Here is a 72,089-nt window from a genome sequence, read left to right as displayed (position 1 = left end):
CAATGTTGGGGTCGCTATCCATAGAATCCCTATGATGCCCACACTAGGGGTGTGGGTGGCAGGGATCTCGTCTGGTTGCTTCTGTGGAGAGGCCCTGGGCCTGGGGCAAACTTTCCCTAGAAGGCTCACTCACTCTCTTGCAGGACCAGTTGGAATGCACAGGGGTTCCCCTTGCTCACTACTCTCTGACTTGGTCCTGCTGCAGAAGTGCACGGGTAGGCTAAAAGTCAGCTCTGTGACACTATGGCTGAAGGATGTGGTGTCCACCTTTTCTGTGTGCTGCATCTTTGTCCTTTCCCTCTGCCAGGATGGGTTATGTTGCCTGGTTCCTGGGTGGCGCGGGAAAGAGTTAGGTTGAGTGTACTCAATCCCAGATCCCAGGCCCAGCTCTCTCTGCCAGAAGCAGCCTGGCGGTAGAATCTATGTTTGCTGATCCCTAGAGAGTACCAGGTAGGGTTGAGTGTCCTCAGATCCAGAGCTTGGGTTTCTCTGCTAGGGGCCACTGGGTGAGCTGGAGAGAGTGTGCTGTGTCCTTGGCAGGCTGCCTCTCTGTCCTTACCCTCTGACCTTCCCCTCTGCTAGGGCTAGCTTATGGAGGTGCTCTCAGGGGAGTGCCAGCAGGGGTTGGGGCTTCTCACTCAAATCCTGAGCTTTTGTTTCTCTGCCAGGGGTCGGGAAGGGGGGTGCTGGTGACAGAACTTGCTGCTAGACCTTATTGCGCTGGACCCAGGAGAATCTCAGGACGTGTAGAATGACCACAGTCCCAGATCCCGAGCTGTAGTTTGTTTGCTAGGAGCGGCCGGCAGCACTGGAGTTCTGGCACTGTGAAGCCGCTGTGCGCCTCTTTATCCTTCTGCTCCGCCGTGGCAGGGTTATGGCAGCGTTTGGGGAGTGCCTGAAAGGATTGGGTTTTTTCAGCCTTGATCTTGGGTTGGCGTACAGACAATGTGGTCTGTGGCAGATTCTACTGTCTGCCTTTTGCCTCCTCCCAAGAAGGAGTAGGGATTTTGAGCTGGGCACGCAGCTGCAGCTGCTCTCTCTGCGCAGTGGGAGCTCAGTTGTGATGGCGGCAGGTACCCGCGGTCAGCGAGACCTTCCAGGGAAAGCCTGGGTGACCCGTGATCAGTCTAGCAACTTTCCTTCCCCGTGGTGTTTTCTTGCCACTGGGACTCTCAGTCTCAGGCACCCTTGTGCCCACCGATCAGCCCTGGAAAGTGATCGGGACACGCAGGCTTGTGGCACCAGCCTGGAGACCCAAAGCCCGCATTAGCTGGGTTCTCTTCTGGGTTCTGGCTGGGCAGCCAAGAGTGGACCCATCCGATTCCCACACCGTGGGAGCCTCCCCTCACCTGGGAAACAGGATAGCTGTTGTTTTAGGGCCGAGTTCAGTCTCCTGGTCGCTGTACGGAGTGTGTTGTCCCACTTCTCAGACATGGTGTTCTCCCGGCGCCGCCATCTTGGCCCCTCCTCAAAATATATCTTAAGAAATTAAACATCATTTGATCACCTCCATCTGGAGGGTGCAGCCTTGCCAGGCCACAGAAGAAGATGATGCAGCCAGCCTTGATGAGTCCTGATAGGCTAGGCTCAGATAGAAGGTGAACAGGTCTTTCCCTATCAGGAGACTAGGGAAAGGGCATAGTGGGAGAAGGAAGAGGGTAGGTGGGACTAGGAGGAGAGAAGGAGGGGGCCTACAGTGGGGATACAAAGTGAATAAATTGTAATAAATAAATAAATACAGGTTAAAAAGAAAGAAATTAAACACCAACAAACTAAATAATCTTATTTAAAAATGGTGATACAGAGCTAAACAGAAAATTTCAACAAGAATATTGAATGGCCAAGAAGCCCTTAAAGAAATGTTGAACATCAATATTCACCAGGGAAATTCAGATCAAATAGAGTCCAAGATTCCATCTTAAACCTGTCAGAATGGTTAAGATTAAATACCCAAGTGGCAGTGCATGCTGGTTAGGTTGTGGAGAAACCTCCTCTATTGCTATTGAGAGTGCAAACATGTATATTTGGAAATAAATCTGGCATGTTCTTAGAAAATTAGGAACAGTTCTACCCCAATATACAGCTATAGCACTCCTGTGCCTATATGCAAAAGTTGTTCCACCATCCAACAAGGACATTTGCTTGACTATGTTCATAGTGGCTTTATTTTTAATATCCAGAAGCTGGAAACAACTCAGATGTCCCTCAGCTGAAGAATGGATAAAGAAACTGTGTTCCATCTACACTTATTTATACACTTATTTAATAAGTGAATACTACTCACTTATTAAAAATAAGGACAACATGGAATGTGCAGACAAAGGATGGATCTGGAAAAAGATCATCCTGAGAGAGGTAACCAAGACCCAGAAAGACACACATGGTATGTACTCACTTATAGTGGATTCTAGCCTTAAATTGCCGGATAAACATCCTACAATTCACAGACCTCAAGCAGATAAGGAACAAATAGTACCAAATGGAGGATTCTTTAATCTCAATCAGGAGAGGGAAATAGAATAGCCAGCAAAAGTGATGAAAAATGCGGAATACTGAAGCAGAGGGAACAGACAGAAATGAGGCTGGAAATGAAACCTGGGGAGTGCAGGGATGGGAGGAAAGAGAGCCTTCAGAAAGAAGAGAGACTGTGTGAGGACATCTCTGTGACAAACTGGAGAACTAAGAGACTAGCTTCTGGGAGTATATGGAGTGACTCTATCTGAGACTGCTAGTAGCAGGGCTCATGGAGAATAAAGAGGTCATCCTCTAACTAGATAAGACTCTCAGTGGAGGGAGGGAAACACCAATCCACCCATAAAACTTCTATCCAAAATTTACCCTGCCTACAAGATTTTTCAATGATAAAGTTATAGCAGAGATTACAGAAATGTCCAAAGAATGCCTGGACCAACCTGAGACCCACCCCATGGGAAATAACCAGCCCCTGGCACTATTAATGATACTCTTGTATTCTTCTGGACACTAACTTAGCATAGTTGTTCTCTGAAAAACTCAACCCAGCTGTAGACCGAAACAGATGTAGAGACTCAGAGCAAAACAATGGATAAAGTATAAGGAGTCATGTGGAAAAGTGTGGGGAGGGATAAAAGGACCTTGAGGGGACAGGCGCTCCATAAGAAGACCAACAGAGATAAGTAATCATGGCTCAGAGGGATTTGTGGAGACTGAAGCACCAACCAATGACCATGCATGGACTGAGCATATGCCTCCTGAAGGTCTGCTCCGGTTTCATGAGGGTCTCCTACTAAAGGGAGCAGGTGCTCTCTCTGACATGGACCCTGTTGCCTGCTTTTTGATCACTTACCCCTGGTGGGGCTGCCTTGCCAGGCCACAAGGGAAGAAGATGTACTCAGTCATATGGAGACTTGATGTTCTGGGGTGGTTAGTAGGGAGGTCTCCTCTTTTCTGAGGAGTAGAGGTAGAGTGAAAGGGGGAAGATGGAGGGAAGGAAATAACAGGGAGGGGAGAAAGACTAGAAACAGATGAGGGAAGGGGCTATTATTGAGTAGTTATGAGAATAAATTAATTAATTAAAAATTCAGCAAGTATTTGCTTCTTTAAATGTATTTTTCTTGTGATCAGTTCTCACTATGTAGCTACCGCTGTCCTAGAACAGACTGTGTAGACCATGTTGGAATCAAAATCATACAGATCTACATGATCCTGTCTTCCACATGCTAGGAATAAAGTTTTTACCAGACACCTGTCTTACTTGCTAATTACTGTATTGATAACTTTATTATAAGAAATTTTATGGTGTATTCAAATAGAAGACATGCATGTGAGATAGTAAAGTTTATACTAGGCATACAGGGGTGGGTGAATATATGGAGATCCATTAGTTATCCACCATATAAACAAACTGAAAGATTAAAAAAAACCCACATGATAAACTCCTTAGATGCTGAAAAACATTTGATAAAATCCAACGTTCATTTATGTTTAAACTCCTCGAGAGATCAGGGATACAAAACACTTACCTAAACATAGTAAAGGAAATATACAGCGAGGCTACAACCAAGATCAAACTAAGTGGAGAGAAACTTAAATTAATCCCACTGAACTCAGGGACAAGGCAAGGCTGCCCATACTCTCTGCATATCTTCAGCATAGTTCTTGAAGTCCTTTCTAGAGAAATATGACAATTAAAAGAGATCAAGGGGATATAGATTAGAAAGGAAGAAGCCAAAGTATTTTCAGATGATATTATAGTATACATGAATGACCCCCAAAGTTCTACCAGGGAACTCCTACAGTTGATAAACACCTTCAGGAAAGGCTGGATATAAAATTAACTCAAAAAAATCAGTAGCCCTCCTATATACAAAAGACAAACCAGCTGAGAGAGAAATTAGAGAAACAATACCCTTCACAATAGCCACAAAGGACATAAAATACCTTAGTGTAACTCTAACCAAGTAATTCAAACACTTGTATGAAAAAAAAGAAACTTAGGTCTCTAAAAAACTTAAGTCCCCAAGTCTCTAAAACTTAAAGTCTCTAAAGAAAGAAATAGAAGAAATATCTGAAGATGGAAAGATCTCCTATGCTCATGGATCAGTAAGATAAACATAGAAAAAAATGGCCATCTGACCAAAAGCAATCTACAGCTTCAATGCAATTTCCATCAAAATACCAACACAATTCTTTACAGATCTTGAAAGAAAATTTCTCAACTTCATATGGAATAATAAGAAACCCACATTTGTTACAATAATCCTTTACAATAAAAGATCTTCTGGAGGTATCTCCATCCCTGATCTCAAGCTGTACTATAGAGCAACAGTAATAAAAACTGCACGGTGTTGGTATAGAAACAGAATGGTGGATCAATGGAATCAAATAGATGACCCAGAAAAAAAACCCCACACACTTATGGACACCTGATTTTTTGACAAAGAGGTCAAAACCATACCATGAAAAGAAGACAGCATCTTCAACAAATGTTGCTGGTTTAACTGAATGTCTACATATAGAAAAGGCAAGTAGATCCATATTTATCACCCTACACAAAAGTAAAGTCCAAGTGGATCAAAGAAGAAAAAGTGGGGAAGAGCCTTGAACTCATTGGCACAGAAGACAACTTCTTGAACACAACACCAACAGCACAGGTTATAGGATCAACAATCATGAAATGGGACCTCATGAAACGGAAAAGCTTCTATAAAGCAAAGGACATTGTCGTCAGAACAAAACGACAGCCTACAGATTGGGAAAGGATCTTCACCAATCCTATATCTGACAGAGGGCTAATATCCAGTATATATAAAGAACTAAAGAAGCTGAAGAGCAACAAACCAAGTAATCCAATTAAAAGATGGAAAACAGATCTAAACAGAGAATTCTCGATAGAGGAATATTGAATGGCAGAAAAACACTTAAAGAAAAGCTCAGTGTCCTTAGTCATCAGGGAAATGCAAATCAAAACGACCCTGAGATTTCATCTTACACCCATCAAAATGGCTAAGATCAAAAACTCAAGCGACAACACATGCTGGAGAGATTGTGGAGAAAGGGGAACCCTCCTCCATTGTTGGTGGGAATGTAAACTTGTACAACCACTCTGGAAATCAATCTGGCACTTTCTCAGACAACTAGGAATAGCGCTTCCTCAAGATCCAGCCATACCACTCCTAGGCATATATCCAAAAGAAGCTCAAGTACACAATAGGAACATATATTCAGTCATATTTGCAGCAGCTTTATTTATAATAGCCAGAAGCAGGAAGCAGCCCAGATGTCCCACAACTGAGGAATGCATACAGAAATTGTGGTACATCTACACAATGGAATATTATTCAGCAATAAAAAACAAGGAAATCATGAAATTTACAGGTAAATGGTGGGAGCTGGAAAAGATCATCTTGAGTGAGGTGTCCCAGAACAAAAGACACACAGGGTATATACTCACTCATAAGTGGATATTAGACATATAATATAGGATAAACCTGCTAAAATCTGTACACCTAAAGAAACTAATTAAGAAAAAGGATTCTGGCTAAAACGCTCAATCCCCATTCAGAAAGGCAAAGAGGATGTACATCAGAGGAAGGAGAAAACAGGGAACAAGTCAGAAGCCTGCCACCAAGGGCCTCTGAAAGGCTCTACCCTGCAGGGTATCTAAGCAGATGCTGAGACTTATGGCCAACTGTTGGACAGAGTGCAGGAAATCTTAAAAAAGAAGTGGAAAATAGTAATATCTGGAAAAGACAGAAGCTCCACAGGAGAGCAACAGAATAAAAAATCTGGGTCCACGGGTCTTTTCTGAGACTGATACTCCAACCAAGTACCATGCACGGAGATAACCTAGAACCCCTGCACAGATGTAGCCCATGGCAGTTCAGTGTCCAAGTGGGTTCCATAGTAATGGGAAGAGGGACTGTCTCTGACATGAACTGATTGTCCTGCTCTTTGATCACCTCCCCCTGAGTGGGGAGCAGCCTTACCAGGCCACAGAGAAAGACAATGCAGCCATTCCTGTTGATATGTTATAGACTAGGATCAGAAGGAAGGAAAGGAAGGCCTCCCCTATCAGTGGACTTTGGGAGGGGCATGAGTGGAGAAGAGGGAGGGAGGGATTGGGAGGGGAAGAGGGAGGGAGCTACACGGGGGATACAAAGTGAATAAAGTGTCAGCAATAAAAGTTTTTTAAAAAGATCAACTAACATATAAAGCAGAAATATTAGAATATCATGTGGTTTCATAATGGAGACACTAAAACCTACAAGGGCTTGAACAGGTATCCTACAAACTTGAGAAATGCTACAAACTCCAAGAGACCATAGATGCCAGCCCATATTACTGTGCACACCAAAACTTTCAATCACAATAAATGGAGAAAATAACTCATTCCATTAAAAAAAAACAAATTTTTTTTTAAATATTCAGGATAGAAACCCCAGGCATGCATTTGTATATATCACACAAAATTGTTATGTCAGTTGTATTTTATTTTATTTTTTATTTTTTATTTTTATTTTTATTTTTAGTTAAATTTTGTTAACTCTGTGTCCCAGCTGTATCCCGCTCCCTCATTCCCTCCCCAACCCCTCACTCCCTCCCTGGTCTCCTCCCTGCCCCTTTCCAAGTCCCCTGATAGGGGAGGACCTCCTCCCCTTTCATCTGACCCTGTTTTATCAGGTATCTTCAGGGCTGGCTGCAAAGTCCTCCTCTGTGGCCTAACAGACTGCTCCTCCCCTGGGGGGGGGGTGTCAAACAGCCTGCCCTTGAGATCCTGTTAGAAATAGTCCGTGTTCCCCTTACTTTGGAAAACTACTTGGTTACTGAGCTACCACGGGCCACATCCGAGCAGAAGTTCTAGGTTATATCCATAGATGGTCCTTGGTTGAGTGTCAGTCTCAGAAAAGACCCTGTGCCCAGATATATTTGGTCCTTGTAGAGCTCCTATCTTTTCCATATCATACTAACATAATGAAATCTACACACCTAAAGAAGATAATCAAGAAAGTGGACACAGGCGAAGGTGATTAATCCTCATTTAGAAAGACAAATGGGATGTGCATTGAACTTATGACAGGAGTCTACCACAAAAGGCATCTGAAAGACGTTCTACCTAGCAGTGTTTCAAAGCAGACACTAAGACTCATAACCAAACCCTCGGCAGAGTGCAGGGAATCATATGAAAGAAGGGAAGTTAGTATGATATGGGAAAAAAACAAAATTTAATCAATATCTAACTACAAATCCAGCCCTACAGAAGGTGATAGAAGAAAATTCCAATCAAAAGAGCATAATAACACCAAAAACACACAAGAAATAAATAATCCCAGACAAAAATTCAAAAGGGGAAATACACACACACACACACACACACACACACACACACACACTCCAGTGTAACAAAAACTTCACATGGATATCTCTCAAAATTAATAGTCTCAACGGCCCCAATAACAAGAAGTAGACTAACAAAATGAATGAAAAAACAGAATCCACCCTTCTGCTGTATTGAAGAAACACATCTTAAAGGACAAACACCTCATTAGTTAAAAAAAGAATGGCAAAATCTATTCCAAGAAAATGGGTCCAGGGCATCCTGCATAGAATGGTGCACCAACACAGGACCATACCTGCTCAAATGTGGCCAATTGGCAGCTCAGTCTTCATGTGGATCTCTGAGAGAGGGGATCAGAAGCTGCCTCTAGCATCTCAATTCCTTATAACTATGAACCAAACATAAGGGTCCTCAAGTTTGTAAAGGACACACTACAACAGTGTAAATCACATATTGACTGATACACACTTATGGTGAAATATTTGGCTCACAAAGACATCAGAAAAAAACTAAAAACAGATAAGTTACAGATAACATTATAAGCCAAATGTATGTAACAGATATTTACAGAACATTTCACTCACAGACAAAGAATTGTTCTATGCACCTTGTGGAACTTTTCCCAAAAATGACCACACAAAGCAAATCTCAACTTATTTTTAAATGAATATCACATTGCAGACTTTCTGGTTACCACAGATTAAAGCTTGGTTATCAACAAAAAAAGAAAGTTTACAAGCCTGTGGAAACTGAAAAACTCCCTACTGAATAAAAAATTGTTCAAAGTAAAAATTAAAAAATAAATAGAAGACACTCAAGCATTTAATGAAATTTCATACTAGCATACCAAAACTTATAAAACCCAGTGATGGTGGTTTTAAAGGGCAAGTTCACAGCACTAATGCCAATATTTACAGGGGGAAAGTGCAATCTCATATTGGTAACTTAATACCACACCTGAAAGATCAGGAACAAAATGAAACCATGCTTAAAAGGAATAGAGAATAATAAATATTCAAACTCAGCAATGAAAGTAATGAAATAGAAAGAACAACCAAAACAACAACAACAACAAAAATCGACGAAACAAAATGCTGGTTCCTTTAAAATATCAATAAAATTGACACTTAACCAATGAATTAAAAGACACATGGGAAAGTATAAGCTTGGATGAAGGCAGAGGAAGGGGTTGATTCAAACAAAACGCTAAGTGTAGAAGTCCCTTAACGATACTTGCAATTTTTTTGAAGACAAGGTTTCTCTGTCTTGAAACTGGAACTCATTCTGTATACCAGGATGGCCTCAAACTCACAAATATCTTCCTGTGCCTGCCCCACAAGAGCTGTGATTAAAAGTGTGGGGCCTAAGAGATGGCCTGGTGGTTAAGAGCATGCATTTACTGGATCATAGGGTCCCTACACATATGTAGCAAATGTACATCCTGGTCTTCATGTGTGTCTCCTGACAGCTGGAGACAAGCCTGTCTGACTTTGTTTCCTGCCTTCGATCCATTTCCCTTAGCCAGGCTGCCTTGTCTGGCTTAAGTGGGAGAGGATGTGCTTAGTGCTGTTGCAATTTAATGTGCCAGGGAGGGTTGTTACCTATGGAGGCCTTCTTTTCTCTGAGGAGAAGGTGAGTGGGATGACTGATAGGGAAAAAGGGTAGAACTTGTATAGAAAGGAAGGGGCTGGAATCAGGATGCAAAATGAATAAACAAATTAATGGAAAATTAATTAACAAATCCTTTTTGTTAATTCTTGGTGAATTTCCTATCATGCCCTCAAATCCCACTCATCTTCCTTTGCCTCCATATCCATGCTCTATCCTTACAACCTTCCATCAAAAAACAAACAGAAATTTTGTTGTGTAAAATATGGTGTGTCAAGTTGTGTCACGAACTACACATTTTGCCCAAACAGCTTTTCTTTTAAATATTCATTGCAGTGGGTCATTCCTTCGATTTCAGGCCTCTGGCCTCTGCTACATTATGAATGCTGGATCCTCAACGAGATTCCTCTGATATCCTGTTCTTGCCCTGTGTCATGGAGATCTTGCATCTTTGGTTCTGGAGGAAGAGCCACTTTGTTCTCCCCAGATATTCGTAGTTGGTGTAAATGTTGGGTTGGAGCAATCCCAAGCCCTAGATCTGGACCTGGGTTGTAGTTGAGCTGGTCAGCCTTCCAGCTCTCCTGCACCCATGTAACCTGGGCCAGCTCTACTCTGCTTCCCAGAGAAGGTTCAGGGCAAGATCAACTGATCCTTCAGCCAAAGACAATGGGGCCAGTTGTTCTGTTTTCATGTTCTTGGGCCAGCTCTCCCCCACTGCACAGGCAAAAGTAGGACCAGATCTCTAGAGTGTCTCAGCTGGTGATGGAGTGGGCAGATCTGCACAGTCCTTGGGCACTAACAGCCCCAGGTGACAACCCAGACCAGAACATCCACATGGCCTTTGGTGTTAACATGGCTCACTGAATGAAGATGAGTATGCAATGTGGAAAGCTAAATGAGCTTGTGGCTTCTTCATCAGTTGTCCTGGTTAGTGTGAGGCAATAATGGATTCTAGAATCTCTTGTAGAATGACTAAATTGAAGTAAGTAAGCATTCTTTGGAAGAAATCTTGATATATATGTGAAACTAGGGCCTTTGATATTTTTATCCCTGTGGAGATAATGACGTCTCTTAAATATTTTAAATATGTTAATACAATCACATCATTTCTTCATTCTTGTTCCTTCTTCTGAAACTTCCCATATACCCCTGTTTTTTTTTCATATACCCCTGTCTTTCTTTCAAATTCATAGCCTCATTTTTTTAAGAAACGTTAATACATAAATGTGTGTTCTTGTGCTACTTACAGTCATAAAACTGGTCATGCCTGAAAGGTAAATTTAACCGTTTTATTACTTATAAGGGGATCTGTTTAGATATTTCATGAATAAATCAAACAAAACAATTAGCATGTCACGTCCTTTGGCATTTAGAAAAACATTCATCACTCATTGGAAAATATTTTAAATATTTGGTTCTCAGCATATGGATGGGAAGTATTAGCACCTATAAGAGGTGCGTCTACCGCATAGCTTGAACAGGACAATGTTGATGTGATTTGAATAATATATCTGGCGGCTAGTCCCTTTATCTTACAATCGCCTATGTATGAGGTTCTGAGAAACTCTTCAACCACACAGTCTTACATCCTTGTATTGACATTTTGATAAAGAGTGTGCATTAACAACATATAATTTCAATAATTAAAATACACTTAAGAGGTTTTATTCCTTCTCCAGACAAAACTGAGTCTAGGCATAACAGAGTTATGATTCAGAAGAACAAAAGATCCAAAAGAAGGAAAACACAGAGAAATGAAAGGACTGATGTTCGCCAGCCACCAACTGTGGTTATGCAGAAGAGCAATGCAGCCTCTTAAGATGGAGGAGAGAGTATAAAAAGCCAGAAAGGTGGACACCAAGGCCAGGATGTTCTGGGTGGCTCTGGACTCAGGAGAAGTTTTTCTGGATAAGCGAGTACTGTGGATGTGTTGAACCCGCTGCTTGTGTCTGTACAGAATGACAATCATGGAGCCACTGGCCCAGGCAATTAGCACAGAAAAGAAAAACTCAGGACACACCACCAATGCTGCATAAAGTGAGTCATTAATTTCATCATGCCCTACAGTGGAGCAGTATTCAAAAACTCGTTTTCTTGTCAAATTTTTCCTATTCCTTTTGGTAAATGGGTTTACAAAGAAAATAAAATTTATCAGCAGGTACAAGACCCAGACAGTGAATATGTAGCAAGCAATGTATTTCTCAGCTTTGACTTTATGATCCTTCCAAAAAGATTTTCTTGGATTGATGGTTATGGCCTGAAAGACACTCAAGAGACATGTGGTTCCAATGGATACACTCCGAGCAACTCCTTGAATGTACACTAGGAGCCTGCATGCAAAATCATCCAAGAACTGCTTCAGTCCCCAAACTGCCATTGTTTGGGGCACTCCTGAGGAGAGAATGACTAATGCATTGGCCACCATAAGGTTCACGAGAATCAAATCCATCGTCTTTAATGTGCATTCTCTGTAGTAAAGAACTAGATAGTAGAACATAAGAAAGAAATTTCCCAAAATTCCAGTTGTAGTTTGTGATAAGAATATAATTCTGATTGCTAGATTCCAGAATTCCATTCTGTAATTCACATAATTTCCTTCAGATTATGTCCAAAAAATCTCTCTGGTTAAATGAACAATGGCAAATTATAGTAGCCAGAGTGAAGGAAGAAGCCATCAGTCCATGGAGCTACTGAGAGGCTGAAACATATTGTCCTTCATACTCATGAGTACAAGGTCAGCACAGACCATGTAAAAACGACTCATCCAAAAATTTTTAAAAGAGTGGTTACTTTCCATGTTTGTTACTTTGAGATTGTGCTGTACCTCAGAATATACAAAATGGTGGAGGGAAAGCTAAAAAGTTTCACACAAAATGAAGCATTCAGTATGATTTCATATTGGCCAGCAAAAATCAATGAAAAATGACATAATGCAGGACGTCCACAATTTATTGACATTTGCTAGTCACGGTGTAAAACAAGGCCACTTTAATAATGACTAAAAACTTTAAATATATCACTTCCTAATGCATATACCATCTAAAATTTAAACATAAATAATGAAATTTTAATAATATAACTCTGTATATATCTTTAATTTCCTCCATCTTGTCACCACTGGAACCATCTTTCATTTAACCTGAATTAGCCTTCCCATTTGCACCCCATGAATGAAAACCTTTGGGAAAATATCCAACCATGTTTTATAAAGTAAAGTTTCTAAAGATGCCCCAGCTACAGCATGGTTTCAGATTCTGTAACTCTAATTGCTTGCTTAAACTCTCTCTGCAAACTGCCAAACAGGATATAGTTTTTATGGCATGTCTTCCTTTAAACCTCTCTGCAAAATGAATTCGAAGCTGCTCTGTGAGGAGTGTTTCTCTACAGTCACCAAGCACACTAAATAGAGAATCAGTTATGATGCTGGTATTTCTGTGTAGTCTTTGAGTCTTTACTCTGCATCAGTTTTAGATAAGGAAAATTTATTAAGAGCATAAAATGCAAAAGAATGATGGTCCAAGTGATATCTCCCGTTATATTAATTTAGGACTTGATGTTATGAAAATCACACCAAATAGATACACACACCCATACCACATGTATGTCTGTGCAATTATTTCAGGGATGTTAGAAAACGGTGGTTATTGAATATGAAAAATTCTCACAAAATGTACAACATAATAAAAACAGGCAAAATGTACCAGCAGAAATAGCAAATAAAGAAGACAGTATCTGTTAAATGATAGCTACCGGAGAAATATTCAGGTCTCTTTTGAAATTGTGTCTGGGATAATCATATACCACTCATTAGTCTAGAATGAAAAGAGTTTAAAAGAAGGCACTGTGTTAGATAGCACTTTAATGTAGTTAAGTTGGAAGAAACTCTCAGGGCACAAAACCCTATTCCTGATGGAAAAAAGCATGGTAAAGTCCTCTTGAAGAAGCAGGCACAAGCAGCTGTGATTCAGCACCAGGCTAAATCAGGAAACCCAAGGAAAGGCACCATTATTACACCCTCACCAGCTATGCAGTGACACTCAACTAGACACCCAAGAACTGGAACAAATTTGTCGATGAGTGTTAGGATTTGAGGAAGTTAAAACAAGTGAGGGGTTAAGACATTAGAAACTATCAGATACTAAGTCATTTCTTCCTCATGCATTGGGCACTGCAGAGGGAATAGATACTGAAGAAAATTAAAGGCGTTCTATTAAGTGAGAAAATCCAGATCCAGAAAGATCACTAGCCTACGTTCTGTCTCAATGCAGTTTCTTTGCTTATAGTTGTTAGAAATGTTTGTTTATGTGGATAAATGTGTGTTGATCTTAAGAAATTATAATGGGGCCCTTTATGGGAAAGGCTGAGAAAATTAAGAAAACATCCTGATATAAAAGTAGAAATATGTATGATGTGCTTTCAAAAGAAAAGCTTGAGCAGAAATAGGGGAAGATGAATTGGGTCAACCAAATCACTAAAAAAAAAAAAAAAAAAAAAAAAAAAAATCTGTACACCTAAAGAAACTAATCAAGAGGGAAGAGTCTGGCTAAAATGTTCAATCTCCATCCCAAAAGGCAAAGAGGATAGACATCAGAAGAAGAAAACAGGAAACAAGTTAGGAGCCTGCCACAGAGGGCCTCTGAAAGGCTCTGCCTGCAGACTATCAAAGCAGATGCTGAGACTTACGGCCAACTGTCGGGCAGAGTGCATGGAATCTTATGAAAAAAGTGTGAAATAGTAAGATCTGAAGAGAACAGGAGCTCCACAAGGAGAGTAACAGAACCAGAAAATTTGAACACAGGGGTCTTTCCAGAGACTCATACTCCAACCAAGTACCATACATGGAGATAACCTAGAACCCCTGCAAAGATGTAGCCCATGGCAGGTCAGTGTCCAAGTGGGTTCCATAGTAATGGGAACAGGGACTGCCTCTGACATAATCTGATTGGCCTGCTCTTTGATCACCCTGATTATCTGATTGGCCTGCTCTTTAATTATCCCTGAGGGGGGAGCAGCCTTACCAGGCCACAGAAGATGACAATGCCGCCACTCCTGATGAGATCTGATAGACTCATCAGAAGGAAGGAGGGGAAGACCTCCCCTTTCAGCAGACTTGGGAAGGGGTATGCATAGAGAAGGGGTAGGGAAGATGGGATTAGGAGGGGAGGAGGGGGTTTATGGGGGGGATTCAAAGTGAATAAAGTGTAATTAATAAAAATTAAAATAAAATAAAAAATTGAATAAATTGTAAAAAAACTTTAAAAATAAATAAATAAATAAAGGTATTTGTGATCCATGAAAAACAAAGTTTTTAAGGAAACCAGTTACAAGGGAAGAGCAGTCCTGCTAGGCCACAGATGAGGACTTTGCAGCCAGTCCTGAAGATACCTGATAAAACAGGGTCAGATGAAAGGGGAGGAAGTCCTCCCCAATCAGTGGACTTGGAAAGGGGCAGGGAGGAGATGAGGGAGGGAGGGAGGGTTTGGGAGAGAATGAAAGAGCGGGATACAGCTGGGATACAGAGTTAATAAAATGTAACTAATAATAAAAAAATTAAAAAAGAAACCAATTACTTTTAAGCTAAATATAGAAAAAAGAAAAAAATGAACAATTAGTGAAAGAAAAAAGGGTTGAAAATATACATCTTTCAGATGTTTTTAAATAAATCAAGAACCTCATACTCTGGAAATATCTAAATGTATCCACAAGCTCCATAGAAAAGTGATGACATCTGCTTGCAAAGAACAAACAAACCTACATACCAGTAGCCCCAGTGCTAAGAATAACAACAAAAATATTTTTTGTCACTGAAAAAAGAAGGGTTAATAATAGAGGATAACTTTGGGACAATCAACCAAGATATCAAACACATGTGCCCAGGAACAACCCATGATCAATTAATCAATATTCATATTATGAAATTCTATGTTCACATAAACTCTTGAAAAATCTTACACTATTGTATTTTTTCTATATTTACTGAGCTCCAAGTGATCTTTCACTTGTGAAATTCCCATGAAATATATAGTTATGTGTTTTGTTTCCTTGACTTTTGACAAAGAAGCCAAAAGTATACAATGAAAAAGTGACAGCAACTTCAACAAATTGTGCTAGTCTAACTGGATGTCTGCATCTAGTAGTAGAAGGTAAACAGATCCATAACTCTCACCCTGAAAAAACTCAAGTCCATGTGGGTCAAACACATGAACATATAACCAGATATACTAAATCTGATAAAGAGAAAGTGGTGAATAGCCTTAAATGCATTAGCACAGGAAACAACTTCCTGAACAGAACAACAGCAGCTCAGGCATTAAGATCAGCAATAAGTGGGACTTCTTGAAACTAAAAATCTTCTGTAAGTCAAAGGACACTGTCAAAAGTACAAAACAACAGCCTACAGGAAAATCAAAATATTTTCATCAAATCCACATCTGTCTTAGGGCTACCATTCAAAATATATAAAGCATGCAAGACACTAGATATAAACAAAAGAAATAACCCAATCAAAAAATTGGCTGCAGATCTAAACACAAAATTTTAGACAGTGGAATCTCTAATGGCAATGACACACTTAAAGAGATGCTCAACATCCTTAGCCATCAGAGAGACGCAAATCAAAACGACCCTGAGATTTCACCTTACAACCATCAAAATGGCTAAAATCAAAAACTCAAATGACAACACATGCTGGAGAGGTTGTGGAGAAATGGGAACCCTCCTCCACTGCTGGTGGGAATGTAAACTCATACAACCACTTTGGAAATCAATCTGGCACTTTCTCAGACAATTAGAAATAGTGCTTCCTCAAGATCCAGCTATACCACTCCTAGGCATATATCCAAAAGTTGCTTAAGTACACAACAAGGACATTTGCTTAACCATGCTTGTAGCAGCTTTATTTTTAATAGCCAGAACCTGGAAACAACCCAGATGTCCATCAACAGAGGAATGGATACAGAAATTGTGGTATTTTTACACAGTGGAATACTACTCAGCAATCAAAACCGAGGAAATCATGAAATTTTCAGGCAAATGGTGTGATCTAGATAAGATCATTCTGAGTGAGGTATCCCAGAAGGAGTATACACATGGTATATACTCACTTATATAGACCTATAAGATATGATAAACATAATGAAATCTATACACCTAAAGAAGATAAACAAGAAAGAAGACCAATCCAAGAAAGATGATCAATCTTCACTTAGAAAGACAAATGGGATGGGCATTGGATGTAGGAGAAAACAAGTAACAGGTCAGGAGCCTATCACAGGGGTCCTCTGAAAGCCTCTACCTAGAAGTGTATCAAAGCAGATACTAAGACTCATAACCAAACCTTTTGCAGAGTGCAGGGAATCATATGAAAGAAGGGTAGTTAGTATGACATGGAAAGGATAGGAGCTCCACAAGGACCAAATATATCTGGGCACAGGGGTATTGTATGAGACTGTTTATTCAATGAAGGACCATGTATGGATATAACCTAGAACCTCTGATCAGATGTAGCCTGTGGTAGCTCAGTAACCAAGTGGGTTACTCTAGTAAGGGGAACAGGGTCTATTCTGACATGAACTCAATGGCAGGCTCTTTGTCCTCCCCACCCCCAAGGGAGGAGAAGCCCTGCTAGGTCACAGAGAAGGACTTTGCAGCCAGTCCTAAAGATACCTGATAAGCTAGGATCAGATGAAAAGGGAGGAGGTCCTCCCTTATCAGTGGTCTTGGAAAAGGGCAGGGAGGAGATGAGGGAGGGAGGGATTTGGAAGGAATGAGGGAGCAGGATACAGCTGGGATACAGAGTTAATAAAATATAACTAATAATAAAAATAAAAAATAAATTAAAAAAACAACTCTGTGATTTCATCTTACACCCATTGGAATAGCTAATATCAAGAACTCAAGTGACATATCATGCTGATGGTGATGTGAAACAGGGAATACTCCTCCACTTCAGGCAAATGGATGGAACTAGAGAAGATCATCCTGAGTGCCACAGTATCCTAACGTAACTTTCATATGAGAGGTTTCACCCAGCAACTGATGGAAACTCATGCAGAGGCCCACTGACAAACATCAAGTATACCTTGTAGAATCATGTGGTAGATGGATGGGAAGGATTTAAGGAGCCAGAGGTGTCAAGAAAACTCCAGAATCAACTAATATAGACCCCTAAGGACTTGTAGAGACTGACCAACAACCAAAGAGCATGAATGGGTCAGATCTAGGCCCTCTGCACATAGATAATGGGTGTGCAGCTTGGACATCATGTGGGATTCCTTAGGTGGGGAGGAAAAGTGTCTGAACTGTTTTAAGTAATGTGGGATACTCTTGAATGCTGCGGGCCTTTTCAGGCTGGTTAGGTCAGTTCTTCCAGTGTGGCCAGCAGAGAAAAGAAGGAGTCAGTGAGGAAAGTGAGTCAGGTGCTGTGTCCATGCCTGTCTTGAGCTCTGACTGGCATTCAGACTGCTTCTGCAACTCTGTTTGCAGTTTTCACATAGAAGCAGACTAAGGATTTTGCAAAAAATACAAATTATGTGTATGATTCTTCATAAAATGTATAGGGTTGCAAGTTCTGTCACAGTTAGGAAATACAAACTGAAAAGATTTTATTTTTACCAGTCCTACATCTCCAATTTAAACAATCTAAAGAATGTCCCCTCCCAAGTGAACACAGTTATATGCCAGCCTGCTTTTAGACTGGCAATGTACACAGTTTTGAAAGAACTCCAGAAAAGCAGAAAATATCTGAACTGGTCTTTTTATAAATAAAAAATACCAATACCTAACACCTTTTTCCATATGTTTCATCATCTATAATGTAAAGTAGGAAACATTTACTTTAGTCAATCTCTCTTAATTACTGAGTTCTATTTCTCCTATATGATGCTCTATCTTTAAACTACATTTTCAGAGAGCTCTAAAAGAACTGGGAGAGCTACCTTGAATCTGTAGCCTACCCTCCTGGCCGCTCAGTTTGTCAGCTGTCACTGTCTACCCTGTACCAGCTATGCTGTCTGAGTTTGGGGCAGATACACCAAGAAGATATTTCATTAAGCATGTGTCTACCTGTGCTTAAAGATCTCCATGGCAAAAGGAAGAGTTCCAAACAGTGACTAGATAAAGTTAATTTTAGGCTTTTTTTCCTAAAAAGGCTCAGATATAATTTTTAAGAAAAAAACATAAAATGAATTATAATGTAAAAGTTTCCAAGAATGCAATATGCAGACACCAAAGCCCAAAAGTTAGAGGTACAATGACAGCAATTATGGCTTTTGGTTCAGATGTGCTGGAACTGGGTCGAGCAGCTGTGCTTGCTTCATGACTCTCACTTTTTCCAGGGCATATGGCTGTGTCACTTTCCCTTTCCAGGCAGATTTCCAGACAGAACATCATCACAAACATGCTCTTTATTTATGCTTTTACTTTTTCAACTGATTTCATATACAAAAGAATTGTGACATAGTTTGGGATACACACTGTCCAACATGGAACAAGTGAAAACCCAGTTTCTAGAAACATATTCAAGTTCTACCTACCTGTAGTTATTTGCTTGTGGAGAGGCCAGGTACATTTCTAGTAAATTGATCCCAGGAATCCTACCCTGCCACATCTGTCAGGATGGAAAAAAGTACAATTATTGATAAGATGCTTCATCCTAAAGAAACTGTAGCTTTTGAGACTCCTCACATGGTAATAATTAAGAAGCTTCTTAGAGAATACAGATCATTTTCATATTCATATGCACTCAGTTTAATGAAGTAAGAAGTAATGTTTAAAGAGACAACAGTGACCAACATTGACCATGGGATGAGAACATTTCTGCACTTAGACCTGTGAGGTTACTCCGCCTAATTGTGGTAACGGTTATTTCTCTTTTCAGCCATAATATTCTCCCCTTGAAGATACAGAATATATTTGTCACATCCACTAAAATCTAATATTCTCAGTGGTAAATATTCACTTAGTTTTATTTTGTTAAGTGCTAATCTTAAGCCAGGTATGGTGGCACATGCCTGTAATCCCAGCACTCTGGGAGGCAGAGATGGGAGAGTCTCTGTTAGTTCAAGGCCATCCTGGTCAAGAAAGTGAGTCCAGGTCATCCAAGAATACACAGACAAACTATGGTCTCAAAAAAAAAAACTACAAAAAAGAGTTAAATGTAAAATGGCAGATAAAATTTTTATGACTTAAACGCATATATTGCAAATAACAGTGACAATGATTCACTGCTATTCTTTTAGTTTGATAACTTATTTGAAAATTTTAAGTGCATGATCTGGACACTGTCATGATCTGACTTAGAAACAGAAAGGGGAAGTTACTATTTAAGCCCAAAAAGTGTTTAGAGTGGAGAAGTTACTAGAATGAATTGAACTAACTAGTGTGGCACAAAAACAGTCACATCAGTGTCTTATTACAAAATCATGATAAATATTCTGAAACATATCTGCATTTATAGTTTTAAATTCAATCATGTTCCTCATTTGACAGTTTTACACATTCTTCCTATGTAATTGTATGCTTTTTGCTGTAAGTTCTCCTTTGTGGGAATGGACAGGTGGCTCACTTGTAAAGAACATTTGCTCCTGTTGCAGAGGAACTGGGTTTGGTTCCTAACACCCACACTGTGGCTCACAGATACCTGTAATTCCAGTTCCAGAGGTTTTCACACCTGTTTCTGGGCTTTGCAATCAGTGAATTTTCAAAGTAAACACATATAAAGGCAGGCAAAGCATTCAGGCACACAAAATAAAAACAGATAAATAAATACAGCTTTTTCAATATAAACATTCTTTCCAATATAAATGCTCATTTTATTGGTAAATGCCAAGTACAAATAAAGCTCTCAAGATTTTTCTAGTGTACCTGTTCTAGTGCAGTTTGATGTGACAGAAAATTGTGTCATTCCTCAGTTTGATTTTGCAAGTACAAAATGTACTGGTGTTTTTGTTACCACCAGAAATATTCATTTTACTGCAGCAGAGAATAAGACTACAGTAGTGACTAAAGATCAATCAGTAACACTATTACTTTGCACAAAATGCAACATGAAATGCTAACATGATTGACATGTAAAAGTATGAAAACAAAATTAAGTGACTGAAACATTTCATTTAAACTAGGAATAGCGCTTCATCAAGATCCAGCTAGACCACTCCTAGGCATATATCCATTAGAGGCTCAAACATACAATAAAGACATTTGCTCAACCATGTAGCAGCTTTATTTGTAATAATCAGAAGCTGGAAACAACCCAGATGTCCCTCAACTGAGGAATGGATACAGAAATTGTGGTACATTTACACAATGGAATATTACTCAGCAATTAAAAACAATGAAATCATGAAATTTGCAGGTAAATGGTGGGATCTGGAAAAGATCACCCTGAGTGAGCTATCCCGGAAGCAGAAAGATGCACACAGTCTATACTCACTCATATAGACATATAATATAGGATAAACCTACTAAAATCTACACACCTAAAGAAACTAATCAAGAGGGAGGACTCTGGCTAAAATGTTCAATCCCCATCCAGAAAGGCAAAGAGGATGAACATCAGAAGAAGGAGAAAACAGGGAACAAGTCAGGAGCCTACCACTGAGGCCTCTGAAAGGCTCTGCCTTACAGACTATCAAAGCAGATGCTAAGACTTATGGCCAACCTTTGGGCAGAATGCAGGGAATCTTATGGAAGAAGTGGAAAATAGTAAGATCTGGAGAGGACAGATGCTCCACAAGTAGAGCAACAGAACCAAAAAATCTGAGCACAGGGGACTTCCCCAAGACTGATTCTCCAACCAAGTAGCATGCATGGAGATAACCTAGAACCCCTGCACAGATGTAGCCCGTAGCAGTTCGGTGTCCAAGTGGGTTCCATAGTAATAGGAACAGGAACTGTCTCTGACATGAACTGATTAGCCTGTTCTTTAATCACCTCCCCCTGAGGGGGGAGCAGCCTTACCTGGCCACAGAGGAAGACAATGCAGCCACTCATGATGAGATCTAATAGACTAGGATCAGAAGGAAGGAAAAGAAGACTTCCCCTATCAGTGGACTTGGGAAGGAGCATGCGTGGAGAAAGGCAAGGAAGAGAGGGTTTGGGAGGTGAGGTGAGAGGGAGCTACACGAGGGATACAAAGTGAATAAAGTATAATTAATTAAAAAAATTTAAAAGTTCCATTCACTCTGCCCAATAGTTGGCCATTAGGCTCAGCATCTGCTTTGACAGGCTATACTGCAGAAGCTTTCAGAGGCCCTCTGTGGCAGGTTTCAAGGTTGTTTCCTGTTTTCTTCTGGCTTTCAGAGGCCCTCTGTATGTAAGAAATGGGAAATAGTAAGAGCTGGAGGGGACGGGAACTCCACAAGCAGAGCAACAGAACAAGAAAATTTGAACACAGGGAACGTCCCAGAAAATCATACTCCAACCAAGGACTATTCGTGGAGATGACCTGGAAACCCTGCACAGGTGTAGCCCATGGCAGTTCAGTGTCCAAGTGGTTTACATAGTAATGGGAAGAGGGACTGCCTCTGACATAATCTGATTGGCCTGCTCGTTGATCACCTCCCCCTGAGGGGGGAGCAGCCTTACCAGGCCACAGTAGAGGACAATGCAGCCACTTTTGATGAGAACTGATAGACTAAGATCAGAAAGAAGAGGAGAACCTCCCCTATCAGTGGACTTGGGGAGTGGCATGCATGCAGAAAGGGGAGGGTGGGTGGGATCGGGAGGGGAGAGGAGGGGCTTATGGGGGGATACAAAATGAATAAAGTGTAATTAATAAAAAATTTTAAAAAAAGCAACATGAAAAAAATTTAAAAGTAATAAACTATAAAAAATTCTACATATCTGCTAATTTTTTTTTTTTTGTTTTCAAGACACGGTGTCACTCAGTCTGGCTATCTCAGAACTCACTGTGTAGATCAATTTGCTTCAGACTCACAGCGATCTGATTGTCCCTGCTTCTCCAGTGCTTGTATTAAATGCATGTACAACCATGATTGGCGTATATATTTAGTAATTCTTATACTGATGAGGTTTGTGATACTTTTAAATAGAAGGGACACATGTAAGATGATAAAGAACTATGAGTAATGTGGAATCATATGGTAGAGTTCTAGCCTGCCAAGCACAAGGCCTTTTATTCTGTTGGCAACAACAACAAACACTGAGAGAGGGCATGGCTTCAGGTTCTGCTTAACATTAGTGTATGACTAATCAAGGGGAAATAAGTCAGGACACATTTGGTCCTAGCTGTCATTGCCCAGTATTCATTCTATAAATTTTCTTCCATGATATTTTCTCAAGTTGAAGAGGAAGCTGCTTCAAACTAGTCATTGTACCAATTGCTATTAAATGCAGAATTAGTTATTACTCTCTGTATAACCAGATGATAAATGTAGTGTCACATAAAAAGACTTTGTAATCCAGAAGTAGATAACATCCTGCACTGCTCCAGGATCCTGTCCTTATATTTCTATTTTAGTGTCCATATAGGGAACGAAAGCATAAATTCAATGACAATAATAATAATAATAATAATAATAATAATAATAATAATAATAATAATTCTTCAAAGTATCATGTAGGGTAAGGTGAATTATCACATTGACTTATTACAACAGTCCTTCAGCACCTTCATAGATGGCCTGCATTATCCTGTTGTACCCACATTCAGCCACATTTGGAGAATTAAATCAAAGTAAAAAGAAACAGAAACTGGCACAAAGTTAGGAATATATCTGTTTTTCTCACTTTCTTCTTAGTTATGGAATTATTCTTATGCCTTATCTCCATGTTCTATGGATCTTTTTCTACAGCAGCTTCTCATTCCCAAACCTGAGCACTTACCCAGACATCTCTTCTTTGCTGACTCTGCAGCTCAAGCTGAAATACAAAGTACTTACCTAGTACTTACCTACAGGATGGTGCCTTCAGTGGGCACATCCAAGACTCATTAATAAGCAGTGCTGTAAGTCAGCTCAAGCCTGAGGTCTGTGACAATATGACCTCACCTTCCTCCAGAACTGCAATTTTCATTTCACCTTCAACGGAAATGACAATGCTGGCTTGAGAGATTATTTATGAAATTATTTATGAAACTTTCTCTAGTTGCCAATTAACAAAGGCATTTAGGAGTTTCTTGTAAGTATTTCCAAAGAGTCAATGAATTTGGAGGAGATAATGAGTTTGTACGATGCCTGGAGACTGAATTTGTCACTATGGAACATGTTATTAACCTTGAAGTCAGAGTCATAAAAAAGTGCAGTCATTATCTCTCATTGTATCTAGACATCACTGACTTCTTGAACACAAATCAACTTAGTTCTTTCTTAAAAGATTCAAGATATTTATTACAGAAGATATTTTTGAGTATTTTATATAAGCATGTCAGTGCATCCCTCCATTATTTCCTTTACAAATTTTTATATCCTCCCAACACTATTCCCTCCTAATTTTGTGTGTTCCTGTAGAGAAATTTTAACCAGCAACATGCAAAGACATCCAAAGACCTTCTAGATCTGTTTGATCAAACTGGAATGCAGACATATCCTTAGTACACACCTTAAATCCTAAACCATGAAGTTAGAACATGAAGGAAGCACCCATGTTGGAAAACAATGTCTACTTGAGAGATAGACAATGTGATGAAACAGAAAAAAAAATTGATAGAATAGGATATGCCCAACTTTCATGAGAACAGTGAGGAAAAGAGGCTACTGAAGAGACAGCAGTGCAGACACTCAGCGAGGAGAGTGGGGGAGGCAGTTTTTCCAGGGAAGTTATACAAATTCAAGATAGTAGAGGTAGTCTGAGGCAAAGCAGAACCAATATATCAGAAACTGAGAGAAGCCATTTTAAAGCAGTCAGATGAAAAGGAGGAGGTTTTATTGGGAGAGATTTATAAATACAGATTGAAGAAAGAAAAAGCTAGACAGAGGTGATGACAGAATGAGTCTGCATAAGAAGGATCCAGAAGATTATACAGACTGGTAAAATTAATTTGAGGCCACACAGAACAATTCATTCAGAAGGTGAGAGAAGCCACTCCACATCAGTCAGCTTGGACAGTAGTTTAAGACAGAACATCTGAGTTAAATCAGCCAGAAAAATATCTAATGTAATCAGAGTAAAAGGAAAACATGATATCACAATTAGGAATGAAATCACTGGAATACTTGCTTAGTATAATGTAATACAGATTAATTTTATAATTTTACAAATGTTGTGGAAAAATGAAATCTGTGTACCTTAAGAAACATTTTTTTTATTTTTGAAATTTAATTACAATTACATTATGTCCTACTTTCTCTTTAATTTCTTAAATACTTATCACATATACACCACATTTTTTTCTCAAATTCTTGGCTACTGTTTCTTTAATTGTTATTAGACACATATATATTCCTAAATATACATGTTACATATAATCGGCACTAAATGAGCTGGTCAGATTATAAACATGTATATAAATACAATTATTATAAATAATAAATAGATGTGTATTTTTATTTTCACATAATCCAACTATATAATTATATATCCAGACTTTTCTATAGAATTATATATACATGTATAATTAAAACAAAAGACCTATAAATTAGAGAGCCCACTGGGACAAGAAGGGCATAAGACTATGTGAGGGAATTAGCATGTTTTAATATATTTTTACTTATTACGATTTATTCACTTTGTATCCCAGCTGTAGCCCCACTCTCATTCCCTCCCAACCTTAGCCTCCCTCCCTCATCTCCTCGCATGCCCTTTCCCCAGTCCACTGATTGTGGAGGAGTTCCTCCCCAGAGCCAGCCACTGAGTTCATGTCAGAGACAGCCCCTGCTCCCATTCATTATTAGGGAGCCATTTGGAGACTGAGCTGCCACAGACTACCTCTGTGCAGGGGGTCAAGGTTATCTTCATGAATGGTCCTTGGTTGGAGAATGAGTCTCAGAAAAGACTCCTGGGCCCAGATTTTTTGGTTCTGCTGTTCTCCTTGTGGGGCTCCAGACCCTTCCAGGTCTTTCTATCTCTCCCTTCTTTCATAAGATTCCCTGCGCTCTGCCCAAAGTTTGGCTATGAGTCTCAGCATCCACTTTAATACCCTGCAGGGTAGAGTCTTTCAGAGGCCCTCTGTGGTAGGCGCCTGTCTTGTTCCTTATTTTCACCTTCTTCCAACGTCTGTCTCATTTGCCTTTCTGAATGAAGATTGAGCCTCTTACCCAGGGTCCTCCTTCTTGCTTAGCTTCTTTAGATGTACAGATTTTAGTATGATTATCCTATATTATGTGTAAAATCCACTTATAAGCGAGTATTTACCATGTGTGTCAAACTGAAAGATTCAATTAGAATTTTTCTGGCTTCTTAATCTAACACTCTTCTATTTACAACTGAAGTCAATGTTTGTGAAAAAAATAAGTGAAGACTTCTTTTGAGCTTTGTATAATTTTAGCAAATGACTTAGATGTCTTTCCTGATTCTTAAATGTTGCCCCAAACATTTAAAATTGCTAAACCACAGAATGCCAAGGTGTGATTATCAAATTTAAGCTGTCTTTGTAACTCAGCATATTCACCTTCATCCAGCAACTGATCCTAAGGATCAGTCTCAGTCTCTGCTTTGATACCCTGCAAAGTAGAGTATTTTACCAATAAAGTCTCAGGAATCAAGTGCTAGTGTGAAACCTTGCTAGCTCAGAGAGACAGAGAAAGCACCCAGCTGACCTTCCTCCTTGTCTGAAGCCTGAGAAAAAAGCTCTCCTTCTCCAACCTTAAAAAAAAATAAGGGACTCACGGTGGTGTCATTGACTATGCAGGATATCTAAACAGCAGCTCAGCAGTGAGATCAGGGTGACCAACAGGCTATACTGTGGACCCCAAAACTCTGACGTCTGGGTTTCTCAGGTGAGAGAAGAAACCAAGGAGATACTTGAAGTTCCATCTTCAAGCCATCTGGCTAATACTGGAAAAAAATCCCCTGCCTCCCGCCTAAGCCCAGCAGTGCTGCAGCCCTAGGCCACCCCCCTAATTCCACCAACTGTGGGTACCTTCCTGGGACCAGCTGCAGCTTGCTGGGCTCTGAATCTTCAGCCTTAGGCCACTTGCCCCAAATCACCATCTGTGGATATACTCCTGCCAGTCTCCCAGAAAGGAATTAGAATCAATAAAGAAAACACAAAGAGAAATCCATGGAGCTGGGAAACTTAGAGAAAAGATCAGGAACCACAAAGGTAAGCTTCACTAACAGAATACAAGAGATGGAAGAGAGACACTCAGGCACTAAAGATACAATTGCAGAAACTGATATATCTCTCAAAGAAAAAATAAAATTGGAAAAGTTACAAACACAAAACATACAAGAAATCAAGGACACAATTAAAAAAAATAAAACTTAAGAATAATAGAAATATACAAATAGAAGATTCCAGGGTCCAAGGCTCAGAAAATATTTTCAAGAAAATCATAGAAGAAAATTTCCCCAACCTTAAGAAGGAGATGCCCATAAACATACAAGAGGCAGACAGAGCACCAAATAAACTAGACCAGAAAAGAAACTCTTCCCACCACATAAAAATCAATACGCTAAATCAACAAAACAGAGAAAAATATATTAAAAGCAGCAAGGGAAAAAGGCCAAGTAATATATAAAGGCAAACCTATCAGAATCAAACCAGATTTCTCAACAGAGACTATGATAGCCAGATGGGCCTGGGCAGATATTGTGCAAAAGCTTAGAGATCACAGATGCCAAACTACTATATCCAGCAAAACTTTCAATCAACATAGATGGAGAAAACAAAATGTTCCATGACATAACTAAATTTAAACAATATATATGCAGCAATCCAGCTCTACAGACTGTACTAGAAGCAAAACTTCAATTCAACGAGATCAACTACACCCAAGAAAACACAGGAAAAAGACACCATCACATCAAAAAAGAAAAAGAAAACAAGCACACACACAATCATCACCAACTCCAAAATAAAAGAAACTAATATTCATTGGTAATAATTATCTATCAACATCAATGTTCTCAACTCTCCAATAAAAAGACACAGACTAACAGAATGGTTGAGGGAACAGGATCCCAACATTCTGCTGTATTCAAGAAACACACCTCTGCAACAAAGATAGATACTATGTAAGAGAAAGGGGCTGGAAAAAGGTTTTCCAATCAAATAGATGCAAGAAGCAAGCTGGAGGAGCCATCCTAATATATAATAAAATAGGCTTTCAATAAAAATTAATCAAAAGTGTTGGAGAAAGACACTACATTCTCATCAAAGGAAAAGTCCACCAGGAGGACATCACAATCCTGAACATCTATGCACCAAACACAAGAACTCCTGCATTTATCAATGAAATATTATTAAAGTTTAAATCGCACATCTATCTCAACACCTTAATAGTGGGAGATGTCAACACTCCACTCTCACCAAGGGACAGATCATCTAGACAGAAGCTAAATAGGGAAATAAAGGTACTTACAGAAGTCCTAAATCAAATGGACCAAATAGATGTTGACAGAACTTTTCACCCAAATTCAAAAGAGTAGACCTTCTTTTCAGCACCTCATGGAACCTTCTCCAAAATAGACCATATAGTTGGTCACAAAGCAAGCTTCAGTAGATACATAAAGATTTATATTATGCCATGTATTCCATCTGACCACCATGGACTAAAGCTGGACCTCAACAACAACAGAAATAGCAAAAGCCTACACAAACATGGAAACTAAACAACTTCCTACTCAATGACAGCAGGGTTAGGGAATAAATAAAGAAAGAAATTAAAGACTTCCTATAATTCAATGAAAATTGAGGCAAAACATGCCCAAATTTATTGGACACAATGAAAGCAGTGCTAAGAGGAAAATTCATAGCACTAAGTGCCTACAAGAAGAAACTTGAAACATCTCATACAAGCAACCTAATGGCCCAACTGAATGACCTAGAAAAAAAAAAAGAAGCAGACATGCCCAAGGGGAGAAGAGGGCTGGAAATGATCAAACACAGGGCTAAAATCAATAAATTAGAATCTAAGAAAGCTATTAAAAGAATCAATGAAACCAAGAGCTGGTTTTTTAATAAAAAAAATCAACAAGATAGACAAACTAACTAAAAGGCAGAGAGAAAAATATATATCAGATATGAAAAGGGGGACATAATAACAGACACTAAGGAAATCCAAACAATCATTAGGTCTTATTACAAAAGCCTATAAGCCACAGAATTTGAAAATCTAAATGAAATGGACAATTTTCTTGATAGATTACATTTACCAAAATTAAATTAAGATCAGGTAGAAAGACTGAATAGTCCTATATCCCCCAAGGAAATAGAAGCAGTCATCAAAAGAGCTCGGGGACAGATGGTTTTAGCACAGAATTCTACCAGACCTTCAAAGAAGTGCTAACTCTGATTCTCTTCAAACTATTCCACAAAATAGAAACAGAAGGAACATTACCAAACTCATTCTATGAAGTCATCTTGATACCTAAACCACAAGAAGACTCAACCAAAAAAGAGAACTTCAGACCCATCTCTCTTATGAACATTGATGCAAAAACACTCAATAAAATACTGGCAAACCAAATCCAAGAAAATGTAAAAGATATCATCCACTGTGACCATGTAGGCTTCATCTGAGGCATGAGGGTGTAGTTTAATATATGGAAATCCATCAATATAATCCACCATATAAATAAAATGAAGGAGAAAAAACCCATGATCATTGCCTTAGATGCCGAAAAAGCATTTGACAATATCCAACACCCATTCATGTTTAAAGCCTTGGAGAGATTAGGGATACAAGGCATATACCTAAACATTGTAAAGACAATATACAACAAGCCTATAGCCAACATAAAAATAAACAGAGAGAAACCTGAATCAATCTCACTGAAATCAGGGACAAGGCAAGGCTGCCCATTGTCTCCATATCTCTTCAACATAGTACTTGAAGTACTAGCTAGAGCAATAAGACAACTAAAGGAGTTCAAGGGGATACAAATCAGAAAGGAAGAAGCCAAAGGAGCATTATTTGCATATGATATGATATGATATGATATGATATGATATGATATGATATGATATGATAGTCCACATGAGTGACCCAAAAAAATTCATCCAAAGAACTCCTTCAATTATAAACACCTTCAGCAAAATGTCTGGATACAAAATTAACTCAAAAACATCAGAAGCCCTCCTGTATACCAAAGACAAAAGGACTGAGAAAAAAATTAGGGAACAATACCCTTCACAATAGCCACTAATAACATAAAGTACCTTAGTGTGGCTCCAACCGAGCAAATGAAAGATCTGTTCAGAAAAAATTTAAGTCTCCGAAGAAAGAAATTGAAGAAGATATCAGAAGATGGAAACATATCCCGTGCTCATAGATCAGTAGGATTAGCATAATGAAAATGTCCATCCTGCCAAAAGCAATCAACACATTCAATGCTATTCCCATCAAAATGCCAAAACAATTCTTTACAGACCTTGAAAGAACAATGTTCAACTTCATTTGGAAAAATGAAAATCCCAGAATTGCCAAAATGATCCTGTACTAAAACAGATCATCTGGAGGTATCTCCATCCCTGATCTCAAGCTGTACTACAAAGCAATAGTAATAAAAACTGCATGGTAATGGCATAGAAACAGAATGGAGGATCAATGGAATCAGATAGAAGAACCAGTAGTAAACCCACACACCTATAGATACTTGATTTTTGACAAAGAAGCCAAAACCATACAATAGAAAAAGAGTATCTTCAACAAATGGTGCTGGTCTAACTGGATGTCTATATGCAGAAAAATGCAAATAGATCCATATTTATCACCATGCAAAAAGCTAAAATCCAAGTGGGTCAAAGACCTCAACATAAAACCAGACACACTGAACCTGTTAGAAGAAAAAGATCCTTGATCTCATTGGCACAGGAGACAACTTCCTGAACAGAACACCAACAGCACAGTCTCTAAGATCAAATATCAATAAATGAGACCTCATGAATCTGAAAAGCTTCTTTAAAGCAAAGGACAGTGTTGTCAGAACAAAATGTCTGCCTATAGATTGGGAAAGGATCTTCACCAACTCTATATCTGACAGAGGGCAAATATCCAGGATATATAAAGAACTAAAGAAGTTAAAAAAGCAACAAATCAAGAAATCCAATTAAAAATGGGGTTCTAAACAGACAAATGGGAGCTAAACATAGAATTCTCTGTAGAGGAATATAGAGGGGCAGAGAAACACTTAAAGAAATGTTCAACCTCCTTAGTCATCAGGGGAATGCAAATCAAAATGACCCTGAGATTTCACTTTATACCCATCAGAATGGCTAAGTTCAAAAACTCAAAACAATACATGCTGGAGTGGATGTGGAGAAAGGGGAACCCTCCTCCGTTGCTGGTGGGAATGTAAACTTGTACACCCATTTTGGAAATCAATCTGATGCTTTGTCAGATAATTTAGGAATAGTGCTTCCTTAAGATCCAGCTATACCACTCCTAGACATATATCCAAAAGATGTTCAAGTACACAATAAGGACATTTGTTCAACCATGTTCTTAGCAGCTTAATTTTGTTTTAAAACCCTTCGTGCTGTGCAGGTGGGTCCCGAGGCCTGGCTTACCTAATGGTGAAGTCCAGCATGAGTGGGAGATTGTGAAAGACCGGAGCAGATGAGCATGTCAGTGAGAAAAATAAAATCTGTTATGGGCTGCACGCATGTCTGAGCAGCTGCAGGAAGCTGGACAGATTTGTGGCAGCTGCAGGCAGAGACAGGTTAAGTGATCATAAAAGGATCAGGAGATGAGGGTGCGAGAGAAAGATTGGTTGTGGGCATGTGAAGAGGGGTTCTAGCACTTAAGCATTACTAGAAGAGCCCTCCCCGGTTTCTGTACCAAATGTTAGTATTTATTTAAAAATGATGCCATGCACACAACAGATATTGTATGAAAGAGATTTATTGGAACGAGATGGAAAGATAGAGAGGAAAAGGAAAAAGAGTGAGACATGGTGGGGACCCCAGGAAAGAAAGTGAGGTGTAGAGAGCAAGAGAGGAAGGTAAGAGAGAGACAAAGTGACAGGTTGGTTCTTTTATAGTTTGTGCATGTGCAGCTGAACTGTTCCTGCCACACACCTGGCGGGTGATACTTGATGACATCATAGGTTACTAAGCATCCCAGAAGCAGGCTGCCTATACCCTAACACTACATCGGTCCAAAAACTCCCCAGTCAGTATCTTAAAAGAGGGTTTTATTGGGGCTTTTCTTTTTGTCTGTGGGATGTTTTAAAGATCTATTGCTACTTCTCTGCATCTGCCATCTGCCATTTACACTCAATGGAAACCAAAAGCACGGCTGTCTTCTAGAGGACACATAAAGCATCATATTTAACCAATGAACATGGGTGATATTATTATATTATATTATTCTATGTATGTAGTTTGGATTCCAGCTTTTTCTTTTCTTCTCTTTTTTCAAGACAGGGTTTCTCTCTGTTGGTTATGTCTGTCCTGGACTTACTTTTGAGATGAGGCTGACCTGGAACTCACAGAGATCTGCCTGCCTCTGCCTCCTAGAGTGCAGGGGTTACAGGCATGTGCTACCTGGACAGCTTCAACTTTTTTCTTTACTTAATTTCTTGTCAGGGACCACCTGAGGGAACTCGCCAACTTCAGAGACCACCTGTGGAAGCTTACCAACTTGCCTCAATTTGCCTGTTCCCTTATCTCCAGTAAACATACTGCTTGGAGATGCCCATTCCCTTACCTGCAGGAAACATACTGCTTGGAGATGCCCGTTCCCTTACCTGCAGTAAACATACTGCTTGGAGATGTTAGAGACCACCTGTAGAAACTCACAAACCTGCCTCAACTTGCCCGTTTCCTTACCTGTGGAAAACATACTGCTTGGCAACAGCAGAGATGTGCTCACAGAACCATGGCTTATCACAAGATGTTTCAGGCCCCTGGCCGAGAAGAATCTGCAACGTTTCACCCACCCTACTTCCTCATCCTGAATCCTATTTAAAGCTGATTCTGCTTAGTAAAGTTGGTCCTTGACAAGCACCTGTTTGCTTGGACTCCTTTCTCTTTCTCGCCCATCTTTTCACAGGCTTGGATTCTCTTTTAACCTGCGAATAACCTTAGCTCCGCTGGCCGGGGCAATTTCCTATATTACTATGTGTCATACTATGCAGAAAATCAATTGAATGTTAAAAAATAAGCAGTAAACAGGATAAAGGAAATGTTGAGGTGTCAGAATGGAAATAGTTTTAGCAAAAAAAAAAAAAAAGGATTTTTATATAAAGATTAAGTTGGCTGGATGTCTTTCCTAGAATGGGAGCTAAAAGACTTACCATGTATGAAGATCTGAGTAACTTATAATGAGAATGTGGACTCTATTGCCTGCTTTTTGATCACTTTCCCCTGGTGGGGCTACCTCGCCAGACTACATGTGAAGAGGGCCTGCTTAGTCCTGATGTAACTTGATAACCTGGAGTGGGTTAATGAGAGTAGGGGACTCCCTTTTACTGAGGAATAGGAGAGGGGGGAGGGAAAAGAGGGAGGGAGTTGAGACCCAGAGAAGAGGTAGGGAGCTATGATTGGCATGTAAAGTGAATCAATTAATTTAAAAAATTTAAAAATGTGCTATTAAAAAATACTTGCAAACCGAATCCAAGAACACATCAAAGATATCATCCACCACGACCAAGTAGGCTTCATCTCAGGCATGCAAGGGTGGTTCAACATAAGGAAATCAATCAATGTAATCCACCACATAAACAAACTGAAGGAGAAAAACCACATGATCATCTCCTTAGATGATGAAAAAGCATTTGACAAAGTCCAACACCCATTCATATTTAAAGTCTTGGAGAGATCAGGAATACAAGGCACATATCTAAACATAGTAAAGGCAATATACAGCAAGCCTAGAGCCAACATCAAACTCAATGGAGAGAAACTTAAATCATTCCCACTGAAATCAGAGACAAGACAAGGCTGCCCACTCTCTCCATACCTCTTCAACATAGTACTTGAAGTCCTAGCCAGAGCAATAAGACAACTAAAGGAGATCAAGGGGATACAAATCAGAAAGGAAGAGGTCAAAGTGTCACTATTCGCAGATGATATGATAGTATATATGAGCGACCCCAAGAAGTCAACCAGAGAACTCCTCCAGCTTATAAACACCCTCAGCAAAGTGGCAGGATACAAAATCAACTCAAAAAAATCAGAAGCCCTCCTGTATACCAAAGACAAAAGGGCCGAGAAAGAAATTAGGAAAACAACACCCTTCACAATAGCCACTAATAACATAAAGTACCTTGGGGTGACACTAACCAAGCAAGTGAAAGACCTGTTTGAGAAAAATTTCAAGTCTCTGAAGAAAGAAATTGAAGAAGATCTCAGAAGATGGAAAGATCTCCTGTGCTCATGGATTGGTAGGATTAACATTGTGAAAATGGCCATCCTGCCAAAAGCAATCTACAGATTCAATGCAATTCCCATCAAAATACCAACTCAATTCTTTACAGACCTTGAAGAAAAGATTCTCAGCTTCATATGGAGAAATAAAAAAGCCAGAATCTCCAAAACAATCCTGTACAACAACAGATCATCTGGAGGTATCTCCATCCCTGATCTCAAGTTGTACTACAGAGCAATAGTAATGAAAACTGCATGGTATTGGCATAAAAACAGAAAGGAGGATCAATGGAACCGCATAGAAGAACCAGAAATAAACCAACACACCTAGGAATACTCGATTTTTGACAAAGAAGCCAAAACCATTCAATGGAAAAAAGACAGCATCTTCAACAAATGGTGCTGGTCCAAATGGATGACCACTTGCAGGAAAATGAAAATAGATCTATATTTATCACCCTGCACAAAACTAAAGTCCAAGTGGATCAAAGACCTCAACATAAAACCAGATACTCTAAGTCTGTTAGAAGAACTCATTGGCACAGGAGACAACTTCCTGAACAGAACACCAACAGCACAGGCTCTAAGAGCAACAATCAATAAATGGGACCTCATGAAACTGAAAAGCTTCTGTAAAGCAAAGGACACTGTCATCAAAACAAAACGACTGCCTACAGATTGGGAAGGAATCTTCACCAACCCTTTATCTGACAGAGGACTAATATCGAGTATATACAAAGAACTAAAGAAGCTGAAAAGCAGCAAACCAAGTAATCCAATTAAAAATTGGGGAACAGAGCTAAACAGAGAATTCTTGACAGAGGAATATCGAATGGCAGAGAAACACTTAAAGAAATGCTCATCCTCATTAGCCATCAGGGAAATGCAAATCAAAACAATCCTGAGATATCACCTTACACCCATCAGAATGGCCAAGATGAAAAACTCAAGGGACAACACATGCTGGAGAGGTTGTGGAGAAAGGGGAACCCTTCTCAACTGCTGGTGGGAATGTAAACTGGTACAACCACTCTGGAAATCTATCTGGCGCTTTCTAAGACAATTAGGAATAGTGCTTCCTCAAGACCCAGCTATACACTGCTATGTATATACCCAAACTTTGCTCAAGTACACAAAAGGGATACTTGCTCAACCATGTTTATAGCAGCTTTATTTGTAATAGCCAGAACCTGGAAACAACCCAGATGTCCATCAACGGAGGAATGGGTACAGAAATTGTGGTATTTTTACACAATGGAATACTACTCAGCAATCAAAAAGGAGGAAATCATGAAATTTGCAGGCAAATGGTGGGATCTAGAAAAGATCATTCTGAGTGAAGTATCCCAGAAGGAGAAAGACAAACATGGTATATACTCACTTATATAGACCTATAAGATATGATAGACATAATGAAATCTGTACACCTAAAAAAGATAATCAAGAGAGCGGACATGGGGTAAGATGATCAATCCTCGTTTAGAAAGACAGATGGGATGTGCACTGAACGTATGACAGGAGTCTACTGAGCGCATTTGAAAGACTCTAAGTAGCAGTGTTTTCAAAGCAAAGACTCCTGACCAAACCTTTGGCAGAGTACAGGGAATCATAAGAAAGAAGGGGAGTTAGTCTGATGGGGAAAGGATAGGAGCTCCACAAGGACCAAATATATCTGGGCACAGGGTCTTTTCTGAGACTGACATTCAACCAAGGACCATGTATGGATATAACCTAGAACCTCTGCTCAGATGTAGCCTGTGGTAGCTCAGTAACCAACTAGATTCCCATAGTGAGGGGAACAAGGACTATTTCTAACAGGAACTCAATGACTGGCTCTTTGGCCTCCCCACCCCCCAAGGGAGGAGCAGTCCTGTTAGGCCACAGAGGAGAGCTTTGCAGCCAGTCCTGAAGATACCTGATAAAACAGGATCAGATGAATGGGGAGGAGGTCCCCCCTATCAGTGGACTTGGCAAGGGGCACGGTGGAGATGAGGGAGGGAAGGAGGGAGGGACTGGGAGGGAATGAGGGATCGGGACACGGCTGTTAATAATATGTAACTGATAAGAAAAAAATAAAATTCCAAAAAAAGGGCTATTGAACAAAAAAGTTACATTGAGTTACAGAGACTTAGACAGTAATTAAGTCCTTTACCTGCTGTTGAAATTAAATGCGTTACTATTTAAAGTGTAAAGAAACAAACAAAAAGGAATGTAAGCTATGGCTGCATAAGGCTATGTGGTTGAGCCTGCATGAGCTGGACCCAGAGTGTTAGTGTTTTGGTTCATGAAGGAGCTAGGAAGTCTGAGAGGAACAGGAGGAGGGAAGAGGAGGAGGTCGTCTGGTGCAAGGTACTTGCACCACAGTCCCAGCCCCACTAGTGTAAGAGCAGGTGTCTCCCTTGCATCCTCAGTGTTTCCATCTCTGCGCTGGACCTGCTCTCACTGCTGTGAGCCGCACCCAGGTCTTTGGAAGTAAAAATTCAGTAGCTTTGAACTTTAAGAGGCATTGAATATGGAGGTACCCACCTGCCATTCCAGAAGTCTGGAAACTAATATCCTTGAAATTTTGGAAGTACCATAGACATTCAGAACAAGCTTTGTCCTGGATACATCATTTACTTTTACTGTTGTATAGGTATTTTCTCCAGAAAGAAAACACAATTGATATCTTGCATCCTGAAAGTTCATTTAGGAATCTGAAATTAGGAACTTTTTTTTCAAATTTGGACATGGCTAATTGAGGAGCAACAAGACCCAACAAGCCAAATACTGGAACTAAAATATGCCAGTTCAAACTGGTACTTCTAGAAGAATCAGCTGTTGGCAAATCAAGCCTGGTGCTTTGCTTTGTAAATGGCCAATTTCATGAATTTCAAGAGAGTACCTTTGGGGTTTCAGGTTACAACCCAGTAGTGGATGTTGTTTTCAAATGTTTGCTCCTGAACTTATTTCTGTAATGTGATTCATACATATGGTTATAAAAGCTAAAGAAGCTTTAATGACAGATTTAAAGGGTTCCCATCTTTTCATAAATTTTCTCCCTTAGAACACTTCTAGTTTCTATGGGAGTCTTGGCTTCCCAAGACTCTGCCTTAACACAACAGTAAAATTTGAAATATGGGATACAGCTGGCCAAGAATGGTATCATAGCCTACCACCAACCAAAGTACTCCTGAGGAGAACAAGCAACTATAGTTGTATATAATATCACAGATGATGAGTCCTTTTAGGGGAAAAAAACTGTGTTAAAGGACTTCAGAGCCAAGCAAGTCCTAATATTGTGATACCTTTATCAGGAAACAAGGTTGACCCAACAAATCAAAGAGCTATTGGCTTCCAGGAAGCACAGTTCTATGCAGATGACAACACTTTATTACTCATGCAGACATCAGCTAAGACATCAATGAATGTAAATGAAATGTCCATGGCAACAGCTAAAAAGTTGCCTGGGAATAAACCACAGAATTCAGGCTTGCACAGAGGGCGAGTAGACTTTACTGGGCTTACACAGCCAGCCAGAAGCCTGTGTTGTAGTAACTGAACGAGTGTGAACTTCCTAAACAGCAATAACCATGGAGTTGGGAGCATTTGGCTGCCCCAATTTGACTTCCAGGGAGACTTATGGTAGAATACTGAATTATTTTGAGTGTTTTGAATTGACTTTTTAATAACATGCATGTGGTCTTCTAACTAATGTTTGTGCAGTAGAAAGGGAAATGAAAACTGTTAGTACAGTTGTTCCATGGGAAAGTACAGGGGAACAGTTTGTCTGCAGAGGTGTGGACCCAACCCTTAACCCACCCAGTCTCCAAACTGGGATAATAGGCATGAAAGATTCAAAATTACTAATGCATGCTTTAGAAAAACATTTTAGAAGACTAAAAATATTTATACTTTGCAACAGAAACCAATCAAATGGTAATTTCTTCAATTGTCTGAAATGTCTACATTTCATATATTAAGTAATCCTAAGAAAACAGTCCTATATCTCCAGAAAGAATGAATATTGGTGACCTTAATTTTATTCAGTCCTGTTATTTCTTAAAATTTAATTGAAAATAGGAGTCATGTGTAACCTCATCCTGTTTTAGGAATATAAAATATGATAAGTGCATTTTAATGGGTAGTGGTCCCTACAAGTGAGCTTTTCAAAAACGTGGAAACACACCAGGTATCTGATTTTTAATTAATTATCCTTGGCTATTATCTAGAGGTTTGTATGGAGTAGAGAGAGGGCACTAATTCCCTTTCAACATGAGTAGTTAGTGCACTAACAATTATGTACATTCAAACTTGATAATCTTAAATATGATGTTCAGCTGTAAACAGCTGTACTGTAAGCACTGTAATCTCCATGTTTATTATTTTCTGCAATATTTAAGAATTTCCTAAACATATACAAAATGTACAGTTACTAAAACAGCTAATTATTTCTTTCTTCCCCTATGAAAAGAACAGGCTTTGTCTCCCACTATTAAGGTCTTGGGATTGATGTGCAATTTAAGCTTTAATAATGTTTCAATTACCAATGTATATTGTCACCAGGCAGCAGTGACAACTGAATACCACCTGAGATGGGCTGGGGAGAGAGAGACAGAGCAACATAGAGAAGGACACCAAGTCTATATGCTGATCAAAGTGCCAATTTAATGGACATCAGGTTAACACTTAACACTTATGTAGGCAAAAAAGTACAAGCACTTTCTCACACAGGCAATTTTACTTAGCCAAAACATAAGAGGGCTTACTCAAGGTTACACAGAACCTGCTGTCTGGTTACCATGGTTACATGGAGTTTATGGTCTAGTTCTGTGTCAGAGCCCTCTGCTGCCAATGTCAATCTCTTAGTTGCCAAGCTTTAGATAGGAACCAGGACCAAGAGGCCAAATTCCCTTGTTGAGATGTGCACATCAATTTGCCAAAAACTCCAAAAAGGCTGCCACAGTAGGTACTTTTGTATTTGGGGCATAGATATTCAGAATTGTGATGTCCTCTCGGTGGATTTTTCCTTTCATGAGAATGAAGTACCCCTCCTCATGATTTTTGATTAATTTTGGTTGAAAGTCTATTTTTATTAGATATTAGGATAACTACCCCAGCTTGTTTTCTGGGTTCATTTGCTTGAAAAATAGTTTTCCAGCCCTTTACTCTGAGGTAGTGTTTATATTTGTTGCAGGGGTGTGTTTCTTGGATGAAGCAGAATGTTAGGTCATGTTTCTGCAACCATTCTATTAGTCTGTCTTTTTATTGGAGAGTTGAGTCCACTGATGTTGATAGGTAACAGTGACCAATGAATGTTAGTTTCTTTTAGTGTGAAGTTGGTGGTGTTACTGTTTCATTGCTTGTTTTCTTTTAATTTTTTTGTTGTGAAGTTATCTGTATCCTATGTTTTCTTGGGTGTAGTTGTTTTCATTGGATCGGAGTTTTCTTTCTGGTATCTTCTGTTGGGCTGGGTTGCTATGTAGATATTGTTTAAGTTTAGTTTTGTTATGTGATATTTTGTTTTTCCCATCTATGTTGATTGAAAGTTTTGTTGTATATATTAGTCTGGGTTGGCATCTATGGTCCCGTAGTGCCTGCATGATTTCTGCCCAGGCCCTTCTGGCTTTCATAGTTTCTGTTGAGAAGTCTGTTGTGATTCTGCTGGTCTACTTTTATATGTTACTTGGCCTTTTGCCTTTGCTGCTTTTAATATCTTTTCTTTGTTCAGTAGATTTAGTGTTTTTACTATAATGTGATGTGAGGAGTTTCTTTTCTGGTCTAGTCTATTTGGTGTTCTGTAGGCCTCTTGTTTGTTTATGGATATCTGTTTCTTTAATTTGGGAAATTTTTCTTCTATGATTTTCCTGAAAATATTTTTTGGACCTTGGAGCCTGGAATCTCCTTTTTCATCAATTCTTATTATTCTTAGATTTCATCTTTTCATGGCTTTCTTGATTTCTTGGATGTTTTGTGTTTGTAACTTTTCTGACTTTACTTTTTCTTTGAGAGAAGTATCAATTTCTGACTGCTATAATCTACTTTTTTATATAGAATGGGAAGTGATGCCTTTATAGCCAAACTTTATATAAACTCCCTTTTACCTTTTGCAATTAAGCATACCCGTAGCATCTTGTACCTGGAATTTTACATTGGTTGTAGCTATTTTTTGACTTGCCCCTCTTTTTATATTGGATGAAAAGTTTTCCCATATTCTAATTAATATTTTAAACATGATTGGCGTGTACTTTGCCACCTGTAAGCCTCCTGTGTCCTTTTGATATTAGGTGTCATGAATATTTGTCTCCCGTGAAAATGTTTCACGTTTGAAAGGTCAAGCTGGCTGCCAGAGCAGTGTGACATCTTAATTTTGTCAGCATTTAAAAGTATTTTTGACATGGGAGGCATGCAATTTGCCTGTTTGTCTCCCAGCCTAATTTTGAGTCTCTACATTGATTGACCAACAGAACATATCTCTTAAGCCAAAATGCCCTTTGGCACCAGTTCTCCTGTGGAAGTCCTACTTTCTGAGATTGGCTAGCCTTTTTAGAGCAGTGTGACATATTTCTCTTTACATAAACCTAAAATTGATGTGAATCCAATCTTTAGAAAAGTAAGGACATAACATCTCTTATTAAGAAAAAGAACTTACTTGCTAACCTTAAGGAAAGTTTTATCATTTTCAATCTTAGACTATCTCTGCAAATAGCTAAACATCAGGAGTTGCCACCCTGGCTTTTATTATGTAAATTAGGCTGATCTGGAACTCAGAGATTTAATAAAATTAATTAATTTTTATTAATTACAGTTTATTCAATTTGTATCCCAGCTGTAACACCCTCCCACATCTCCCAATTCCACCCTCATCTCCCAAGTCCCTCCATAAGTCCACTGATAGAGGAGGTCCTCTTCCCCTTCTCTCTGAGCCTAGCCTATCAGGTCTCCTCAACTGTCTGCATTGCCTTCCTCTGTGGCCTGGTAAGGCTGATCCCCCCTCAGGGGTAGGTGATCAAAAAGCCAGCCCCTGAGTTCATGTTAGAGACAGTCCCTGTTACTCTTACTATGGAACCCACTTGGATACTGAGCAGCCATGGTCTACATCTGTGCAGGGGTTCTAGGTTATATTCATGAATGGTCCTTGTTTGGAGTATCAGTCTCAGAAAAGACCCTTTTATTTTGTTCTCCTGTGGAGCTCCTGTCCTTCTAGGTCTTTCTTATTTTTTTTAATTTTATTTTTTTATATATTATAGTTAATTAACTTTTTATCTCAGCTGTAGCCCCTCGCTCAACCCCTTCCAGTTCCCCACTCCCTCATCTCCTTCCATGACCCTCCTCAAGTCCAGTGATAGGGGAGATACTACTCCCTTCTCTCTGATCTTAGCCTATCAGGTCTCTTCAGAACTAGCTGCATTGTCTTCCTCTGTGGCCTGGTTAGGCTGCTTGCCCATCAGGGGAAGGCAATCAAGGAGCCAGCCCCTGAGTTAATATCAGAGACAGTCCCTATTTCCATTACTAGGGAACCCACTTAGAGACTGAGGTGCCATGGGCTACATCTCTGCAGAGCTTCTAGATCATCTCCATGCATGGTCCTTGGTTGGAGTATCAGTCTCAGAAAAGACCCTTATGCCCAGATTTTTTGGATCTGTTGCTCTCCCTGTGGAGTTCCTGTCCCCTCCAGGTATTTCTGTCTCTCCCTTCTTTCATGAGATTCCCTGCACTCTGACCAAAGTTTGGTTGAGTCTCAGCATCTACTTTGATAATCTGCTGGGTAGAGTCTTTCAGAGGCCCTCTGTGGTAGGCTCCTGTCCTGTTCCATTTTTGCCCTCTTCCTATGTCCATCACATTTGCCTTTCTGAATGAGGATTGAGCATCTTACCCAGGGTCCTCCTTGCTTACCTTCTTTGGCTGTACAGACTGTAGTATGTTTATCCTATATTATATGTCTAATATCCACTTATAAGAGAATATATATACCATGTGTGTCTTTCTGCTTCTGGGATACCTCACTCAGGATAATCTTTTCTAGTTCCCACCATTTGTCTGCAAATTTCATGATTTCCTTCTTTTTAATTGCTGAGTAGTATTCCATTGTATAAATGTATCATAATTTCTGTATCCATTCCTTCATTGAGAGACATCTCAGTTGCTTCCAGGTTCTGGCTATTACATGATTGAACAAATGTCCTTGAACATCTTTTGGATATACGCCTAGGAGTGTTATATCACTGGATCTTGAGGAAGCACTATTCCTAATTATCTGAGAAAGCACCAGATTGATTTCCAAAGTGGTTGTACAAGTTTACATTCCCACCAGCAATGGAGGAGCATCCATCCCCATTCTCCACATCCTCTCCAGCATGTGTTGTCACTTGAGTTTTTTATCTTAGCCATTCTGATGAGTGTAAGGTGAAATCTCAGGGTTGTTCTGATTTGCATTTCCCTGATGAGCAAGGATGCTGAGAATTTCTTTAAATGTCTCTCTGCCATTCTATATTCCTCTACAGAGAATTCTCTGTTTAGCTCTGTACCCCATTTTTTAATTAGATTACTTGATTTGTTGTTTTTTAACTTCTTGAGTTCTTCATATATTCTGTATATTAGTCCTCCGTCAGATATAGAGTTGGTGAAGATCCTTTCCCAGTCTGTAGTCTGTCTTTGGTTCTGGTAACAGTGTCCTTTGCTTTACAGAAGCTTTTCAGTTTTATGAACTCCATTTCATGATTCTTGATCCTAGAACCTGTGCTGTTGCTGTCCTGTTTAGGAAGTTGTCTCCTGTGCCAATGAGTTCCAGGCTGTTCCCCACTTTTTCTTCTAACATGTTTAGTGTCTGGTTTTATGTTGAGGTCTTTGATCCACTTGGACTTTAGTTTTGTGCAGGGTGTTAAATATGGATCTATTTGCATTTTTTACATGTAGACATCAGTTAGACCAGCACCATTTGTTGAAGATGCTGCCTTTTTTTCCCATTGTATGGTTTTGGCTCCTTTATCAAAAATCAAGTATCCGTAGGTATGTGGGTTTATTTCTGGGTCTTCTATTCAATTCTATCGATCCACCATTCTGTTTCTATGCTAGTACCATGCAGTTTTTATTACTATTGCCTTGTAGTACTGCTTGAGATCAGAGATGGAGATATCTCCAGAAAATCTGTTGTTGTGCAGGATTGTTTTTGCAATATTTTTTCCATATGAAGTTCAGAACTTTCAAGGTCTGTAAAGAATTGTATTGGTATTTTGATGAGAATTGCATTGAATCTTTAGACTGCTTTTGTCAGGATGACCATTTCCACTATATTAAACCTACCAATCTATGATCATGGGAGATCTTTCCATGTACTGATTTCTTCTTCAATTTCTTTCTTCAGAGACTTGAAGTTTTTTGTTGTTTTTTTTTTTTAAACAGCTGTTTCACTTGCTTGGTTAGAGTCACACCAAGGTACTTTATGTCATTTATGACTATTACGAAGGGTGTTGTTTCTCTAATTTCTTTCTCAGCCTGTTTGTTTTTTGTATAAGAAAGACTTCAGATTTTTTTGAGTTAATTTTGTATCCAGCCACTTACTCCAAACTCTAGCCATCTGCTTACTGTAACCATTGCTGTTTGTTCCTGGAATCTGTACTTCAGACTGGGTTCTTCTAGGCCACAGAGAAAGAGGATTCAGTCCAGATGAGACCTCATAGACTATGGTCAGATAGTGGGAGAGGAGGAACTCCTCTATCAGTGGACTAGGAGAGGGAGAAAAGGGGGAAGAAGGAGAGAGGGAGAGACTGGAAAGAGATGAGGGAGGATGCTTCAGCAGGGATACAAAGTGAATTTTAATAATAATAATAATAATAATAATAATAATAATAATAATAGGATAAAGGTTCTCATTGTATTTATAACGAATTTGTAAATATCTTTTGGTAAAATGGGCAGATCTCAGTGAAGGCTCTATACCTTCATTCTATCTGGGCAGTCCACCACTGTTGTCATGCAAAGGAGAATTAAGCTTAGCATGGTGCCCCTAGGGTGTTAGGTCTTCTTTATGATAGCACATTAATTACACAAAAATTGAGCTTCATTTATCACCACTTCCAAGGACAGGCTGAGAAATAATATTACACAAATCTAATATCTAAATATCTGGAAGAGTTCTAGTCATGTTGAAAGCCCTTATGTGTCACATCCTGGTGAGTGTTTTGTAATATAGACAAATTTCTAGGATCAGAAAAAGTTTCAAAGGCTTGACTGGGTCCATCTGAAACTATTGTCTGCATCCGCCATCATTGTACTATTGTGACACCAGAAATCTACTAAGCCTCATCATAGCTCACTACTCTGTTAAATCTGTTTTCCACCCTTCAAACTCTGAGTGACTCTCTGTTTTTATTAATTCAAGTTCTATAACCATGACCTTCCTAGTCTTTATCAACTCTCAATCACCTGTGTCTTCCACACTCTTTTTCTGTGCCTCCTCCCAACTCAAATATCTTGGATTCACCCCTGCATCTTCTGATTTTTACTCCAAATCCTTTGCTTCTCTTGTTTTATGTATTTTCATGTCCTCAGTAACCTTAATACATACTCTTGACTCATAGAGTCTTTGGAACACCTTTCCCCAACTCATGCCCACTATTATCCAGTCTTCCAAGGTTTCTGTCATTATACTATGCTCATTTTCTTCTCTCCTCATGTTTACATCCTTTCCCCAACCTATTCCTATTGTGCATATGATCCAAATAAAAAATACCTTCCTAAGAGTTGTCTCTTGCTGATTATGCCGCAATTATGACTGTTTAAATTTTCTTGATATTTCTGAAGTTTAAATATTACTGCAGTTAATCAATAAAGGTGTGATGTTTGCATGTAAGTTTCTTGGGTCCTAACCCATCGTTGTAGGTTTGAACTATTGTAGCCTTTATTACGCTAAGGTGATTGGCTTCCTAGACACTCAGTGGAATTTATGACAGAATATTGATTTTTGTTTAAAATATTTCTGACAGAAAGGCTGGCAAATGGAACGTGTCCTTCAAACTCAACCACATATGAATCTAAGATCTCAACTTAAACTGGATACAACAAACCCAGCAGAGCATAATTTGGGGAACAGGCTTTAATGTACTGTCACAGAACACTCCTTTCTGTGAAGAACAATATTAATATAGGCATGAAGATCAACAATAATGGAACCTCATGTATCTGAGAAACTTCTACATGGCAAAAGACATTAGTATTTGAAAAAAGTGGCAGCCTATAGAATGAGAAAATATTTTTTAACAAACTGTACACTTGATAGAGAACTAATATCCAAAATGTATAAATAACTCAAGAAATTAGATAGTAATACACCAAATAATCCAATATAAAAATCAGGTAGACAATGAATTCTCAATGGAGAAATTCCAAATGAGAAACACTTAAAGAAATGTTTAGCATCCTGAACCATCTGAAAATTGCAAGTCAAATCTACTTTGAGATTCCATCTTACACATGTCAGAATGACTAAGATCATTAATACAAGTGACAGCTCATAGTGGGGAGGATATGGCCTAAATGAAACCCTCCTCAACTTCTGCCACGTGTACAAAATAGCATAGTGCCTACTGAAATCAATATAGTAGTTCTTGACAAAATCAAGAACCAATCTACCTCAAGACCTAGCTATACCACTGTTCAGCATATACCCAAAGAAGCTTCTTCCTACTACAGGGATATTAGTTCAAATATGTTCATTGCTTCACTAGTCAGAAATTGGAAACATCCTAAATGTCTATCAGCAAACAATGCATCAAGAAAATATGGTACATCAGACAATGAAGCTCTTTAAAAAAAAACTCTTTAAAAAAATGAAATTGTAAAACAACTGTACACAATACAAAACATACCATTTACATACTTAAAATAAGATAAAGTGAATTTTATTTCTTATCCAGACCATTATATGCCTGGATATATTGGAGTAATGATTCATAAGAACAAAGGGTCCAAAAGATGGAAAAGACAGAGAAATGAATTGATTGATGATCATCAGCCACCAATTGTGATTATACAAAAGAGCAATGCAGCCTCGTGAGATCGAGGAGAGAGTATAAAAAGCCAGGAAGGTAGACATCAGGGCCAGGATGTTCTGGGTGGCTCTGAACTCAGGGGAGTTTCTGCTGGAACCATGAGCGCTCATGATATGTTGAACCCTCTGCTTGTGTCTGTACAGAATGACAATCATGAAGCCACTGGACCAGGCAATGAGCACAGAAAAAAAGAATTCAGGGCACATCACCAGTGCTGCATAGAGTATCTCAATTATTTTATCATTCTCTATAATAGAGCAGTATCCAAAATCTCTTGTCACATTTTTGTTATCCATTTTTATTAATGCGTACACAAAGAAAATAAAATTTATCAAGATATACAAGACCCAGATGAAAGAAATGTAACAGCCAATGTACTTTACAGCTTTGACTATATGATCCTTCCAACAGAATTTCCTCGAACTGATGGTCATGGCCTGAAAAATACTCAAGAGGCAGGTTGTGCAAATGGACATACTTCGCCCAAATCTTTGAATGGACAATATAAGTTCACATCCCAAATGATTCAAGAACTGTTTCAATCCCCAAACTGCCATTGTTTGAGGTACTCCTGAAGAGAGAATGATCAAGGTATTGGCTGCCATTTGGTGCATGAGAATCAAATCTGTGGATTTTAATATGCATTCTTTTTGATAAACAATTAGATAGTAGAACAAAAGAGAGAAATTTCCCAGAATTCCAGTTGTATTTTGTACTAAGAAAATAATTCTGATTGCCAGATTCCAGAAGTCCATTTTGTGACTTAGCACAATTTTTTTTTTTTAGACTCTAGCTCCCTATTTCTCTGGTAAAATGAATAATGGAAATTGATTGTAGCCTGGTATGAAAGAAGATGCCATTGTCTATGGAATTAAAGAAAGGGTGAATCAAAGGGTCTTTTAAACTCAGAAGTACAATTCATTTTGACCACATAAGGTTTCATCCTAAAAATTTGCACAAGTTACTATCCATGTTTGACACTTTGGAATTTCTCAATACACATATTGATTGAAGGAAAGCATCAAATTTCCTCAAATATGCTGCATTCAGGGTGATGTGATATTAGTCCATGATAAAAAAGTAAAAGTGACAGGCAAAATGAACAAACAAAATGTAAAATCTTCAAATATACTGAATTGTGCTATTAATGTAAAAGAAATCAACTTCAGTGAGAATCATAAAACTTAAATAAAGCAATTATTTTATCAACGTATTATTTTTATTGATTATTTAGCAGTTTTACATAATTCACTCTGATCACATTCACTACCCCATTTTTCAAGCACCACCTTCTTGTAGCTTCTCCAAAAGAAAATAAGAAGATAAAAATATTAAAATATCAAAATCCAATTTTTGATACTCACTGGAGCATCTTCAGTTTTCTTTAATAAAGCAATTATTAATGTATTACTTATCTAAAATTCAAAGACAAGCAATGATACATATATAACTATACTCACAATATATCTATAATCTCATGAGAGGGCAAAGGTCCCTCTATCTTTTCTTAGCTATAGACATCTTTTATTTAACATAAAATTGAAACTGTATTTTCTGCCTCATCAATAAAATTTCCCTAACCTCATTCTTGATGGTGGGCATCTAAAAGTCCACAAACTGCATCTTTTTGGATTCTTGGAAATTGCGTGCTTTCTTTGAGGCCTCACTCACAACTGTCAAGCAGTATGTAGATTTTCTGGATTCTTTGCATCTAAAATCTCCATGTAAAATGCACTTTATGCTGGTGTGTGAGAACTGTTTCTAGGCAGCTCAAGCTTGATAAACATAATCTCAAAATAGGGATTTTTGTTAGGCTCAGTGGATTTTGGGTCTTTTCCTACAATAGTCTTACATAAGAAAAATGTATAACAAGCACAAAATATTTTAGAATGATGGTTCAAGTGACAACTTACATCACAAACACAAACACACACATATGCCCACTAAGGTCAGGAATATTAGAGAAATTTATACATCTGGTGTGATGAAATCTCACAGAATGCACAAAAGTATAAAAATAGACAAAATACACTAGCAGAAATGATAAGGAGAAGGGTAGTAGCTGATGAAAGATGTATACAGCAGAAATGATCATTGTGTCTTTTGAAACCTTTTCTGGGCGAATCAGACAACATTCAGAAGCATAGTGTGAAGACGGTAGAAAAGAGGGCGATGTGTTAGAAAGTGCAGCAGTGCGGCACAACAAGATAAACTCTCAGAACACCATTTTGATTCCTGTGAGAGAGAGTGTCTGCAAACCCTTCTAAAGTTGGTGAGATCCCCTTGCAGAAGCAAGCAATAGAAGCTTTAAATTAGCAGCAGGATGAACTGAGCATCCTCAAGAACAGACACTGTTGCCCCTCAAACTCATAAGCCATGCAAGGACACCCAGGTGCACCATCATAAACTGGGGAAGAATTGGCAGTGAATTCTTGGATCTGAAGAAGTTTAAACACAGTGGAGAGATTAGATAAGACCAAACGACATAGAGATAGTTTCATTCTCCCCTTTCCCATACACTGGCACTGTTAAACACCATACAGAATGACTGCAGCAGAAATAGAATCTACTGTATGAAAGTGATGTGTTCCAAATTCAGAAAGACATATAGCTCTACTGCAAGAATGAATTAATACTTCTAATTTAGTAGTGTGTGTTTATGTGAGAGTTAGTGTGTATAGAATTCAGAAGACTTTGAGGAGATAAGGGTGTCTGTGGGTAGGGGCAGGAGAGTAAAATATATATGTGCTTTGAAAGTGAAATTAGGAATAATGGACATGGCACAATATAAGCTGAGATGGGGCAGAGAAACAGGGAGCAAGGAAATGTTGGGTCAATCAAAACTCTACATATAAAAAATGCCATAAGGAAACTTGCATATTTTAAGCTGATAAAACATAATAAATAAAAAATATACAAAATAAAAAATTAATGTAAATTGAAGGAAGAAAATGTTGAAAATATCATATTTGGGTTGCCTCATAATTAAACCAGGACTGTCATGTCCTGACAGTATATTTGAATGCCAGTGCAAACATTGGAAAAGGGTCACACCTGCAAACATAACTACACACCAACAATTATGCACTTTTATTTTTCTAACATTGTATTAGTTACTTATTCTGTGTAATTACAATGTTATTTGTGTTATAGAAAATATTTTAGTAACATGTAGTTCCATTTCTTTAATTTTATTAATTAAAATATAATCAAACCATTGTACCTTTTGTCCACCCCACCCCTTCCAAGAACCTTCATTGCTACTCGTCAAATAGGGGCCTCTGCCTACATATACATGTTATTAGACACACACACACACACACACACACACTACATATACATGAACATATATATATATATATATATATACATATATATGTATGTACATATATATGTATACATTCACATGTATATGTATATTTGATCAGTCTTATAATGTTACTTGTATTTACATTATTTCAGTGATCAACCATTTAGTGCTAGATAACCAGTTTGATGTCTCTCCCCTAGGAAAGAATATTTTCACATTCACTCAGAAATTCTTCATAGCTTGTAGCTCTAACCTCTAAAGAAAGAAAGTTACATTGCAAAAGAAGTAGACCATTACAAAAGCTACGTCTAATTAAAAGACAGAAAATAGGAAAACCAGGTCTGATCACCATGCAGAAAACTAATGTTCATGTGAAGCCAAGCCCCAGTTGTAGCACACACAATAATACTCCTGCACTCAAGGCTCACACATTGTGATAAAGAAGGTAGAAAGATTGGAATAGACAGAGGAACAGATATCTGCTGTGAATCTGCATCTCCAAGAAATGCTGGGGAAGCTAGGCAGATGAAGTCTCAACAGGGCCACCTAAATAAATCTGAACACAATGGACACGCTAACATGGAAGGGGGAAATTGCACTAGGCCCCAGTCATCTCACTTTTAAGAGTAACCACACAAACCAGTTGGATTTTTACTAATTCAGCAGCAATCACGGGCGATGTCACTGTAGACCATCCACGCCAGCCACAGTCCTTGTTCCACTAAATGATACGCACTAAACAGAATTCAGCATACGGCTTCAGGCTCAGGAAACCCCACGCCAGCTCAGCGATGGAAGACTGGGGGGCTGCTTTTGGCCATCAGAATGAGCATGCAATGAGGTTACCATGCCACAGAGACCATGCAGCCACCATGGACACTGAAATCCAGTGTCCTCACTGGTAAATATTCACTTTGTTTCATTTTCTTAAGAGGTAAATATATGACGGCAAATATATTTTTTGTATATATAGCAATATGTATCATTAAAATTCTACTGTCTTTTATACCTGATCATGTCTCATGGTGTAGATTAAGATAACCTAAAGAACAAACCAGTCCTGATATCTCCTGATATCTCAGTGAAGACGCACCTATGCCACTCTGTGAACTGGACAATAAAAGCTTACTCTTACGTATTCAACTCCTTCACTCATGCCTGACCATATTTTAGGATATTTCAGCCCCTTATATTCAGTAACAGATCAGCCAGAAATAGCAAGATGTCCCCAGTAACCCTGAAGAGCCAGTCATCAAGGGTTTTTTTCCTATACTGACTCATGTGTGCACACTTCCTCTCAAGGAGCAGGGCTAACTTAAATGCTTTCATTTCTCTGTTTCCAATGTTCCCACATGGAATCAATTTTCAGTAATCTCATGAGTCAGGTTATGAGAGAGACAACTTTCTTCCTTGTCTTGAAGACTCCCAAATACAGACAGTTATCAAGTTTTCCCTAATTTTCAATGTATCTTGTACTGGCCCATGAAGAAGACCTCATCTCCATACTTAATCTTAGATCTTTCCTTTTCTATGGGTTACACTTTAGATTTTATGTTTGTTTCCTACTGATAATCTTGTACTCCCTCGTCTTGCCTCCAGGACTTCATAAGAAATGTCAGTTGAAAACCAGGGTCCAGGGAGTAGTGGGAGGCTGCAGAGCCTGATGCACCAACCAAGGACCATGCATGGAGAGGACCTAGACCCTCTGCTCAGATATATTTCATAGGCATCTCAGTCTCCATGTGGGTTCCCTAGTAATGAGTACTGGTGTTATCTCTGAAATATTCTCTGTTGTGCACTCTTTGATCATCTTCCCCCTGGCAGGGAGGCCCTGCCAGGACACAATTGAAGAGGATCCAGGCAGTCCTGATGAGGCTTGATAGGCTAGGGTCAGATGGTAGGGGAGGAGGCCTCCCCCTTTTTTGTGGTCTAGGGGCAGAGGATAGGGAGGAAAGGGATGAAGGATGGGACCTGTAGGAGACTAGGGAGGAGGCTACAATTGAGGTATAAAGTGAATAAATTATAAAAAAGAATTAAAAAAGAAATGGAAGTTACCATTTTTAAGTGTATAAACAGCCTACAGTGGTAACAATATTTGAGATACCACTATCCTATCATTTTGCCACCTTCTTTGACCTTGGTAATTGTCTGATGTGGACAGAATCCTCATTTCCACTGTCTAGACCTGAGTTTAGAAACACAAAGGGTAAGTGACTCTAAATCCACAAGCTCTTTGTTATCAAGTGGATAACAGAGAGTCATGAACATGTGATGCAAAGTTAAGTCCCTGCAATCTGTGCTCACAAAGTCAGCAGAGATATTTACAGTCATACTCCAGGCTTCTATGCACTTTGTGTTCTGAATATGACATTTTGTTACCTTTGTTTTTATTGTATATATTTGGCTATACAAAGTTTTCATTTGTGGGACAGTAGTGGGGCTCAGTGGTCAGGCACTTGCTACTGGTGCAGGGGAACTGTATATGGTTCTCAGCACCCATCTGGTGGCTCACAGTTGCCTGTACCTCCTGTTCCTGGGCATATACACACTGTCTTCTATCCTCTGCAGACACTGTAGTCTCTTTGTGTACAAATATAAATGTAGGCAAAACATTCATGCACCAAAAATCAAGATAGATCATAAATATTTTTTTAAAAAATAAGTTTTCATTTTGATATAAAGACTTATTTCAGGCAAATAACAACTGTGTTTGAGATTTAAATGAAATGCAGCATTCCAAGAATGTTCTGACCCGACAGAAAGCTGACTCACCAGTTCTATTTCACAAGCTCAAGATGGACTTGATATTTATGAAGTCTCAGAAATATGCATTGTTATCATTGAGGGTAAAGGTTGCACTCTTAACTACAGATGAATTACAGACAATGTTACTCATTAAAATTGCAGGCTGTAATACTAATGTATGCAGAACTAGAAAGAAAATTGAGTTACTAAAATATTTCATTCATATCCTGTATATACGTCAAACTTCTATTGGTGTACTTACTATAAAAAGGAGATGCCTGTGAGATACATAAAAAGTAATATGAAAAATATGAAAATCCAAATATCCTCCAAAGTGAAATAAAGAACCTAGTGTGCAAACAAACATGGAAGAGGAGTAGAGCCCTGTAGCTCCATGCACAAGACCCTGGATTCTGTTATCAGCAACAGTAAATATTGAGGGAAGGCATGTGTCAGGTTAGGGTTAGCATTAGAGTGTGGCCAAACCTAGAGAGATAACTCAAGAACATTTGGTCCTGGCCTGATACTCATATTGTAACTTTTCTTCAGTGTTACATGTCTGAGTTAAAGAAGAGGGTTTCAAACCAGTTATTGTGCCAGAATCATTCCATACAGACACAGTTATTGCCTCCGTATTTTATAATTATATTACCACTTAGGAATATATTTCACCCTGCAAATATATTCACATGCTACACCCTCCCATGGTTGTATGTTTCTTCTATTTCTATCCTAATGTTTATTATAATGTGAAACCATGGTGATCTCAACTATAAAAATGATGGTGATGATGATACCTGCAAAGTCAGGTTACACATCATGTAAGATAAGGTGAATTATAACATTGGCTTTATTACCAACATCCTTCAGCATCTTCACAGATGGGCTGCAATAACCTGGTGTTAACCACGGTCATGGACTTATGTCACTGTGAGAAAAACAGTGGAAAGCACAAGGTTAGGAACACTTCTATCTTTCTCACTAACCTCTTAGGTATGGAATTATTCTTCTTCCATGGCTCTTCCATGAATCAGTTTCTCTCCTTTACCAGACATGAGTACTTACTCAGGCCTCTTTTCTTTGCTGGTTCTGCAGCACACTCTGAAACATAAAGTACTCATTTGGCTTCCTACCTCTGCAGCAAGGTGAGTTCATCTTACATATCCTGATTCCATAATTTCTAGCAGAGTGGGAGAGTGAGGCAGCTTAAGCCTGAGATAAGGGTGTATGACTCTGTGAGCTCATCTCCCTCCAGAATCAATTTTATTTTCACCTGCAGTGGCAATGACAGCACTCCCTTTGGGAGACAAAATCATTTATTAAAGTCTTTCCAGTTGCTAATTAAAAATGACACTTGGGAGTTTCTCCTGAATGTTTCCAAAGGGCCCCTGTGTTTTGAAACAGTGTTAAGTTTTCATGATGCCTGATGGCTGACTGGATCTCCTGTGGCACATGCTAGAAACTTTAAGTTCACATATATGAGAAATTTCCAGAAGTCACTGTGTCTCATTGGATACAGGCTTTGCTGACTTTTTCAAACAAAAATCTACTTCGTTCTTTTAAAAATAGATTTAGAACACTTACCATTTAATGTGTCTGAGAATTTCATACATGATTATGTGTTTTAGTCAAGTCCACCCTCTATTATCTCCTTACCCGGTTCTTTCTTATCCACCACCATTATCCCCTCCACATTTCATGTGTTTCTTAAAATAAAGACAAACAAAACAAAAACAGTGAGTTTTCTTAGTGATACTAGTATGTGGTTAGTGCAGGGGCATCTCTGGAAGCATGGGTGGCATCCTACCTGTTTAGTCCTTATAGAAATCTGACACATCCTCAGGCTAGTAGATCTTCTGCTAGGAGTGGTATCTCCCGATGGCTTCCAATGTGCTGGAATTTTTCTAGCTTGATCTTGTGAAGTTTTTGTACATACTAATGTAACAAGTGAATTCATATGTGCAAGTATCCTGTTATATCTACCATCTGTGATTTTTATACACTTTCTGCTTCTTCAGCCATGCTGAGCCCTGAGTCTTGGAAGGAAAAGGTTTGATATAGATTTCCTATTTTTGCTGAGCCCTATACAGGCTCTTATTCTCAGCACTCTTAATGATTCTGGGTCTCTGTGTTAATAAACATACACTAAATAAAACAGAAGCTTTTTGGACAGGGTTGAGAGATTTAGTAATCCCTCAATGGTAAACGCTTAGGAATCAGTTTATTAATGAGTCCATTTAGCCTCAAAATAGTATTAATTTCTTTTCCAGGGTCTACGTTGTCTTTAACCACATAGGCATGAGTTCCATTTTGCGAACTAGGCCACTAGCTCAAATATGAAGTGGTTGGTCATTCCCATGATGTTTATGACACTTGTTGTGCCAGACTTGTTGGTTGGTATAGTTCTCTGGGTTCAATCTGAGTAAGACTTATAATAACTTCCAGCACTGTGAAAACTATCCTATAGAGATAAAGTTTCATGGAGACCTCCATCTCATTTCTCTATGCTCTAGGACTCAAGTATATGGTATCTTCACAAAAAGGGTTTTATGTATAAAGATCTTTGAACCCTGTACAATATAGGCTATTGACAATGGTCTGGATAGTCCTCAATGCATTTCTTAACATTAAATTCTTACCTATTCTACTACATCTTAGCATACTAAGCAATAAAAAATGAAGGACTATATAATGAACCAGGAGTAAAAATAAAAACATCGTACCACAGTTATTATAGCAGATAATTATGATATTTAGTATACTGTAATATAAGCAAAATTTATAATGATCACATTAAATATTGTGGTAAGGATGTAAAAATAATGACCTTGTCATGAGACAACTTGCTACTCAGAATGCATTCAAGGATGTGCTAAAATAAATTTTCCAACAAATTGTTCTTTTGTGAATGTTCTTCACATCTATAGAAAAGGAAATAACAGATCATCTGGAAGTATCTCCATCCCTGATCTCAAGCTGTACTAAAGAGCAATAGCAATAAAAACTGCATGGTACTGGCATAGAAGAGAATGGTGGATCAATGGAATCGAATAGAAGACCCAGAAATAAACTCACAGACCTGTGAATACTTAATATTTGACAAAGAAGCCAAAACCATAAGATGGAGAAAGGACAGCATCTTTGGCAAATGGTGCTGGTCTAACTGGATGTCTACATATATAAAAATGCAAATAGATCCATATTTATCACCCTGCACAAAACTAAAGTCTAAGCGGATCAAAGACCTCAACATAAAACCAGACACACTAAACATGTTAGAAGAAAAAAGTAGGGAAGTGCCTTGAACCCACTGGCACAGGAGACAACTTCCTGAACAGAACACCAAAAGCACAGGCTCTTAGATCAACAAATAATAAATGTGACCTCATGAAACTGAAAAGCTTCTGTAAAGCAAAGGACACTGTTACCAGAACCAAAGACAGACTACAGACTGGGAAAAGATCTTCACCAACCCTCTATCTGACAGAGGGCTAATATCCAGAATATATATGAACTCCAGAATATATATAGAAGAACTCAAGAAGTTAAAAAGCAACAAATCAAGTAATCCATTTAAAAATGGGATACAGAGCTACACATAGAATTCTCAATACAGGAATATTGAAAGGCAGAGAAACACTTAAAAGAAACGATCCACGTCCTTAGTCATCCAGGAAATGCAAATCAAAACGACCCTGAGATTTTACCTTACACCCATCAGAATGGCTAAGATCAAAAACTCAAGAGACAACACATGCTGGAGAGGTTGTGGAGAAAGGGGAACCCTCCTCCACTGCTGGTGGGAATGTAAACTTGTACAACCACTCTGGAAAGCAATCTGGCACTTTCTCAGACAACTAGGAAAAGCGCTTCCTCAAGATCCAGCCATACCACTCCTAGGCATATATCCAAAAGATTCTCAAGTACACAATAAGGACATTTGCTCAACCATGTTTGTAGCAGCTTTATTCGTAATAGCCACAAGCTGGAAACAGCCCAGATGCCCCTCAGTGGAGGAATGGATGCACTAATTGTGTTACATCTATACAATGGAATATTACTCAACAATGAAAAACAAGGAAATCATGAAATTTGCAGGTAAATGGTGGGATCTGGAAAAGATCATCCTGAGTAAGCTATCCCAGCAGCAGAGGGATGCACACGGTATATACTCACTCATATAGACATATAATATAGGATAAACCTACTAAAATCTGTATACCTAAAGCAACTTTATTCTTAATAGCCAGAGCTGGAAAACAAGCCAGGTATCCCTCAGTGGAGGAATGTATGCAGAAACTGTGGTACATTTACACAATGGAATACTACTCAGCAATTAAAAACAAAGAAATCATGAAATTTGCCGGCAAATGATGGGAACTAGAAAAGATCTTCCTGAGTGAAGTATCCCAGAAGCAGAAAGAAACACATGGTATATACTTACATATAAGTGGATATTAGAAATATAATAAAGGATAAACATACTAAAATCTGTACAATTAAAGAAGCTAAGCAATAATTAGGATCCTAGGTAAGATGATCAATCCTCACTAAGAAAGGCAAACGGGATGAACATAGGAAGAGGGGGGAAACAGGGAACAGGACAAGAGCCTACCATAGAGGGCCTCTGAAAGACTCTACTGATTGAGGTATCAAAGCAGATGCTGAGACTCATAGCCAAACTTTGGGCACAGTGCAGAGTATCTTATGAAAAAAGGGGGAGATAGAAAGACATAGAGGAGACAGGACCTCCACAAGGAGAGCAACTGAACCAAAGAATCTGGGTCCAGGGGTCTTTCCTGAATCTGATACTCCAAACAACGACCATGCATGGATATAACTTAGGACCCCTGCACAGATGTAGCCCATGGCAGCTCACTGTCCAAATGGGTTCCCTAGTAATTGTAACAGGGTTGTCTCTGACATGAACTCAGTGGCTGGCTCTTTGATCACCTCCCCCTGAGGAGGGAGCAGCCTGACCAGAACACAGAGAAAGATAATGCAGCCACTCCTGATGAGACCTGATAGGTTTAGGGTCAGATGGAAGGAGAAGAGGACTGCCCCTATCCGTGGACTTGGGGAGGAGCCTGGGAGAAGGAGGAGGAGGAAGGGTGGGATTGTGATGAGGGAGGGGCTACAACTGGGATATAAAATAAATAAATTGTAATTAATAAAAAATAAATTAGACAATTGGGTGTTCCAAAATGGCAGCTACCAGGGTGCACCATTTCTGAAGGCCAGAAGATCCAAACTCCAAATCTTATAAGTGGATGGGTGACTGAAGCCAGAGCCTCAAATTTGAGTTTTCCTGGGCTATAGGGGACAATCCTCGTGAGCTGGGACAGACTGGATCCATCCCCCCCTCCATGGATGTCTCCCTGTGGTCTGAGAGTGGGAACTATTTACCCCCAGCTGCACCTCCCTTCCTCAGCTTGTCCTGGTGGCACAGCAGAGGCAGGGAGTGCATACCCTCAGGTATGCACCCTCTGACAGCCAAACAGGGACCCAAATGTGAAAATAGAGAACTGCTCTCAGAGCTTACCCCATACACCTGCAAGTGAGTTCACCAGCCCTCAGAGTTTTCTACAAATGCCTGCATGTGAGTGTGCACTGGCAGTCTGTACTTCCAAACAGGTCTGTGAGTGAGTGTGTCTGTGAGAGTGTGCATATAGAGCTCCAGATCTAGGTACAGCTGGAAACTATGCCTCTCATCCACACTCCCGCTCTGGGTAACATAGCGATCTCTGAGACAGCTTTCTTAACATTGAAGACCCTGCTCTATGGGTCTCCCAGCAGAGTCCAGCCAAACAATTCCTAGAACTACGATGCTGCAGCTCAGGCATATCTAAGCAATTGGAGCATCATACTGAGACAGGCCTGTGGGCCACTGAGCCATTGGGGCACCTGCGCATGCGCACTGAGCCCAAGAAATGTGCCAGAACCCCCACCTGCACTTGCTTCTCCCTTACACTTCACCATCCCAGGCAGACACACATCCATGCATATCCCTGAGCTTGTATACACGTGCTTTTGACCTTCCTCCCTTAGCTGCATCTGAAACACCAACACCCACCCTCAAATTGGGGGACCTCTCTCTTCTTCCTGAAGACTCCAGACTCCAGAGACAGACAGACACGGTGTGCAGTACAGGCTCTAGGAACAAGCAGCAAAGGCCACTGACCATCAGATGGCTAGAGGCAGGCATAAGAACACATCCAGCAGAAAGCAGGATATCTTGGTTTCCCCAGGAACTCCCAAAATAAATGGATATTTTAATCCATTGGAAACACAGGAAAATGATTTTAAAGCTATTCTTATCAAGTTATTAGAAGCACATAAAGAGGAAAGAACAAAACTCTCAAACAAATATAGGCAAATGTAGTCACACAAATAGAGGCAAATAAAGAGGAAATAATAAAAAAAAAAAAAGAGGCCCTCATGGAAAGACAGGAATCCACATTCAAACAGTGAAGGAAATGGTGCAAGGCATGAAAATATAATTAGAATCAAAGAAAACACAGAGAAAACCCTGGAGCTGGAGATCTTAGAGAAAAGACCAGGAACTACAAAGATAAGCATCACCAAAGAACACAAGAGATGGAAGAGAGAATCTCAAGTGCTGAAGACACACTTGTAGATCTGCAAGTGTAAATCCTGCACATATCATACATTTGTAATTTTAGAACTGTATAATGCTTGTGAGATGTTATATGTTTGTAGAACAAAAGGACTGGACACCAGAGAAACTGGATCAAACCTGACAGAACCCATCGGTCCTGCATGCTGAGACGTTGACACACCTATTCCAGCCTCTCGCATACTCCCGCATTCTGCTTGTTCCTGCCTCAACTGCTTCAATTGATGTTTCTCCTCAAAGCCTGCTCCCAAGAGAGCTTTGAAGAAAGCTACTATCTCAGCTAGTCCATTTTAGAATGTTCCAAAAAGCACTTCTATTAAGCCTGAAATTTCTCTACATTCAAAGACTGGACCACAAATGTTAATGCTTGCTTAGCCACTTTTCTCAATTTCCTTTGGGATCCCTAACAGGATTTCTGCTAGAAATTCATGAGAACAATGTCCAATTTCCTTTAAGGGGGGTTGGGTAGGTTTTTGGTTGTTTTCTATGGCTATGAATGTTTATTGTCATTGGGATATGTTTATAAATTATTAATAATCTTTTTCAGAGAGAACAAGGTTAGACTCAGATTTCTCTCTTTTCCTTTATCTTATCTCTATCTTTCTTACATAAGGAGAAAAGGCTGAAAAGAAAGGGGAATCCAGAGATATCTTATAGGAATAATAAGACAAAAGGTAGATTATTGAATCTACTCAACGTAAGGTTTTATTTGTATTCTCAAATAAGGTTAATTTTAACTCTGTATAGGATTTTGTATATTGATGAAAAAATAAGTCTATTTTTAATACATTGGGAAATTTTAGTATATTGATACAAATTCAAGGTTACTTCCAATACTTTTAAACTGCTATTAAAAACTGTTTAGGGTTTTGGGTAATAGTTAAGTGTTAATCAACTCATAGTCAGGTCAGACACTAGTCTAATTTATAACAGGAATATACATCCTAGGTTTAACAGACAAATATAATTCTGTGGATAAGTCAATTACATAAAGATAGTAAGTCTTGGAGGGCCAAGATGGCGGCGCCGGGAGAACACCCTGTCTGAGAAGCAGGACAACACATTCTGTGCAGCGACCAGGAGACTGAACTCAGGGCCCTAAAACAACAGCTATCTTGTTTCCCAGGTGAGAGGAGGCTCCCACGGCATGGGAATCCTATGGGTCCACTCTCGGCTGCCCAGCCAGAACCCGGAAGAGAACCCAGCTAATGCAGGCTTTAGATCTCCGGGCTGGTGCCTCAAGCCTGCATGTCCCGATCACTTTCCCAGGCTGATCAGTGGGCACAAGGGTGCCTGAGACTGAAAGTCCCAGTCGCAAAAAAAACCCACGGGGAAGGAAAGTTGCAAGACTGATCACGGGTCACCCAGTCTTTCTCTGGAAGGTCCCACTGACCACAGGTACCTGCCGCCATCACAACTGAGCTCCCGCCGCGCACTGATTGCAGCTGCAGATGCGCGCCCAGCTCAAAATCCCTACTCCCTCTTGGGAGGAGGCAAAAGGCGGCCAGCAGAATCTGCCACAGACCACATTGTCTGTACCCCAACCCGAGATCGGGGCTGAGAAAACCCAATCCTTTCAGACACTCCCCCAAACACTGCCATAACCCTGCCGTGGGGGAGCAGAAGGATAAAGAGGCGCACAGCGGCTTCACAGTGCCGGAACTCCAGTGCTGCCGGCTGCTCCTAGCAAACAAACTACAGCTCAGGAGCTGGGACTGTGGTCATTCTACACATCCTGAGATTCTCCTGGTCCAGCGCAATAAGGTCTAGCAGCAAGTTCTATCACTGGCGCCCCCCCTCTCGACCCCTGGCAGAGAAACACCAGCTCAGGATTGGACGGAGAAGCCCCAACCCCTGCTGGCACTCCCCTGAGAGCACCTTCATAAGCTTGGCCTCGCTGAAGGGAAGGTCAGAGGGTAAGGACAGAGAGGCAGCCTGCCAAGGACACAGCACCCTCTCTCCAGCTCACCCAGTGGCCCCTAGCAGAGAAACCCAAGCTCTGGATCTGAGGACACTCAACCCTACCTGGTACTCTCTTGGGATCAGCAAACATAGATTCTACCGCCAGGCTGCTTCTGGCAGAGAGAGCTGGGCCCGGGATCTGGGATTGAGTACACTCAACCTAACTCTTTCCTGGGCCAACCAGGGACCAGTCAACATAACCCCTCCTGGCAGAGGGAAAGGACAAAGAGGCAGCACACAGGAAAGGTGGACACCGAGTCCTTCGGCCACAGTGTCACAGAGCTGACTGTTAGCCTACCCGTGCACTTCTGCACGGACCAAATCAGAGAGTAGTGAGCAAGGGGAACCCCTGTGCATTCCAACTGGTCCTGCAAGAGGGTGAGTGAGCCTTCTAGGGAAAGTTTGCCCCAGACCCAGGGCCTCTCCACAGAAGCAACCAGACGAGATCCCTGCCACCCACACCCCTAGTGTGGGCATCATGGGGATTCTTGGGATAGCAACCCCAACATTGAAGCCTCTTCCTAGTGGGTCCACCAGTGTAATCCAGGCAAACAATCCCTGGATCTCAGTCAGAACTGCGTAATAGTGACTTGCAGGCCACTGCAATAGTCAGAGAATCCATGCATGCACACTGCGCCCGCTAAAAACCCACGTGAATAGCGCCAGTGTCACATTCCTTACTTAGGCAAAACTGAAACCACAGTGCACACTCCCAAAGCAGTGAACCTCTCTCATCTTCCTGAAAAAACAGTCCAGAAAACAGAAAGAGGGGATCATAGCCCAAACTACAATCTCAAGGAACAAACAGTGAGGATTATAAATAACCAGATGGCTAGAGGCAGACGTAAGAACACTCCCAACAAACATCAGGACCTAATGACTTCACCAGCAACCCCACAAAACAATGGACGCTTCAATTCACTAGATATACAAGAAAACAACCTCAAAACTATGTTTCTCCAGCTATTAGAGGCCCATAAAGATGAAATGAACAAAGCCCTCAGAGAAATAGCCACAGAAATTCAGACTAACCAAGAGGAAACAAATCGTGCTCTCAGAGAAATGACCACGAAAATTGAGGCAAACAGAGAAGAAATGCACAAAGCTCTCAAAGAAATGTCCACACAAATGAAGGCAAATAAAGAAGAAATAAACAAAGCTCTCATAGAAATACAGGCAATTATACCCAAAGAATTAGAGGCACAATTAGTGATACATAGAGAGGAAATGGACAAAAAAAATAGGAGCTATCATTGAAAAGCAGGACTCCACTTTCAAACAGATGAAGGAAATGGTGCAAGACATGAAAAAAATTAGAATCAATAAAGAAAACACAAATAGAGAAAAACCAGGAGCTGGAGAACATAGAGAAAAGATCAGGAACTACAAAGGTAAACATCACCAACAGAATACAAGAGATGGAAGAAAGAATCTCAGGAGCCGAAGATACACTTGTGGAAATTGACACGTCTCTCATAGAAAAAAATAAAAAAAAATCAGAAAAGTTCCAAACACAAAACATCCAAGAAATCAGGACACATTATAGTCAAAACACTGAACCTACAAAACAAAGAAAAAATTCTAAAAGCAGCAAGGGAAAAAGGCCAAGGAACATATGAAGGTAGACCTATCAGAATCACACCAGATTTCTCAGCAGAGAAACTATGAAAGCCAGAAGGGCCTGGACAAAAATCATACAGTCCTTAAGGGACAACAGATTCCAACCCAGACTACTATACCCAGCAAAACTTTCAATCAACATAGACAGAGAATTCAAAATATTCCAAGACAAAACCAAATTTAAACAATATCTACATAGTAACCCAGCTCTACAGAAGTTACTAGAAGGGAACTCCAAACCAAAGAAAACAAGTACATCTAAGGAAACAGAAAAAATAGATAACTACACAACAAAAAAAACCCAAAAGAATACAAGCAATGAAACTCAGTGAAACCACCAACCCCACATCTAAAGTAAGTAACAATTGTTGGTCACTAGTTTCTATCAACATCAATGGACTCAACTCCCCAATAAAAAGACACAGACTAACAGAATGGTTGCAGAAACAGGATCCATCATTCTGTTGCATCCAAGAAACACACCTATGCAACAAAGATAAACACTACCTCAGAGTAAAGGGCTGGAAAAATGTCTTTCAAGCAAATGGTTCCAGAAAACAAGCTGGAGTAGCCATCCTAATATCTAATAAAATAGACTTTCAACCCAAGTTAATAAAAAAAAGATAAGGACGGCCACTATATTCTCATCAAAGGAAAAATCCACCAAGAGGACATCACAATTTTGAATATCTATGCCCTAAATACAAGAACACCTACATTCGTAAATGAAACAATATTAAAGCTTAAATCACACATTGATCCTAAAACCCTAATAGTGGGAGACTTCAACACTCCACTCTCACCAAGGGACAGATCAACTAGACAGAAAACAAATAGAGAAATAAAAACACTTACAGAGACCCTAAATCAAATGGACCTAATAGACATCTACAGATGTCTACAGATCTTTTCATCCAAACTCAAAAAAGTATACCTTCTTTTCAGCACCGCATGGAACCTTCTCCAAAATAGACCATATAGTTGGTCATAAAACAAGCCTCAACAGATACAAAAGATTGAAATAATCCCTTGTATTCTATCTGACCACTATGGACTTAAGCTGGACCTCAACAACAACAGAAATAACAAACAGCCTACACGCACATGGAAACTGAACAACTTACTACTCAATGACAGCTGGGTTAAGGAAGAAATAAAGAAAGAAATTAAAGACTTCCTAGAATTCAATGAAAACGAAGGCACAACATACCCAAATTTATGGGACACTTTGAAAGCAGTATTCAGAGGAAAATTTATAGCACTAAGTGCCTGCAAGAAGAAATTTGTAACATCACATACAAACAACTTAATGGCCCAAATGAAAACCCTAGAAAAAAAAGAAGCAGATACACCCAAGAGGAGCAGAAGGCTGGAAATAATCAAACTCAGGGCTGAAATCAATCAATTAGAAACACATAAAACTATTCAAAGAATCAATGAAACAAAAAGCTGGTTCTTTGAGAAAATCAACAAGATAGACAAACCCTTAGCCAAACTAACTAAAAAGCAGAGAGAATCTATCCAAATCAACAAAACCAGAGATGAAAAGGGTGACATAACTACAGACACTGAGGAAATTCAAACAATCATTAGGTCATACTACAAAAGCCTATATGCCACAAAATTTGATAAACCTAAATGAAATGTACAATTTTTTTTGATAGATTCCATCTTCCAACATTAAGTCAAGATCAGGTTGAAAGAGTGAACAGCCTTATATTTCCCAAGGACATTGAAGCAGTCATTCACAGTCTCCCCTCCAAAAAAAGCCCTGGGCCAGATGGTTTCAGAGCGGAATTCTACCAGACCTTCAAAGAAGTGCTCACAACAATTCTCCTCAAACGATTCCACAAAATAGAAACAGAAGGTACATTACCAAACTCATTCTATGAAGCAACAGTCACCCTGATACCTAAACCACACAAAGACCCAACAAAAAAAGAGAACTTCAGACCTATCTCTCTTATGAACATTGAAGCAAAAATACTCAATAAAATACTTGCAAACAGAATCCAAGAACACATCAAAGATATCATCCACCACGACCAAGTAGGCTTCATCCCAGGCATGCAAGGGTGGTTCAACATACGGAAATCCATCAATGTAATCCACCACATAAACAAGCTGAAGGAGAAAAACCACATGATCATCTCCTTAGATGCTGAAAAAGCATTTGACAAAGTCCAACACCCATTCATGTTTAAAGTCTTGGAGAGATCAGGAATACAAGGCACATATCTAAACATAGTAAAGGCAATATACAGCAAGCCTAAAGCCAACATCAAACTCAATGGAGAGAAACTTAAATCAATCCCACTGAAATCAGGGACAAGACAAGGCTGCCCACTCTCTCCATACCTCTTCAACATAGTACTTGAAGTCCTAGCCAGAGCAATAAGACAACTAAAGGAGATCAAGGGGATACAAATCGGAAAGGAAGAGGTCAAAGTGTCACTATTCACAGATGATATGATAGTATATATGAGCGACCCCAAGAATTCAACCAGAGAACTCCTCCAGCTGATAAACACCTTCAGCAAAGTAGCAGGATACAAAATCAACTCAAAAAAATCAGAAGCCCTCCTGTATACCAAAGACAAAAGGGCCGAGAAAGAAATTAGGAAAACAACACCCTTCACAATAGCCACTAATAACATAAAGTACCTTGGGGTGACACTAACCAAGCAAGTGAAAGACCTGTTTGAGAAAAAATTCAAGTCTCTGAAGAAAGAAATTGAAGAAGATCTCAGAAGATGGAAAGATCTCCCGTGTTCATGGATTGGTAGGATTAACATTGTGAAAATGGCCATCCTGCCAAAAGCAATCTACAGATTCAATGCAATTCCCATCAAAATACCAACTCAATTCTTTACAGACCTCAAAAAAAAAAGATTCTCAGCTTCATATGGAGAAACAAAAAACCCAGAATCTCCAAAACAATCCTGTACAACAACAGATCATCTGGAGGTATCTCCATCCCTGATCTCAAGTTGTACTACAGAGCAATAGTAATAAAAACTGCAAGATATTGGCATAAAAACAGAAAGGAGGATCAATGGAACCGCATAGAAGACCTAGAAATAAACCCACACACCTAGGAATACTCGATTTTTGACAAAGAATCCAAATCTATTCAATGGAAAAAAGACAGCATCTTCGACAAATGGTGCTGGTTCAAATGGATGACCACATGCAGAAAAATGAAAATAGATCTATATTTATCACCCTGCACAAAACTAAAGTCCAAGTGGATCAAAGACCTCAACATAAAACCAGATACTCTAAGTCTGTTAGAAGAAAAAGTGGGGAACAGCCTAGAACTCATTGGCACAGGAGACAACTTCCTGAACAGAACACCAACAGCACAGGCTCTAAGAGCAACAATCAATAAATGGGACCTCATGAAACTGAAAAGCTTCTGTAAAGTAAAGGACACTGTCATCAAAACAAAACCACTGCCTACAGATTGGGAAAGAATCTTCACTAACCCTTTATCTGACAGAGGACTAATATCGAGTATATACAAAGAACTAAAGAAGCTGAAAAGCAGCAAACCAAGTAATCCAATTAAAAATTGGGGAACAGAGCTAAACAGAGAATTCTCGACAGAGGAATATCGAATGGCAGAGAAACACTTAAAGAAATGCTCATCCTCATTAGCCATCAGGGAAATGCAAATCAAAACGACCCTGAGATATCACCTTACACCCATCAGAATGGCCAAGATGAAAAACTCAAGGGACAACACATGCTGGAGAGGTTGTGGAGAAAGGGGAACCCTCCTCCACTGCTGGTGGGAATGTAAACTGGTACAACCACTCTGGAAATCTATCTGGCGCTTTCTAAGACAATTAGGAATAGTGCTTCCTCAAGACCCAGCTATACCAGTGCTAGGTATATACCCAAACTTTGCTCAAGTACACAAAAGGGATACTTGCTCAACCATGTTTATAGCAGCTTTATTTGTAATAGCCAGAATCTGGAAACAACCCATATGTCCATCAACGGAGGAATGGGTACAGAAATTGTGGTATTTTTACACAATGGAATACTACTCAGCAATCAAAAAGGAGGAAATCATGAAATTTGCAGGCAAATGGTGGGATCTAGAAAAGATCATCCTGAGTGAAATATCCCAGAAGGAGAAAGACAAACATGGTATATACTCACTTATATAGACCTATAAGATATGATAAACATAATGAAATCTGTATACCTAAAAAAGATAATCAAGAGAGCGGACATGGGGTAAGATGATTAATCCTCGTTTAGAAAGACAGATGGGATGTGCACTGAACGTATGACAGGAGTCTACTGAGCGCATCTTAAAGACTCTAACTAGCAGTGTTTTCAAAGCAAAGACTCCTGACCAAACCTTTGGCAGAGTACAGGGAATCATAAGAAAGAAGGGGAGTTAGTCTGATGGGGAAAGGATAGGAGCTCCACAAGGACCAAATATATCTGGGCACAGGGTCTTTTCTGAGATTGACATTCAACCAAGGACCATGTATGGATATAACCTAGAACCTCTGCTCAGATGTAGCCTGTGGTAGCTCAGTAACCAACTGGATTCCCATAGTGAGGGGAACAAGGACTATTTCTAACAGGAACTCAATGACTGGCTCTTTGGCCTCCCCACCCCCCAAGGGAGGAGCAGTCCTGTTAGGCCACAGAGGAGAGCTTTGCAGCCAGTCCTGAAGATACCTGATAAAACAGGATCAGATGAATGGGGAGGAGGTCCCCCCTATCAGTGGACTTGGCAAGGGGCACGGTGGAGATGAGGGAGGGAGGGAGGGAGGGACTGTGAGGGAATGAGGGATCGGGACACGGCTGGGATACAGAGTTAATAAAATGTAACTGATAAGAAAAAAATAAAATTAAAAAAAAAAGATAGTAAGTCTTCAAAAATTACAGAGACCTACAGAATATAGCATTTTAAAATGTCTTTATTATTTTAAAGATTCTTTGACAATGAGACAGGTCATCTCCTGGCAATACCTCAGCAACCTCAAAGATGATGAACATTGAAGAACCTTCGTATAGTGATGGCTTCAAATGTAGCAAATGAGCCACCTGGACAAAAAAAGAAAATGCCCTCATTTCACAACAGACAGAATTCTGCCAAAAACTGGGCAATCTTAAATGCAGAAAAAGTTGACTGCCAAACTCTGCCAATTCAGGGCAAGCAAATCCTAAATAGTTCCTACTTCAAATTTATGTCTGTCACATATTCTGAGCCAGAAGACTGAACATGATGCTCCAACATTAGAAAGAGTTGTGGGTGACTGTTCAGACAGCAAACTGTCCCTGTCAATTTTTTTTTGGAAGCTGCTAACATGCACTTCCTATTTACTCTAGTAACTAATTTTATTCCTTCGGAAGTCTCTGATGGGGTTGAAAACCAACTAGTGACAGTTCCACAATTATGCTCAAGTTCTTTAGAATTTAAGAAAATGTTTTCATATAGATAATACCAATAAGGATAAAAGTTAATTTAGGAATAGAACTCTAACCTTGTCAAGGTAGGATAATCAGACACTTTCTCTTAAATTGCTAAATACACATGGACTGGACATTGCACATGTAAATTTTACCTAATAGTTTTCATAATTTTATAATTATTATTGTACTGAGATCAAAAACTCAAGTGACAACACATGCTGGAGAGATTGTGAAGAAAGGGCAACCCTCCTCCATTGCTGGAGGGAGTGTAAACTTGTACAACCACTCTGGAAAGCAATCTGGCACTTTCTGAGACAATTAGGAATAGCGCTTCCTCAAGATCCAGCTATACCACTCCTAAGCATATATCCAACAGATGTTCAAGTACACAACAAGGACATTTGCTCAGCCATGTTTGTAGCAGCTTTATTTGTAATAGCCAGAACCTGGAAGCAACTGAGGTGTCCCTCAATGGAGGAATGGATACAGAAATTATGGTACTTTTACATAGTGGAATACTATTCAGCAATTAAAAACAATCTGAAGAGGACAGGAGGGCCACAAGGAGAACAACAGAACCAAAAAATTTGAACACAACAGTCTTTCCTAAGACTCATACTCTAACCAAGTGCCATGCATGGAGATAACTTAGAACCCCTGAACAGATGTAGCCCATGGCAGTTCAGTGTCCAAGTGGGTTCCATAGTAATGGGAACAGACTGCTTCTGACATGAACTGATTGGCCTGCTCTTTGATCACCTTACAGTGGAGCAGCCTTACCAGGCCACAGAGGAAGGCGATGCAGCCACTCCTGATGAGACCTAAGAGACTAGGATCAGAAGGAAGAAAAAGAAACTCTCCCCTACCAGTAGACATGGGGAGGGGCATGCGTGGAGAAAAGGGGAGTGAGGGATTGGGAAGGGAGGAAGGAGGGAACTAGAGGGGGGGGGGTTACAAAGTAAATAAAGTGTAATTAAAAATAAAATTAAATTAAAATAAAAAAACAAGCCTTTTATTGAACTTAAAGGGGAAAATTTTGGTATAATATTCTTATGGAATGTACCCTTGTTCATTCAAATGCTGATTTCTCTATCCCACTATCTGGTTTCAATCTGGATATTGCATTGTGATGCTTATTCTAAGCATCACATGTATCAAGTCTGTGTAAACATGTCACCATTTGTTCTCTGTAATTGTCAATTAAACAACCAGCCAATGCTGTGCAATGGAGAAAATAATGTGGGACATCCTGGTCTTGAGGGAGGGAGAAGGAAGCCAGTGGGAGAAGGAAAGTAGGAGCAGAGTTCAGCAGGAGAGAATTTAGAACCATGAGGAGGGATGAACCAGACCTAAGATATCACTAAAAGGAAGTATAACTGGTAACATCTGAATGTTAGGAAACTATGTGGGCTTGGAGGTTTAGGATGGAGTAACTATTGCCCAGCATTGTGTTCTAGGTCAATTAAATAAATCCTACTCTGTGTGTGGTGATTTGGGTATACAGCTGATTTAGGAATAACCAATGCCTAACTAAAAGATATATCAATAATAAATATTAATAACCCACAACACTGAGGTTTCATTTGAATCCATTTTTAATACTTTTTTAAATGAAACAAGACTTCAAAGGGAAACGGAAACCCAGGGTACAAGATGGCCATGAGGAGAAGCATAATGCAGTCTGGAAACAGTGGCATATGTACACACACTCACACAAGTATAATTCTTTACAAGACAGGGTATCTCTGTGTTGTTCTGAGTATTCTGGAGCTCACTACATGGGCCAAAACCACCAAGAGAGACCTACATGACTGTCTCCTGAGTACTGGAAATAAATGAGTGCACCAGCACATACAGATTAACATAGAAAATATAAGGAGGAACATGCATATATTTAATAAATAAGGTAAATAAATTCCTAAGGTCTAGACTAGCAGAAAAACTGTCCTGAAGATATATGTCTAGTCTGTTTGTCTTTGCAAACTATATTTATAGTTTTAAGCTTTATTTTGATGTTAAGGAAATCTTCAATTCAAATTAAGACTCAAACATATGTTATTCCTTATTTTAAAAAATTTAAAAGCCTAGTGTTGAACACACTTAGGTAAGGAAAAAGTGGTTAGACGAACATTTCCCGGGCAATCATTGCTGTAACTTGCAGGGTTCACATTGGGTGAGACTGTCATTACTTTTCTCCTACAGTACTCTGTACAGCACATTCCAACACCGTAACTATTCCCCATGACTGTTTCAGCCTCCTTTCTTATACTACCTATAGACACAAGAATCATTCAGGTGAGTCTTTCTCCATGTTCTGTGAGTCCAGTGTATGCTGTCTTCAAGCATCATGTTCTGGAGGCTTATGGGCTGTATTGACAATAGCCTTTAATGACTGAGGATCTATGTGAGTCTATTGGCAAACAGCTGAAAATTGAATAACTCATTCCTGTAATTGGGATTTTTTCTTTGGAAGCATGAGGTTCCTAGCTGGGGTATAAGCTGATAATGTAGGATAACTCACTCAATTAAAACTGTTTTAATATGTATATGTAAACAAAGATATATTGGAAGTTTGCATAGCAGTATCTACAAAGTGTTTCTAAAAGACCATTAGTGTTTGTTATCCATCTGCATATTCCCTCCTCAACCCTGACCTCTCACCTCACCCCAATTTATCTCTTTTTTTCCCATTATTCTCTTTAATATTTTTGTAGAATCTTTTTTTTATTCAGAATAAAAAACCAAAATACAACAATTTTTTTTCCAAACACAAACACAGAAAAGGATAAGGGTAAGTATCTGCCCATCCTGCTGCAGCGCCATGTCCAAATGGTTTTGGCAGCAGTAAGGGAAATGGGGTTATGCCCCTCCCAAAATGTTATGTGTGTATATGGAAAGAAGGGGAGCAAACCTGAGAAGAGCGTGAAAGAGAGGACAGATGAGGCCAGCACTGAGGACACTGCAGGTGACAGGCCATTTCACATTTTTTTGTTGATCAAACCACTGAGGACACCTTCTTCGCCCATCAGCAGGACTACAGTCTTGGCAGTCACATGACAGTGACACTGAAGGTGGGGGCTACTCAGGGGCTCTTGGTATGAAGATCCATTGTAAATTCCCAGTCCTGCAGCACTGAGTCCTAGATCACAGAACATTTCTGGACTCCCAAGTGTCAGACCCTTCACATACAAACCAAACCAAACCAAACCAAACCAAACCAAACCAAACCAAACCAAACCAAACCAAACCAAACAACACCAAAAACTTGACTTTTTTTGCCTACCAGGACACTAACCTCAGCTGCCATATGATAAAGAAGGTCTTCCTTGGGGACAGCAGCCCAGACAGAGAGTGAGTCCTTGTAGCATAAGGTGGCTGCATCCTGACAGATTCCCATCCAGCATAAGGCTGTCAATCGTGCATGGCAGTTGCTGGAGCTGCTCTGGGTACTGCTAGGGCCAAGGGCTGGGCTCGGGCTGGTGGTAGGCAGAGAGCTCAAAGCAGCTGTTAGTTGTGCAGTCTCTCCATAATGTTGTTAATCACTGTATTTTTTCTCCATTCCTTTGGAAATCTACCCCATAAATGTCCCATAAAAATACCCAGGACTGCTAAGGATATTACATACAAAACACACATCAAAAAAAAAAAAATCAAAGCTAACATCCACAAGTGAGGGAAACTGGTGAAAACTACTTTTCTGCATCTGCAATACTAGACTGAGAATATCTGTTTTCAACTCCATCAATTTAACTAAGAATTTCCTAATTTAGTTTTACTTAACAGCTGAAAAATATCCCATTGCGTAAATATACCACTTTTCATTATCCAATCATCAGCTGATGGACACTTAGGCCACTTCCACTTCAAGGTTGTGGTGGATTTAATAGTAATGAAAGAGGTTGGTTTTCTGTATTTCTTAACTGTAGCAAAATTTTAGCAGAACCATTGTATCTGGCATTAATCTGGAATGATGGCACCTGAGATTTGAAGTAGCCTTCTGTAAGTCATTGTTAGCTGAGACTTTATGGGGTTGTTTTATTTTTTAATATACTTTTTTGTTTATTACAATTTATTCCCTTTGTATCCCAGCTGTATCCCCCACCCTCGTCCCCTCCCAATCCTACCCCCTCTCCCTCCCTCATCTCCTCCCATGCCCCTTCCCTAGTCAACTGATAGAGGAGGACCTCCTCCCCTTCCATCTGACCCTAGCCCATTAGGTCTCATCCGGACTGGCTGCATTGTCTTCCTCTGTGGACTGGTAAGGCTACTTCCCCTCAGGGGGAGGTGATCAAAGAGCCAGCCACTGAGTTCATGTTAAGGACAGTCCCTGTTCCTCTGACTAGGGAGCCCATTTGGAGACTGAGCTGCCACGGACTACATTTGTGTAGGGGTTCTAGGTTATCTCCATGAATGGATCTTGGTTGGAGTATGAGTCTCAGAAAAGACCCTTGGGCCCAGATGTCTTGGCTCTGTTGCTCTCCTTGTGG

At 39.5% G+C, this 72,089-nt stretch overlaps 2 protein-coding genes and 1 pseudogene across 2 annotated transcripts; 1 reads left to right on the top strand and 2 right to left on the bottom strand.

Moving 5' to 3' along the window:
- Nucleotides 1–11,078: 11,078 nt before the first annotated feature.
- LOC129687732 (vomeronasal type-1 receptor 4-like) lies at nt 11,079–12,005 on the bottom strand. The gene has a single exon (XM_055622288.1). It carries the CDS (start codon nt 11,997–11,999, stop codon nt 11,079–11,081), a length of 921 nt encoding a protein of 306 aa, XP_055478263.1. The 5' UTR covers nt 12,000–12,005.
- Nucleotides 12,006–36,586: 24,581 nt separating this feature from the next.
- On the top strand, nt 36,587–37,398 carry LOC129687740 (ras-related protein Rab-5A-like; annotated as a pseudogene).
- Nucleotides 37,399–45,714: 8,316 nt separating this feature from the next.
- On the bottom strand, nt 45,715–46,650 carry LOC129687362 (vomeronasal type-1 receptor 4-like). The gene has a single exon (XM_055621704.1). The coding sequence runs from the start codon at nt 46,639–46,641 to the stop codon at nt 45,715–45,717; it is 927 nt and encodes a 308-aa protein (XP_055477679.1). The 5' UTR covers nt 46,642–46,650.
- Nucleotides 46,651–72,089: the final 25,439 nt, after the last annotated feature.

The sequence above is a fragment of the Psammomys obesus genome, unplaced genomic scaffold, assembly GCF_907164565.1.
Source record: "Psammomys obesus unplaced genomic scaffold, mPsaObe1.curated_primary_1811, whole genome shotgun sequence".
Classification (NCBI taxonomy): domain Eukaryota; kingdom Metazoa; phylum Chordata; class Mammalia; order Rodentia; family Muridae; genus Psammomys; species Psammomys obesus.
The sequence above is the reverse complement of the archived record's forward strand: the minus strand, read 5'-3'. Positions and strand labels throughout refer to the sequence as shown.

What these genes read in the sequence shown, in the direction of transcription:
- LOC129687732 (XM_055622288.1), bottom strand. Translation starts at nt 11,999, where the DNA reads ATGGAATTCTGGAATCTAGCAATCAGAATTATATTCTTATCACAAACT.
- LOC129687362 (XM_055621704.1), bottom strand. Translation starts at nt 46,641, where the DNA reads ATGGACTTCTGGAATCTGGCAATCAGAATTATTTTCTTAGTACAAAAT.